This window comes from Chiloscyllium plagiosum, unplaced genomic scaffold (assembly GCF_037043375.1).
Source record: "Chiloscyllium plagiosum isolate Xiang-an unplaced genomic scaffold, Cpla_swu_hap1 HiC_scaffold_11, whole genome shotgun sequence".
Taxonomy (NCBI): Eukaryota; Metazoa; Chordata; class Chondrichthyes; order Orectolobiformes; family Hemiscylliidae; genus Chiloscyllium; species Chiloscyllium plagiosum.
In genome coordinates this window covers 71,105,602-71,166,549 of record NW_028270149.1, presented here as the reverse complement: position 1 = coordinate 71,166,549, position 60,948 = coordinate 71,105,602, and the positions used below count along the sequence as shown (strand labels likewise).

General features: G+C 40.1%; 1 protein-coding gene across 2 annotated transcripts; it reads left to right on the top strand.

Moving 5' to 3' along the window:
- Window positions 1–419: 419 nt before the first annotated feature.
- aifm1 (apoptosis inducing factor mitochondria associated 1) lies at window positions 420–51,356 on the top strand. Of its 2 annotated transcripts, XM_043704484.2 has the most exons (17): window positions 420–571; window positions 10,541–10,677; window positions 17,634–17,739; window positions 20,104–20,136; window positions 25,690–25,817; window positions 26,861–26,991; window positions 30,470–30,560; window positions 30,889–30,973; window positions 32,145–32,221; window positions 37,037–37,145; window positions 38,577–38,684; window positions 40,107–40,195; window positions 40,317–40,457; window positions 44,377–44,519; window positions 44,649–44,773; window positions 45,723–45,919; window positions 51,069–51,356. In XM_043704484.2, the coding sequence occupies exons 1-17, from the start codon at window positions 484–486 to the stop codon at window positions 51,138–51,140; spliced, it is 1,860 nt and encodes a 619-aa protein (XP_043560419.1). In that variant the 5' UTR covers window positions 420–483; the 3' UTR covers window positions 51,141–51,356. The 2 variants fall into 2 exon arrangements, with proteins under 2 accessions (XP_043560419.1, XP_087848285.1); XM_087992159.1 differs by lacking the exon at window positions 20,104–20,136.
- Window positions 51,357–60,948: the final 9,592 nt, after the last annotated feature.

Sequence of the window (60,948 nt, the reverse complement as noted above, 5' to 3'; positions counted from 1 at the left end):
TGTCATTGCAGAACGATTTGCAACTGGGGTCCAAGCTCTAAAACCTGCGGTGTCCCATAGTCACCTGTCTGCCACTCAGAATAATACCTGTTCTGTTCTTGCTCCTTGTTTCCTGTCTGCCAACCAGTGCTCTACCCATGTCAGTACACCAATCCCATACTAACCCCTCATGTGGCACCTTATCAACATCGAGTCGTATCAACGTTCCAACTTTAACTTGCTTCCCTTTGGTGCAACTTTGCGCTGTTTCTCCTGCAGCCTTCCCCGGGGTGGGGACGGGGGTGGGGCAGGGGCAGCCCCGTGACGGCGCCCTCTGTCGGCCGCGAGTGAACCCTGGTGGAGGAGGCCGCAGACGTGTGTCTGGCCGGCGCCTGCGCAGAGTCGGTCAGCCGGTCGAAGTGAGGCCGGGGGAAGGGGAGGTGGGTCTGTGTCTTCTGTGGTCGCGGGAGGGGTGGTTTGTGGAGACGGCGAGCCGGAAAAACCATGCTACGGTCCGCGGCGGTGTGGCAGAGGCTGGTGCCGCTGGGCGGAGCGGCGTCCGCGTTGGTGAGGAGTAGCGCCAGGAGGCGAGGTGAGCTGGGCTGGGGGGGTCTGGCGGGACGCCTGTAGGCCGCGGCGTTGCTCCCTGCCCACTGCAGTGCTCTCACGCCGCTGGGCCAAGGTCGTGGGAACCTCCCCAGGGTCAAACATTCCGTTGCCGTGGCCTCCTCCCTCGCCAAGCACAGTATTTGTCCCGTTGGTGCGGGCATGTGCTCCGTGCACCCTTCCCTTCACCTTGGTAGGCTACAATCCAAAAGTTGCAACCTGTGCCTTTCAGGCTGATCTGTTTGCTCTTTGCATTTGCCCATTTAACTATTACAAGCGGATCTGTCCACTAAAATACTTGTCCGCGGGCGCCACTCTTTTGTGTGTCTCGATATTTTTTGCTTTCCTGTTAGTTTTTATGACCAGTTTCCATTGAAAGCTGCAGAGGTCTTAACTCTGGCATTCGGCATTTTCTTTACTGGTCCAAGGTCAGTGTCACCAAGAGGTAAATTAAACAGGGAAGTCGCATTCCGTGCAAAAGTCTTCAGGACGTGATGCAGAAGCAGAATGCTGCAGAGGCTGGAAAGCTAAAACAAAAACAAGGTGCTCAACAGGTCACAGAGGCAGAACTAACATTTATGTCCATAACCTTTCAACAAAGCTGGGAAGGAATACAATTTTTAAGTACGTAAAGATGCTGGAAGGTGGGGGGTTGGAACAAAAATTAAGCTCTTTGAACGAGTTGAAGAGGGCAATGCTTTTGATTTAGGCTGCTTGGACTTCAGCAAGGCTTTTGAGAAAGTCTTGCATGGGACACTGTTAGCAAAGCTAAGAATCCATGGCATTCAAGGAAATTTGGCAAACTGGATCTGCAGTTGGTTGAATGGCAGGAAGTATAAGGTGATGACTGGAAATCTGTGTCCATTGGGGCCCCACCAGGGGTCTGTGTTGGGGCCTTTGCTGTTTATGTCTTGTATCAATGGTTTAAACTTCAGGTACGCACCACCCCCTACTGTAACATCATCTTTAGATTTAGGGTTAATCAGTAAGTTTACAAACTTTACGAAAATTGGTGGGGTGATAACTGGCTATAAATAACAACAGGCTGGTCAGATGTGTTGATCAATGGCAAATGGAATTTAATCTGGCTAAATGCAAGGTATACAATCAAGGCAAGGTAATACATGAGTGAGGACCTTGAGAAGTGCCAAAGATCGATCGGAATAAGCTGTGTATGGTCAGTAATCCCTTAAGGTAGTGTGACAGGTAGATAAAGTGGTTAGCAAGACTTATGGGATACTTGTCTTTAATAGAGAGTTTAAGAGCAGGAAGATTATGCTGGAATTGTATAAAACATTGATCAGGTAATGGCTAGAGTATTGTGTATAGTTCTCGAATCCACATTATAAGAGGGATGTGCAGAGGAGACTTAACTGAAACTCTCCGGCCTAGGCAACATCTTGTTATAAAGAGATTGGACAGAATATTGTTTCCCTTAGAGCAGAGGAGATCGTGAGGGGGGATAATTCGGATCTATAAGTTATGTGGGGTATAGCTAGGATAAACAGGAAGCAACGTTCCCCTTGATGGAGAAATCAATGAATGGGGCATAAATTTAAGGTGAGGAGCAGGAGAATTTAAAGGGGATGTGAGAAATTTTTTGTTCACCCAGAGAGTGGTTGGAATCTGGAACTCGCTGCCTTTAAGAGTGGTAGAGACAGAAACCTTCAACAGTTGCAAAGTGTTTAGATGTGCACTTAACGATACTAATGCATACAAGGCTATAGATCTAGTATTGGAAAATGGGATTAGAATAGTTCGGTAGCTGTTTTTGACTGGCACAGATGTGATGGGATGAAGAGCCTTTTTCTGTATTGTAGATCTCTGATGGGATGAAATGATAGAGATGATGAGCAAGGTGAAAGAGAGTTAGTGGAACAAGTAAATACACATACAGGGAGTCGAAGGATCTTAAATGACAAAGATGAACCATTATCATCCCATTACTTTTGGATAATTGATTAGGGTAGTGGTTATGGTCTGAAAATCTTGAATTTAATGTTAAGACCAAAGTGATTAGGATGTCTAATTGAAAGATGGCGCTGTCTTTCTTGAGCTGCCCTTTGAGCTTCATGAAAACAGTGTAGGAGGGTGAGGACGGAGAGAGACAGAATCAAGAAGGCAAGCAACCAGGCAGTCAGGATCACGCTGGTGTACTGCAAAGCAATTTAGTTTGTCACCACCAGTGGAGACTAAACATTGGTCAATGTATACAGTATACTAGATTGCAATGAGGCAGAAAACTCGGAAAGGCATCATGCTGTAAGGTTGAGTGAAATAAGGGTTGATGGGAAGGGTGAGAGCAGTAACAAATTAAAAATACTATACATGAATGCACGAAGCATTAGACATAAGATGGATGAGCTTGAGGCTCTTTTGGAAATTGGCAGATACGATATTGTGGGGATAACTGAGACGTGGCTTCAAGTGGACAGGGCCTGGGAAATGAATAGTCAAGGCTACACGTGCTATCGTAAGGACAGACTGACGGGCAGAGGGGGTGGGGTGGCCTTGTTGGTAAGGGACGATATTCAGTCCCTTGCGTGGGGGGACCTAGAGTCAGGGGATGTAGAGTCAGTGTGGATAGAGCTTCGAAATACTAAGGGTAAAAAGACCCTCTTGGGAGTCATCTACAGGCCCCCAAACAGTAGTCTGGATGTTGGATGTAAGTTAAATCAGGAGCTGAAATTGGCCTGTCGCAAAGATGTCACTACAGTTGTTATGGGGGATTTTAACATGCAGGTAGACTGGGAGAATCAGGATGGTATGGGGTCTCAAGAAAGAGACTTTGTGGAGTGCCTCAGAGATGGATTCTTAGAGCAGCTGGTGCTGGAGCCGACCAGGGAGAAGGCAATTCTGGATCTGGAATTGTGTAACGAACCAGAATTGGTCAGAGACCTCGAAGTGAAGGAGCCATTGGGAAGTAGTGACCATAATACAATAAGCTTCAATCTGTAATTTGAGAGGGAGAGGGTACAGTCGGAAGTGACAGTACTTCTGTTGAATAAAGGGAACTATGGAGCTATGAGGGAGGAGCTGGCCAAAGCTCAATGATGCAATACCTTAGCAGGGATGACCGTGGAGGAACAATGGCGGATATTTCTGTGTATAATACAGAAGTTGCAGGATCAGTTCATTCCTAAAAGAAAGAAAGATCCCAAGAGGAGGCATGGGCGGCCGTGGCTGACGAGGGAAGTAAAGAAACATATAAAGGTAAAAGAGAAAAAGTATAACATAGCTAAGATAAGTGGGAAAACTGAGGACTGGGAAGCTTTTAAAGAGCAACAGAGGATTACTAAGAAGGAAATACACAGAGGAAAAATGAGGTACGAAGGTAAACTGGCCAAGAATATTAAGGAGGATAGTAAAAGCTTTTTAGGTATGTGCAAGGCAAAAAAATGGTTAGGACAAAAATTGGGCCCTTGAAGACAGAAACAGGGGAATATATTACTAGGAACAAAGAAATGGCAGAGGAATTAAATGGGTACTTCAGATCTGTGTTCACTGGGGAAGACACAAGCAAATCTCCCTGAGGTAACAGTGGCTGAAGGACCTGAACTTAAGGGAATTTATATTTGCCAGGATTTGGTGTTGGAGAGACTGTTAGGTCTGAAGGTTGATAAGTCTCCGGGGCCTGATGGTCTGCATCCCAGGGTACTGAAGGAGGTGGCTCGGGAAATCGTGGATGCGTTGGTGATTATTTTCCAGAGTTCAATAGATTCGGGGTCAGTTCCTGAGGATTGGAGGGTGGCTAATGTTATACCACTTTTTAAGAAAGATGGGCGAGAGAAAGCAGGAAATTATAGACCAGTTAGTCTGACCTCAGTGGTGGGAAAGATGCTGGAGTCTATTATAAAGGATGAAATTACTGCACATCCGGATAGTAGTAACAGGATAGGACAGAGTCAGCATGGATTTATGAAGGGGTAATCTTCTTGAATTTTTTGAGGATGTAACTCTGAAGTTGGACGAGGGAGATCCAGTAGATGTAGTGTATTTTGACTTTCAGAAAGCTTTTGGTAAAGTCCCACACAGGAGGTTAGTGAGTAAAATTAGGGCGCATGGTATTGGGGGCAAAGTACTAAATTTGATTGAAAATTGGTTGGCTAATACGAAACAAAGTGTAGTGATAAACGGCTCCATTTCGGAATGGCAGGCAGTGACCAGTGGGGTACCGCAGGGATCCGTGCTGGGACCGCAGCTTTTTACAGTATATGTTAATGATATAGAAGATGGTATCAGCAATAACATTAGCAAATTTGCTGATGATACAAAGCTGGGTGGCAGGGTGAAATGTGATGAGGATGTTAGGAGATTACAGGGTGACCTGGACAAGTTAGGTGAGTGGGCAGATGCATGGCAGATGCAGTTTAATGTGGATAAATGTATGGTTATCCACTTTGGTGACAAGAACAGGAAGGCAGACTACTACCTCAATGGAATCAATTTATGTAAAGGGGCAGTACAGAGAGACCTGGGGGTTCTTGTACACCAGTCAATGAAGGTAAGCATGCAGGTACAGCAGGTAGTGAAGAAGGCTAATAGCATGCTGGCCTTCATAACAAGAGGAATTGAGTATAGAAACAAAGAGGTGCTTCTGCAGCTGTACAGGGCCCTGGTGAGACCAAACCTGGAGTACTGTGTGCAGTTCTGGTCTCCAAATTTGAGAAAAGACATTCTGGCTATTGAGGGAGTGCAGCATAGATTCACGAGGTCAATTCCTGGAATGGCAGGATTACGTTACACTGAAAGACTGAAGCGACTGGGCTTGTATACCCTTGAGTTTCGAAGACTGAGAGGGGATCTGATTGAGACGTATAAGATTATGAAAGGATTGGACACTCTGGCAGTAGGAAACATATTTCCACTGATCGGTGAGTGCCGAACCAGAGGACACAGCTTAAAAATACGGGGTAGACCATTTCGGACAGAGCTCAGGAGAAACTTCTTCACCCAGAGAGTGGGTGGCTGTGTGGAATGCTCTGCCCCAGAGGGCAGTGGAGGCCCACTCTCTGGATTCATTTAAGAAAGAGTTCGATAGAGCTCTCAAAGATAGTGGAATCAAGGGTTATGGAGATAAGGCAGGAACAGGATACTGATTAGGAATGATCAGCCATGATTATATTGAATGGCGGTGCAGGCTCGAAGGGCTGAATGGCCTACTCCCGCACCTATTGTCTATTGCAAGTGAATTTCTGTTACCAAGGTGTTTGGCTTCATGGTCATTGGGAAGGATGGTGATGTAAGTTTAGTTGTTGCGTGCCATAGAAACAGTTGATGGTGTTAAGAGTGTGCCAAATTACCCGAGATGGATTATTCAATTTGGAATATTGAACAGAGTGGTGGGGCAGAGTAAAAGATACATTTGCTGGTGACGTGCTACTGGAACTTCAGGAAATTTGGATGATGATTTACTGAAGATGCTCGAGGGCGAAGACAGGGGGAATGTATCATGGTCAAGGAGGGAGGGAGGGAGGGAGGGAAAAAGGTGAAACAGACATGAGATGGAGACAATCAAGAGCCCTTTCAAACCCTTTGTGGCTATTCTTGATTAGTTTGTACATTTCTAAATGCTCATTATTTTTATTTTAAATTATCAATTCGAAGAATTTTCTCACAATTACATAAGAGCGTGAGAAGCAGAAGTAGATCCGTATTGCACTATGAGCTTGCTCCACTATGAAATAATCTAATTTTGGATCTCAATTGCTCTTTCATGCTTATTCTCCATAACCACTGAATCGCATTTAGTTCAAAAATCAGTGTCTGTGGTACAACCCCCAACCTCTTAGGTACAGATTTCCAAAAGATTTACGATCCTCTGAGAAAAGAAATTCCTCCTGATCTGATCTCCATGTTAAGTGGGCAACATTGTTCTGAAACTGTCCCCTTATTCTCCATTCCTGTATGGGGAGGCGGGAAGAATTTTCTCAGTATCTACTATGTCAAGAATTTTATGCTTTAGTGTCATCTGAAAACTTACTAATCATGCCTTGTGCATTCTCATCCAAATCATTGAAATAGATAATAAACAGCAATGGGCCCAGCATTGACCCCATGAGGCACATGCCTCCAGTCCGACAAGCATCCTTCCACTAATATGCTCTGCTTCCTACTATCAAGCCAATTGTGTATCCAATTTGCCAGCTCCCCCTGGATTCCATGCCAGCATTACGATACCTTCCAGAGCAACTTACCACGTGGAACCTTATCAAAAGCCTTACTGAAATCCATATAGACTATGTCTACCGCCTTGCCCTCATCAACCTTCCTGATTACTTCATCAAAGAATTCTAACAATCCTGTGAGGCATGATCTCCCATGCACAAAGCCATGCTGACTGCTCCTAATAAAACCCTGTATTTCCAAATACATGTATACCTTATCTCGCAGAATTTTCTCAAGTAATTTAACTACCACAGATGTTAAGCTAGTTGTCATATTGCAGCATTTGTAATCCAGAAGCTCCTGCTCATGCTTAATAGCTAGTGATATCTAAATTCCATAAGTAAAATCTGGAATTTAAAGCTAGTCTCAACCACAGTGACCATGTTGGAAATCTCCGTGCGGTTCATTAATGTCCGTTAGGGAAGGAAATCTGCCATCCTTAACAGATCTGGTCTACATATGACTCCAGATTCACAGCATTACGATAGATTCTTAATTGTCCTCTGAAATGGGCTAGACGGCCAAATCGTTCAAGGGTAACTAGAGATGGGCAACAAATGCTGGCCAGCAACTCCCATATCCCATGAAATACCTTTTAAAAGGTATTCTGTGTATTAAAGTGTTACATTATAATAACTGATTTGTGCTGTGTCCATCTTTTCATTTGAAAATTTTCAGTGGCTAGATCTATTGGCCTATCTGTAAACTTGTGTGCACGATTAATATAACTTCTATGTCTTCATATTGTAGAACTTCGATTTTTTTTTTTAGGTCCAACATAGTTGTTTTTGCACCTAACCAATCATGTTCCAGTACAAAATGAAAATCTACCCAAAATCTGTCAATATATTGCAGAAATTATTAAATACAAATTGTCAGATATAAATGTACATTGCTACCTTTTAAGAAAATTCTTGGAACCTCATTTTGTAAATACCTGTCAAACTATGTATTGCCCTTGATTCATAGCTATTCTTGCTGGAGAAATCCAAGCATTTTGAAAAAAAGAACTTCCATATAATGGATAGTGTCTTGAGCAGATAAATCAGTAATTCGTTCATTATTTTGTATTCATTAGCTGGATATGAAGCACTTTATATACTTGAAACAATTCACCAGTGTTGTATCTCACAAGTTTAAATCTGAGAAATTAAATTTAATAATTCTAATTGATTAATTGAAAGAATAGAGTTAGGCTGGAGAAGCTGGGGTTGTTGGCCTGAGAGCAAAGAAGGTTTTTTTTGGGACGTTTGACAGAGACGTAACAAGTTAAGGCAAGTTCAGATAAAATGGGGGCATGGTCTTAGTTGATCGTACAATGACTGAAAAACATGTTTAAGATTTTGGACAAGAACTGTAGGGGGCATGTGAAGAACAGCTTGTTAACGGTGAGTGATAATGACCTGGAACACTCACTATAATGGTGATGAAAGCAAAATGATCAGTAATTTCAAAGGAAATTCAATGCATACTTGCAAGAAATAATTTGCAAGACTATAAGAATAGAATAGGGAAATGAATCTGACTGGATTGCTTTACGGGCTGGCATGGCCTCCAAATGACTAGCTCAATAAGTCTATAATGGCTGTTGTAACTCTTATTTCCACGTCGTTTCAATCTCTGATATAAGAGTGTGAAACATTTGGGAATGACTGCATACTGTGTACTAAAACACTGTAGTTGAAGGTGGCAGGTTTGCTGAAACTCTTTGAATTACATAAGTCCACTGTGAAGTAGTGGCTTAATAACAATTCACTTTATTTTCTCTAATGTATCATCTGTATATACAATCTGAAACTTTAAATATGTTACTTAGTATAAAGCCATGAAATGAACCTATGAGTTCAATAAGCCATCAACCATGATTGTATTGCATGATGGAACAAGGTCAACAAACCATATAGTCTGTTTATATTTCTTATGTTTTTAACCTAATAATTTTATCTTTTAAGAAATAAAATTATTCTGCTATGACTGTTTTATGAATACTTGATTGTCTTCTATGGTTTGATGGTGGTTGTTTCAAAATTCATCAATGATTCAATCTGTTAACAATGGGATGTGTAATATCCAATAATGGGGTTGTTTAATTTGAAACTTCACTTCATACTTGACATCATAAGACATAGCAGAAATTAGGCCATTCAACCCATTAAGTTTGCTCCGCCATTCAATCATGGCTAATAAGTTTCTCAACCCCCATTCTCCCGCTTTCTCCCTATAACCCTTGATCCCCTTGATACTCAACAACCTGTCTAAGTCTGTCTTAAATATACCCAATAATCTGGCCTACATAGTTTTCTGTGGCAATGAATTCCATAGATTCACCACTCTCTGGCTGAAGACGTTACTCCGTATCTCCATTCTAAAAGGTCTTCCCTTTACTGCAAGGCTGTGCCCTCGGGTCCTAGTCTCTCCTACCAATGGAAACATCTTCCCAACGTTTACTCTGTTCAGGCCATTCAGTATTCTATATGTTTCAATTAGATTCCACTCCCCGCACCTGGCCTTCTTAACTCCATTGACTATAAACCCAGAGTCCTCAAACAATTCTCATATGTTAAACTTTTCATTCTTGGGACCATTCTCATTAACCTCCTCTGAACACAGTCCAGGGCTAGTGCATCCTTCCTAAGACGGAGTCCAAAACTGAGCACAATACTCCAAATGTGGTCTTATCAGAGCCTTCTAGAGAAGTACATCCCTGCTTTTATATTCAAATCCTCTTAAAATAAATGCTATCATTGCATTTGCCTTTCTAACTACTAACCCAACCTGCAAGTATACCTTGAGAGAATCCTGGACTAGAACTCGCAAGTCTCTTTGCTCTTCAGACTTGTGAATTTTCTTCCCGTTTAGAAAATAGTCCATGCCGCTATTCTTCCTACCTAAGTGCTTAACCTCACACTTTCCCACGTTGTACTTCATCTGCCAGTTCTTTGCCCACTCTCCTAACCTATCCAAATTCTTCTGCAGCCTCTCTGCCGCCTCAATGCTCCCTGTCCCTCTACCTATCTTTGTACTGTGTGCAAACTTAGTCAGAATGCCCTCAGTTCCTTTTTCTGGATTGTTAAATGTATAAAGTGAAAAATTGTGGTCCCAACACTGAGCTTTGTGGAACACCACTTGTCACTGGCTTCCATCCTGAGATGGATCATTTTATCCCCACTTTCTGCTTTCTGTCAGATTGCCAAGCTTCTATCCATGCTGGCATCTTGCCTCTAACACCATGGGCCCTTATCTTAACTCTGTAGAATCCTGTGTGGTACATTGTTACAGGCCTCTTGAAGTCCAGATAGATATCATCCATTGGCTCCCCTTGGTTTAACCTGCTTGTTACTTCCTCAAAGAATTCTAACAGATTTGGCAGGTATGACCTCCCCTTCATGAAACCATGCTGACTTTGCCCTATTTTACCATATACTTCCAAGTATTCAGAAATCTCAACCTTCACAATGGATTCCAGGATAATACTCATGACCGAGGGTGGGCTAATCGGTCTGAAATTTTCATCTTTTGCCTTACTCCCTTTTTTAGACATGTTAGTGATTTTCCAGTCCTCTAGGACCCGTCCTGAATCTAGCGATTGTTGAAAGATTGCCACTAACTCTGTTAACTCCTTCAGTTATCTCCGTTAGTACTCTGGGGTGTAATCCATCTGGTCCAGGTGATTTATCCACCTTCAATTTGATAGAATTCTAATCTTATTACTCTTAGCCAGCCTTTCATAATTCTCTAAGAATCCGTCATCAAATTCTGACTCTTTTGCAATAATTTTGCTTTTCAGGCACTTTGTTACAACGATGGAAGCTTCCCTTAGATGTTCAAATGAACAGGCAAATGGCTAGTGGCATTGAACTTCGTGGCTCTGGCACTATTTATTTTGTGCTTTTTGGCTTAACAAGTTTAGGAGCTGGTGCATATGTAAGTAACATACTCCTTAATAAAAGGAATGAGCTTTTCACTTCCTCTGTCGGTAACCTGCTTTTCGTTCCACTCAGTTTTCTCTCTCTTTAAATGCATTACGTTTTTCTGTTTAGATAATTAAGATAGCTGGATAAGAGATTATAAAAGACTATGTGGATTACATAAATCATTTAAATTTTCCTTACTGTTTCCTCTTGATATCATTAGCCTCTAGATCACTTCTTGATTATAAATTTTATTGCAGTAGCACATTCTCTCATTTCTTATCATTATGGGATTTTCAGTTCACTTCATTGTTCTAAAGTTCATAAATCAGGTTTATGTATAGGAGTAAAATTTATCCTGTATTTTCAAAAAACAGTGCAAGTGCAGAAGGCATTCCCTGTAAATGCAGTAGACCCTCTAACCTACCTTGCAATTTGCAAGATATGGCTGACAGTGGCAATAATTTATTCCAATAGCTTCTAGAGAAGTGTGCAGCTTTGGGATACAATGAGCTTGGAGACAGTGGAGGGGATATCACAAGATGAAATGAGGTTAATGACTGCTGTGGACACAGTGGCCTGACATTCCATGGTGGGGTCATGATCCAGTGGAAAAAGAAGTGGTATATGAGAACTGGTGCTCAGCCTCTGCAGTATAGGAAAGATGTTGTTAAACTTGAAAGGGATCAGAGAAGCTGTACAAGGATGTTGCCAAAGTTGTGGATTTGAGCAATAGGGAGAATCTGAATAGGTTGGGGCTTCTTTTCCTTGGAATGTCGGAGGCTGTGGAGTGACCTTATAGAGGTTTATAAAGTGAACGTGGATGTGCTGGATGTAGGTTGCCCACTGAGCTGGAAGATTCATTTTCAGACGTTTCATCACCATACTAGGTAACATCTTCAGTGAGCCTCCGAGCGAAGCACTACTGATGATTCCTGCTTTCTATTTATATGTTTGGGTTTCTTTGGATTGGTGATGTCATTTCCTATGGTGATGTGATTTCCTGTTCTTTTTCTCAGGAGGTGGTAAAGGGGGTCCAAATCAATGTGTTTATTGATAGAGTTCTGGTTGGAATGCATGCTTCTAGGAATTCTCGTGCTTGCCTCTGTTTGGCTTGTCCTAGGATGGATGTGTTGTCCCAATCGAAGTGGTGTCCTTCCTTTCCTGTATGTAAGGATAGTAGTGAGAGAGTCTCATGGGGTTTTGTGGCTAGTTGATGTTCATGTATTTTGATGGCTAGTTTTCTGCCTGTTTGTCCAATGTAATGTTTGTTAGAGTTCTTGCACGGTATTTTGTAAATGACACTAGTTTTGCTTGTTTTCTGTATACGGTCTTTCAAGTTCATTAGCTGCTGTTTTAGTGTGTTGGTGGTTTTGTGGGCTACCATGATGCCAAAGGGTCTGAGTAGTCTGGCAGTCATGTTCGAGATATTTTTGATGCAGGGGATAGTGGCTCAGGTTTCTGGACATGTTTTGTCTGCTTGTTTGGGTTTGTTGCTGAGAAATCAGCGGACTGTGCACATTGGGTACCCATTCTTTTTAAACACACTGTATAGGTGATTTTCCTCTGCATAGTTCCTCTGTGCTGCTGTGTGGGTGGTGACTCGTTGAAATAATGTTCTGATGCAGCTTTGTTTGTGGATGTTGGGATGATTGCTTCCGTATTTGGGTCTGTATGTGTTGCTTTCCTGTAGACACTGGTTTGAAGTTCTCCATTGGCTGTTCGCTCTACTGTGACATCTCGGAATGGCAGTTTGTTGTTGTTTTCCTCCTCTTTTAATGAATTTTATGCCAGGAAGGATATTATCGATAGTCTTGAAGGTTTCCTCTAATTTATTTCGTTTAGTGATGACAAAGGTGTCATCCACGTAGTGGACCCAAAGTTTGGGTTGGATGGTTGGCAGAGCTGTTTATTAGAGTCTCTGCATTACTGTCTGTGCTAAGAACCCTGATATCAGAGATCTAATTTACAAAATACCATGCAAGAACTGTAACAAATGCTATACTGGACAAACAGACAGAGAACGAGCCACCAGGACACATGAACATCAACTAGCCACAACACAACATACTTTCACTAGTATCCTTACGTAAAGGTAAGGAAGGACACCACTTTGACTGGAACAACACATCCATCCTAGGACAAGCCAAACTGAGACAAGCATGGCATTCCTACTGGAACTCTATCAACATTGACTTGGACCCCATTTACCACCCCCATGAGAAAAAGAACAGGAAATCCCATCACCAACCTAAAGAAACCGAACATATAAATAGAAAGCAGGAATCATCAGCAGTGCTTCGTCCAGAGGCTCACCGAAGGTGTTAAGTAGTATGGTGATGAAACGTCTGAAAATGAACCTTCCAGCTCAGTGAGCAGAACTACATCCAGAACCTCAACCTGAGCTACAAATCTTCTCAAAATTCAATAAAGTGAATAGCCAAGGTCTTTCTCCCAGAGTAGGGGAGTACAAAACTAGGTGGCATTGGATTAAGGTGAGCGGTAAAAGATTTAAAAGGGACCCAAGAGGCCGTGTTTATACGCAGAGCGTGGTGCTTGTATGGAATGAGCTGCCAGAGAAGGTGGTGGAAACAGGTACAATTACAACATCTAAAAAGCATCTGGATGGGTACATGAATAATAAGGGTTTAGCAGGATATGGACCAAATGCTCTTAATTGGCACTGTATCAGTTTAGGAATAATTGTAGCCAAGTAAACCTATGTTTCTGTGCTGGATGTTACTTTGAATGTTAAATAATTTAATTTCATGCGTATTTAAAATGAAGACAATTTTTAAAGAAAAACGTGAACAAAATTGGTCAAAGAAAGGACAAATCAACAGGACAAAAGACTGTGACGAGAATTTCCTATACTGTATAGCACCATTTTATCTCTGGTATTGTGATTTGATTTACTTCAAATTTTTCAACATGGACTTGGCTGATATGCCTCTTAATTTTGAACTTTCTTCTCTCATAGGTTTAAAAATAGTGTGTAATATGTCTATAGAATGGAAATGTATATTTTAAATTTAATGTATTATACGTTATTGCAGCTAAGCCTTTGCATTTTCTTAACAGCTCTTATTTGCCGGGCGACATGGCATTAGGTGATTTGTTCTTGAGGAGAGCTGACTGGCACAGGCTTGGTGGGCAGAATGGTCTCCATGTGCTATAAGAATTCTGTAAAAGTAGATTAGAACTGAAATAAAGAGGCTTTGAAGCTAAATGATTTTCACCAGTTCATCCAATTTTGATTTTTTTTCCCTTTTACATTTTTCCTGATTAGTTTCTTTCTTGTTCTATTTTAACCAGTTTTTCAAACTACTGTCTCAAAGTACTGTCTTCGAAGTACTTTTCAAAGTGCTTGACATTCCCAGCTCTGCCAGGAACAGCAGCAACAGTCTGATGTACTGCTTCATTGTAGGTGGAGCATTCACTGCAGGAGTTCCATAAGCCTGCCAATTTTGTCATTATATTTCAAATATTCCTTCCCATGTACTGGAGCCTTTTAGGCATTTTTTTAAAATTAGTGTCCATTTCATGCAGGGTTGTCAAAAAGATATCACAGTCAATAGGGTGAATGGGAAATCTTATAAATTATTATAATTTATATAATTAGAGTATTTATGTACATTACTTCTAGCATGTGTAAATACATCACGGTGCAATCCCAGTTGAATGTGGAAACCAATTTGGTGAATGTGGGCGGCACGGAGGCACAGTGGTTAGCACTGCTGCCTCACAGCATCTGAGACCCGGGTTCAATTCCCGCCTCAGGCGACTGACTGTGTGGAGTTTGCACATTCTCCCCGTGTCTGCGTGGGTTTCCTCTGGGTGCTCCGGTTTCCTCCCACAATCCAAAGATGTGCAGGTCAGGTGAATTGACCATGTTAAATTGCCCGTAGTGTTAGGTAATGGGTAAATGTAGGGGTATGGGTGGGTTGCGCTTCGGCGGGTCAGTGTGGACTTGTTGGGCCGAAGGGCCTGTTTCCACACTGTAATGTAATCTAATCTAATCAATTTATGCATTTGTGTATCCTGGAATAAGTGCACTGGATCCTGTTTAAAACAAAAACAATTTTTATATAGATTCCAACTTTTTCAAAAAGGATCATGGGGACACCAAACTCTGCCGCAATCCCCATGACAATATCCTGATCAATCAGAATCAAATTCTTAGTCTGAAAATTAAAGTTGACAGTTAATTGTTCTTTCTGCATCTCCATGCCAACCAATCAGTGCCCTTTTATCATGCCATATAAAGTTTCTCTTTTTTTTTCCAGCCTTTTTCTTGCATCTAAACTTCCTTTGTTCTGATGCCAGTTTGTCTAATTGCACTCTTGTTCATCACCTTTCACTATGTTCTGACATTAAAGGTGCTACATTAATACAAATGACTGCACTGCTGAGGTGAGTGAGTAAGGAATGCATATAAGAAAGATAGGAAAGCTTAATATTATTTAAATGAAGAAACCTGCAGCACTGAGGGATTTTGGAGTCCTTGTGTACAAGTCACGAGTACAGGTAATAGGGAAGGCAAGTGGCATGTTAATCTTTGTATTCAAAAAAGTTGAAGTATGAAAGTATTGCTAAGACTATACAAGGTTTTAGTTAGGCCACACTTCGAATTCTGTGAACAGTTTTAGTCCCTTTTATTTAGTAAAGATATATTGTCATTGGAGGCAATCCAGAGAAGTTTCATGAAGTGGATCCAAGGAATGGAGAGATTTTCTTATGAGGACAGGTTAAGTAGGTCTGTATTCATTGGATTTACAAGAATGAGAGTTGACTGTTTTGAAACATAAGACTCTTAGCAGGCGTGACAGGACAGGTACTGAGAGGTTTATTCCCCTGAGGGAGAGTCTGGGACCAGAGGGGACGATCTCAGAGAGTAAGGGGGGCGTCACCCAGATATGACAGAGGAGGAATTTCTTCTCTGAGGACAGTGCATCTGAAATTCATTACCACAGTGGGCTGTAGAGGTTGGATTACTAAGTATATTCATGACTGCGATGAGAGATTTTTAATAAGGGAATCACTGGTTAGTGGGGAAAATGCAGAAAAATGAAATTAAGGTTTATTTGATCAGTCATGATCTCACTGAACGGCAGAGTAGACTGAATGGGCAGAGTGGCTTCCTTTTGCTCCTATGTCTAAGCTTTTATTTTCCATCTGGATGATTGGAAATGTAACCTCATTTTCTCTAATCTGATCGCTAGTACCTCCCCATTAATCTATTACTACATTGCTTATCCTGGTCTCTACTTAATGTTTGCCCTAATTAACCTCATTCAGACTTCTAGTTCTGGCTGTTACAAAACATCATCTCTACAGTGGCTTTAAATAGATGCAGCACTATTTCTCAACCTACGTTAATCTATTTTGGGGATAAAAGTTTAAAACTCATTTGTATCTACTTTGCGTGTTGAACATTTACAAAGGTAATTTGTTTTCTGCCTAATCCTTGGAAGCACTGAAATGTTGAGGTGCATTTTGCAAACATTCGTCATCCTCCTGTAAGCTTTCCCACAGAATCATGTGTTGACCTAACAATGGGTATCGATGAGCTGTTGAATCATGGAGGACATCATTCCACTTAAGTTGTTTTTCATCTGACTTTCTTTCCCCTGCTGTCCTGCTCCATGTCACAATCCAGTCATGGAATACTGAATCAAACTTTATTATCCCAACTGAGGATATTAAATATAAAACTGCTGGTCTATTCATTTATATTTCACTGAGCATTGTCTTCACCTCCTGGGTTAACAGAAGAGCAAGATCATTTAACATGGATAAAATAGTATGTAAATGAATTCCATTGTCATTATGATTAGAACTAAAGGAAGTCTTGGTTTAATATTGACACGGCAAATGTTATTTCACTTTTTTCCTCATAAAATTGTAAAAAAAAATATTGTTTTCTGTTGCGAGTTTGATTTTAACACTGTTTTTCATAGACCTATGTTCTGTGACCAGCCTGCTTGCTTTCCCTTTTCCCAGTGCTTCCACTCCTGCATTCAGTTGTAAAGTCCCTCTTCCTTCTCCAGCTCCTATTCTTAACCTCGATTCTTACTTTTAAAGCCTCCAGTGTGTGTTACCACTGTTAGGACTCCTCCCGCTCCAGCATTGCTTATGTTTTATAGAACATAATATAACATAGAACAGTATAGCATAGTACAGGCCCTTTGGCCCTTGATGTTGTGCCAACCTGTTATCCTACTCTGAGATAAATAAACCTACATACCCTTCATTTCACGATTGTCATGTGCATATGCAAGAATCACTGAAATGCCCCTAATGTATTTTGTTCCTGTCCCTGCCCTTAGCCTGCCTCTCATTCCTGTCTCTGTCTCACCTTTAATGTCTTCTCATCACTGGGGACTTGTTGCATCTCTATTCTCCTGACTCTTGTTCTGAACTTGCCCTGAAGTTCTGGGCTCTACGTAGTGGTAGAAGTTAGTATGTGCAGGAAGGTCTGGACTTACAGTGCTACTTGCACTGACCAATTTGTGAGACTAAATGGAGCTGAGTCAATTAAAAAATCATCAGGTGGGTGTTATTTTATCATTTATTTAAATTTATACAGTATTGTATTCTTTCTCAAATTTATCTTCGTTTAGATGTCATTTCATTTATATAAGTAGACATTTGAGAATGTACGTCATTTCATCTTAATGTTTTACAGATGTTTTCTGCTGAGAAATTTACACCTACACACTGTACATTTTTTCTTAGACAAATGTCTGAAGGAATTTTCTTAGACAAATTCTGGTTTTAACATTAACTTCTGTGGGAATCTGATTCACATCCACTATTTTTACATCAGCCAAACTGTGAAAGCTAAATGACAGCAAAATAAAGATATGAGAGAATTTGCACAGAAGTTGCATTTTTGATTCTTGATCATTAATTTGGATTGTTGAACTTTTAGAATTGAACTAACTGCATATTCATATTACTTGACAGGTATATAGGACAATAAAAGAGGATCGAGAAAGGTACAAAGAAAGAGTAGAAGAAATACTTTCAAGGTCAACTGCAGAAAAGAAACCTGAAAAGTTGTCGATAGAGAGTATGTATGCTTATTGTCTCTCCCACAAATGTACAGTCCTGAAGTGGTGCCATTTCATGTTTGGCAGCAGCCCTTTGGAATTGTTGTGATGAGAGTAGTAAGCTGTGAATCAAATTATAAACTGGGAGACTTTGACCTTGGAGTGTGGGGCATTGTCATGGAATCCTAATCTGTGCCCTTTTGCCTTAGCTCACATTTTCCACCTGAACTACTGGACTGCTGTTAGAAGTCAAAAAGCTGTCTGATTTTGTTTCTCCTTTTACCTCCTGCCACGCCTGCTTTGGTTGAGGCCAGTTACAGTGACCCTGGTATAATTCTGACATTGAGCTGATTTATACTGTAATGAGCCTTAAATTGATTTCATTGATATGACTGTGCACAATAATTGCCAGTATATGTATTGACTGAGCCAGCAGGACCTTTAGAAAATGATGACTAGTTTGCTTGATTCCATAATAATCGTAAAAAAAACTTACCATTCCAAAGTTCTGTTGATCTTAGCGAGTTTTGAGAAGATTTGTAGCTCAGCTTGCGGTTTTGGATGTAGGTTTGCCCGTTGAGCTGGAAGGTTATTTTCCAGACATTTCATCACCCTACTAGGTAACATGTTTATTGGGCATCAGGCAAAGCACTGCTGATAATTCCTGCTTTCTGTTTATGTGTTTGGGTTTCTTTGCGTTGGTGATGTCATTTCCTGTGGTGAAGTCACTTCCTGTCCCTTTTCTTGGGGTGGTAGAGTGAGTCTAACTCTGTGTTAGTTGATTGAGTTCCGGTTAGAATGCTATGCTTCTAGAAGTTCTTGTGCTTGTCTTTTTTGGCTTGTCCTCGGATGGATATGTTGACCCAGTCAAAGTGGTGTCCTTCCTCATCCGTATGTAAGGATACTAGTGTCAGAGAGTCGTGTCTTTTTGTGGTTAGTTGGTGTTCATGTATCCTGGTGACAAGTTTTCTGCCTGTTTGTCCAACGCTATTTTGTAAATGACATTAGTTTTGCTTATTGTCTGTATAGGGTCTCAGACCCCCTGGCATCATGGTAGCCCACAAACCGACCAACACACTAAAACAGCAGCAGATGAAGTTGAAATACCCTAGCTGAAAATGTGTTGCTGGAACAGCGCAGCAGGTCAGGCAGCATCCAGGGAACAGGAGAATCGACATTTCGGGCATAAGCCCTTCTTCAGGAATTGGGCTTATGCCCGAAACGTCGATTCTCCTGTTCCCTGGATGCTGCCTGACCTGCTGCGCTGTTCCAGCAACACATTTTCAGCTCTGATCTCCAGCATCTACAGACCTCACTTTCTCCTTGAAATACCCTATACAAACAACAAGCAAAATTAATGTCATTTACAAAATACTGTGCAAGGACTGAAACAAACCCTACATTGGGCAAACAGGCAGAAAACTAGCCACCCGGATACATGAACACCAACTCGCCACAAAAAGACATGACCCTCTCTCACTAGTATCCTCACATACGGATGAGGAAGAACACCACTTCGACCGGGACAACACATCCATCCTAGGATAGTCAAACAAAGACACGCATGAGAATTCTTAAAATCATGGCATTCCAATCCGAACTCTTAAAAACAAACACATTGACTTGGATCCCATTTACCATCCCCTGAGAAAAGGAACAGGAAGTGACTTCACCACAAGAAATAACATCATCACAGGAAATGACATCATCAACCCAAAGAAACCCAAACATATAAATAGAAAGCAGGAATTATCAGCAGTGCTTCACCTGAAGCCCACTGAAGATGTTACCTAATAAGGTGATGAAACGTCTGGAAATGAACCTTCCAGCTCCGCGAGCAAACCTACATCTTAGTTCTGTTATCTAGTTAAACTTTCTCACAGCATAGTTTTTTTTTATCTTCCATTAAATATAATTATGATTATTAAATGGAGTAATATATATATATGTATTTTGCTTTTTAAAAAAATCACCAGAGAAACTCAGCAGGTCTGGCATCATCCATGGAGAAAAATCAGGGTTATTAATGTTTTGGGTCCAGTGCCTCTTCCTCAGAACTGATGGTAGCTACTTGTATTTTGCAGCTTGCTCTGTTCACTATTGCAGAAAATTGGAAGGAAAGTACAGTGAAAATGAAATTCTCAGACAATTAACCAGTGTTAACCAATGTCTTATGTGGAAGAATGACTGCCCATAGTTAATTTGTATTCTAATTTTCCTCTTCCTATCTCTGTGAAAGTTGTTTTTACAATAGTTTTTTAATAGTGCAAGGTAAATTTATTTTTTTATTTCATTCTATTGAGTCTTAAAACTGACATGCTTATTTACAATGCTGTCTTAATTAAAAATGTTAGAAATAATAAGTTGTACTTTTAAATTTGTAGGTGAAAAAGAAGAGGCGGTACCGGCAGATGGAGGTGAATCTTGTATTGCGTTGTTGCTTTGTTCTTCCAGACCATGGCATAACTCCCAGCTATGTAAACAAGCAGTATTGGTTAGAAATTCCAGTGTATTTCATGTTTTCCTTCATTCCTGATTCTGGCCAAGTTAATTTATGGTTTACATAGAGGTGGATGAAGAATGAAAAGTTCCCTTTTATCTTTGCAGGAATATATGTAGGACTGCAAGCGCGGTATTTGGAAAGTTAGTATCAAATGCCTTGTTAAGCTTTAAACCAAGCCCATTGCAACTCTTGAAATCTTATCTCTTGTCTATATGCTATCAATATTCCAGTACTTTCAATTGGGAAGAGAAAAGTGGAAAAAGAGAGAACTTTATTTCAATAATAATTAGTTTTGTTTGTAAAGTACTGCCAGATGTCGTGCACGTAGCAGGATGTGGATAGTAATATGAGAATGTGTTATTGAACCAATCAGCATATAGATTGGGTAAACCAATTGAACACTGAAGCTGTGGATTGTGTTAGGATTGGATTTCTTGGGCAGTATGTTGAGCCAAAGTGAGGGCATGCTGTTTTTTGGTTAACTATTATGTAACAGAAAAGAAATAAATAACAATTTTGTAATAGAGCTTTTTTGGATAAGTAACCATAATAGGATCGAATTTAACATTATGCTGGAAAATGAAACAAGGGTATTAAATTTGAATTAGGGAAATTATGGAGGCATAAAGCACAAATTTACTGAGTTTAATTAGGAATATACATTAAAAGGCAACATAATAGGCAGTGGATATATTTTCTAAAACTATTACATGATATACATTAACTATACATTCCTTCAAAATGCATAGACTCAGAAAAATGTTGCTAACTGTGGCTAAGAGAGGAAGTTCATGGTTATATAAAGTTAAAAGAGGAGGCCTTAAAAGATGCCAGAAATAACAATAAATGTCATCAAAGGAGGACCAAGAAATGTTTAAGGAGAGGGATAATTGAATATGAATGCAGTCTTACAAAATACATAAAAAGGGACTGTAAAAGGTGCTATAGCTACATAGAATCATAGAATCGCTACAGTGTGGAAACAAGACATTCGACCCAACAGGTCCACACCCAGAATCTACCCCACACCCCCATCCATGCAACCCTGCATTTCCCATGGCTAATCCACGTAACCCATATCTGTGGATTATATGGGCAATTTAGCATGGCCACTCCACCTAACCTGCACCTCTTTGAACTGTGGCAGGAAACAGAATACCTGAAGGGAACCCATGCAGACACTGGGAGAGTATGCAAACTCCACACAGACAGCTGCGCAAGGCAGCAATTAAACCGGGGTCCCTGGCGCTGTGAGACAGCAGTGCTAATCACTGAGCCCCGTACAATGTAAGGAAATGTTTGGCTAAAACCAACATGGGTCCATTACAGGCAGATACCGAGGAATTTATAATGCTGAATAGAGAAATGGCAGAGAAGCTAAAGATTACTTTGGGTCTGTTTTCATTGAAGAAAATAAAAGCAGTCTCCCAGAACTAGAGATCCAAGTGGCTAGAGAGAAAATTGGCGTTGAAAGAAATTAACCTTCATAAGACATTGTACTGGAGAAAATAATGGGGCTGAAAAGAGAGAAATCCTGAGGACCTGATGTAGGGCTGGACAGTATTGAGACACTTGAAGCATTGATGATCATCTTTGAAAATTCATTAGATTCTGGAATGATTCTGCAGATGTAAAAGTAGCAAGGTTGTATTTAAGAAGAGAGTGAGAGAGAAATCAGGGAGCTGAAGATATGTTAAATTTACATTAGTCAGAGGGAAATGTTCAAAGCTGTTACAAGAGATGTGATAATAGAAACTTGGATGATAATGATCAGATTGGCATAGTCAGCATGGATCTGTGATTAGGAAATCATGCTTGACAAACCTGTTGGTTTTTTTTTGAAGATGTAATGGGCAATCTAAGGATTGCGAATTAACATAAGAACTAGGAGCAGGAGTAGACCATCCAACCCTTCGAGCCTGCTCTGCCATTCAATAAGGTCATGGCTAATCTTTTTGTGGACTCGGCTCCACTTACCTGCGTTTTCACCATATCCCTTAATTCTTTTATTTTTCAAAGAAGTACCTACCTTAGCTTTAAAACCGATTACTGAAGTAGCATCAAGAACTTCCCTGGGCAAGGAATTCTATAGATTAATAATTCTCTAGAAACATTCTATCTATTTCTATTTTATCGATCCCCTTCATAATTTTATATGTTTCTCCAAGATCCCCTCTCATTCTTCTGAATTCCAATGAATATAGTCCCAATCTACTCAGCCTCTCCTCATAAGCCAACCCCCTCAACTCCAGAATTCCTCTGCACCCCCTCCAGTGCCAGGTCATCCTTTCTTAAGTAAGGAGAAGGAATCTGCTCACAGTATTCCAGATGTGGCCTCACCAACACCTTGTACAGCTGTAACATTACCTCTCTGCTTTGAAACTCAACCCCTTTAGCAATGAATGACAAAATTCCATTTGTCTTCCTAATCACTTGTTGTACCTGCAGACCAACCTTCTGCAATTCATGTACAAGGACACCCTGGTCCCTCTGCAAGTCAGCATGCTGCAACTTTTTACCATTCAAGGAATAATCATTTTTGCTGTTACTTCTACCAAAATGTATGACTTCACATTTACTAACATTGTATTTCATCTGCCAGACCTTTGCCTACTCACTCAATGTATCGATGTTCTTCTGCAAAGTTTCACAGTCCTGTACACACTTTGCCCTGCAACTCATCTTAGTGTCATCGGCAAATTTTAACACCGTACATGTGGTCCCAACACCGATCCCTGGGGCACCCGACGAGTCATTGATCGCCAGCCAGAATAGCACTCATTTATCCCCACTCTTTGCTTCCTGTCAGCCAACCAATCCTCTATCCATGCTAATACTCTACCCCTAACACCATGCATCCTTATCTTATGCAGCAACCTCCTGTGTGGCATCTTGTCAAAGGCCTTTTGGAAATCTAGGTGCACCGCATCCACTGGGTCCCTGTTGTCCACCTTGCTTGAAATGTCTTCATAGAATGGGTTCCAACCTGGAGTCCATTCACAAGTCAATTTGTATGCAGGTCTGGGACAGTGTAAAGCAGTTGTTCATTAGTACAAGAAACATTCATATACTGGGCCTTTAAAATTTAACCCCTATATGGGATTGAATTTGTAGGTATAAGCATTCATGGGTTTGACGTTCGTAAATTATAGACCCCCCTGTAGTAACAAACTGAATAAAGGTGAACTGATGGACGAAGTACACTTAGGTTTCGGAAGGCTTTTGATAAAGTCTCCAACAAGAGCCTGGTTGGAAAAAAATTCAAGCAGAAGAGATAGGAGACAATGTACTCGCACGGATTATAGCCATGTTAGTAGTCTTGAAGATAGTTTATATCTCTTAGTTTGGTGGAAAATAAAAGTTTGAATGTCATGAAAGAGGCAAAAGACTCCCGTTAATTTGGCGCGTTGTGGTACAAAAACGTAAACTACAACTTGGGGAAAATGAAAACTATATAAATGCTCTGAAATTTTCAGTTAATGTGCAGGAAAGATTAGTACACTACATGGACCCAGTATTGTTTTTGTCTAGAAATTGAAAGAGCCTATACGAAAGCAACTGAGGCAGAATTGCGACTTTTAAAAGGAAATGTCTTATGTCTGTTCACCATTTCAAAGTTAGCTCTGTTCACTAGACTGTTACCAAGAATAGGGGAAACTTTTATGAGGAAATGTTGAGCAACTTCGGCCTGTACTGATTGGAAGTTAGAAAAATGAGAGGTGACCCTATAAAAACATAGAAAATTCTTTGGGGACTTGATGAGGTAGATGCAGAAAGGTTGTTTCAGCTTGTGCGGGAGTCCAAGAACATAATCTCAGAATAAGGAATTGCGCATTTAAGGTGGAGATAAGGAGGAATTTTATCCCTGAGGGCAGTTAATCTAAGGAATTATATACTGTCCCCACAGGGCAATTGAAGCCAGGTCATTCTGTATGTTCAAGTTGAGAGATATTTTTAATCAGCAAGTGAATCAAGGATTGTAAGGAAGGACAGGAAAGTGAAGTTGAGGATTATTGGATCAACCATGATCTCCCCCCACCCCCCCAGCAGGGTCCAACCCTGTCCTCAGCACGGTCCAAAACCGGTGAACCCTGCCCCCAGCACAGACCAACCCCGCCCCCAACCCGGTCCAAACCCCTCCCCCCCCCCCCAACCTGGTCCAACATGCCCCTGCCCCCCCAGCACAAAACAAGTGAGCCCCCGCCCTGCCCCCTCTCCAGCACAGCCACAGCCCCCCCACACAACTCTTTTACTGCAAATTTTTGACAGGTTCCACATTTGCCCTGCACAGGACAATGTTGGAGAGATTATTCCTGGGACGTTTCAGGGAGGGAGGGTGGTGTAAGGTTACACCCCTCTATAGAACTCCAGGGAAACTGTGGGGTGAGAGAAAGAGGGCGAAATGTTAGTCATTTGGAGACGGTGCCTGTTTAACCACTCTAAACAAAAGATGCGATCACTATTGGAAACACGTCTTTGATGTAACGTTTCTATCGGGAACTCAAGATCTCCTTCAGATAATCCGATTTTCGGATAATTGGTATTCATATAATCGAGGTTCCCCTGTAAATAGAAAGCAGACATCATCAGCAGTGCTTCACCAGGAGGCCCACTGAAGATGTTACCTAGTAGGTTAACGAAATGTCTGGAAATGAACCTTCCAGCTCAGCGAGCAAACCTACATCCATTGGCATTATATGTTCATTGCAGGAGAGGAAGCCAGGGATGATGAAAAGTTCAGTGTCATTTGTTCCTGATTGGTTTTCTGTGCAATTTAATTGCCCTGTTAACTGTAGGAGAGCAAATGTTGATGACAAGCGAAATAATTCAATACAGATACCTCAATTATCCGAATATTGGATTAACTGGCGAGATCGCAAGGTCCAGATGCTTGGCTAAATTATGTTATCTGGCATTTGATTATCCAGAATTCAATTGACTGAACAAAATATTCCCTGCCCATGTCCTTCGGATAATCGAGTTTCCTCTGTAAATGCTTCAGTTTTTAAAAAAATCTAGTTAAGGCCCTTTTGCAGAAAGATATTGCCACCTTTCTAATTGTTTAGGCTTGTAAACATGAAGATGATGTTTCCAAGAATCACTTTTGAGATAGTAATTGTAAACAATTGATGAAATACATGCTTTTTTGAGCAAAGTATGTTATTTGCAATTTTCACGATTGCTGCTTGATACAATTTCTACCTGTTCTGTTTGTTAGTTAATGTAACATTACATAAGGTGTGTACTGACCCATTGCCAAATCCATTAGAAATAACATTCGTGGCAATGAGTAGCCACTTTGTAGTTTTGAATATGTTGTCACCTGAAGACATTCCTGGAGATGCAAATTTTACCTATTGATTGGTAAATTTACTTATTTGTTTGAGGTTTTGATACGATCATTGCTAATGCTGAATCCTGTGCAGATAGAATTTGGTTAATAAAGATGTTCCTTCCTTTCTGACAGCATCAACAGTTGTGCCAGTCAGTTCTCGGCCTGACATCCCATCACATGCTCCTTATCTTCTGATCGGTGGTGGAACTGCTTCATTTGCAGCAGCTAGATCTATCCGTGCACGAGATCCTGGAGCAAGGGTTGGTGATGATTCACTTTTCATTAGACATTTGTCTAATTAAATGCACATTTGGATGACTGCATTCCATAATGTTTAGGTGATTTAAGGCAGTCCTCAGGAGAGTGCCACTTTCAATGTGCGCTATAGTAGCAGGGCAGAAAGTGGAGACCTGCAGTTGATTTCAGGACCTGCTCTTAAAGAAGGAAACATCGCCTGGCCTTCTGGCTCTTAATTGCTGTTCATTGACACCTTCTGTGTGCCAATGCATTAAAATGTCAGTTGAAGACTGGATCGTTTTTCCTACAGTTGACAATCAGGTTGATATTGTGTTCTTCAGGATCATACAGAGAGAATAGACATTTGAGCTGAGTATTGAAACTTGGTTAGTACCAGTGAGGCTTTATTTCCAAGAAGGATGCTTTGCTTTGAGAAGTAGAAGGGAGAAATAAATCATGTACAGCCTGAACAATGATGTATTCTCAATTTATAACTGCAAATTTAATTCTGTTATATTTCCTCAAAAAGAAACGTGTATCCCTCTTGCAACCTGACCTTCCACTTTTTTTTGAGGGAATCTGCAAATTTGGCTGCAGTAGATTTGCTTACTCCAAGTCATTAATATATATTGTAAACAGTTACAAGTTCAGTACTGATCTCTGTGGAACCACACTGGTCACAGGTCACCAACATTTTAGAGTACTTAATATTGATTCTTTGTTTCATCAGAAGAAAATGTAGGACAGGAATTAAAGCTGAATATGAGATGAGGACATAAGCATCTTATTTTAGCATATTATCTGACTCGTCTTGAGAGTCTGTCAGGTACTTTGGCAAGGCATAGAGGTGATAGAATCGAAAATGAACTTCAGTCGATGAAATAGAAAATTAGCGCAGAATCTCATTTGGCTAAGAACTAAAAAGCTTCTTCCCATCTGTGATACGGCATATATATTGTATTGCTGTCTTGTTTGACAACCAAGACAGCAAGTGTCTAACAGCATTCTTATGGGGTATAGTTGCAATCTAAATTTTTAAATGCTTGATATTTTCTATACGTTTCAGATCCTGATTGTTTCAGAAGAACCAGATTTGCCTTATATGCGGCCACCACTTTCAAAAGAGCTGTGGTTTTCTGATGACTCCAGTGTACCAGAAACATTGAGATTTAAGCAGTGGAATGGAAAAGAGAGAAGGTAGGCATTTGACGTTGTTGAAACTAAGTCACTTTTTTTGGCGCATCTTTTCTGTTCCAACTTTACAATGCAAAGACCTCACATCTTTTTGAAATATTATCAACAGCTTTGAGCCCCATATCTAAGGAAAGAAATGCTGGCAATGGAGGGTGTCCAGAGGAGGTTTGCAAAAATGATCCCAGGGATGAAGGGCTTGTCATATGAGGAGCAGTTGAGTCTGTACTCTATCGAGTTCAGAAGGATGAGGGGGAATCTGATCAAAGTACTGAGAGGCCTGGATAGAATGGATGCAGAGAAGATATTTCTAAGAGTTGCAGAAACTAGGACAGGAGGGCATTACCTTCAGAGTGAAGAGTTGACCCTTTAGAACTGAGATGAGGAAGAATTTCTTCAGCTAATGAGTAATTAATCTGTGGTTCTCATTGTCACAGAGGGCTGTGGAGGATAATTATTGAGTGTATTTAAGACAGAGACAGGTAAGTTCTTGATTAATAAGGGGATCAAGGGTAAACGGGAGAAAAGGTTCGAGAAGCACGTCAGCCATGATTGTATGGTGGAGCAGACTTGATGGCCAAATGGCCTAATTCTGTTCCTATAATCTTGTGGTCTAACAATAAGGATTTTTGATTTCTACGTTTCTCATCTTTCCAAAAAAGGATTTTGGAGAGAACACTGAGCAATGGGCCTCCTTTTCCTTCTTTTTGGAATGGCAATTAAGTGAGAGAAAATATATCTGAGGAAAATGTCAAATCTTTTTTCACAAAATTTACTTCACATTTTTTTTCCTCTACAGTACATTAACACTTATTTAACAGAGGCAGAAAGATCATTCTTGACCATTGAGCACCCCTTCAAAACCAGTTTTTGTAGCCAAATTGACGAGATTGTGCACAAGCAACAAATACATAGAAAAGCAAACTTACATGATGGGTTCAAAGTATGCTATCTTAGTTTGCAAATGACACAAAGATAGGCAGAAAAGTACGTTGAGAAAAAGACATGGAGATTACAAATGCATTGGTTGAGTGATTAAGCAAAAATCTGACAAATGGAGTGTAATGTGGGAAAAATTGAAGTTGTTCTGTTTGGTTAGGAAGAGTGAAAAAGCAAATGGGAAACGACTGCAGAAGTCCAAGATATAATGGGATCTAGCTGTTTTGATGTACGTGTCAGATAAAGTTAGTATTCAGATACAGCAAGCAATTATGGCTGAGGAATATTGTCTGTTGTTATAAGAGGAATTGAACATGAAACTATGTTCTTCAGTTATATAGGGCTTTAGTGAGACCAAACCTTGCAGATTGCACAATTTTGGTGTCCTTATTTAAGGATGTAAGTCTGTTGGAAGTGACTTAATGATGTTTAGCTAGAGTGATACTTGGAATGACTAGGTTGTCTAATGAGCAAACAAACTGATTTATTTCCGTTGGAGTTTAGAAGATGGAAGGGTGACTTGATTAAAGTGTATAAGATTTTGACTTTTCTTAAGAAGGTGAACATTGAAAGGATATTTCTTGTAGGTGTATCCAGAATTAGGGGCACTGTTTTTAAATTAGGCATTATCTTTTTAGAACAGATGAGAATTTTTTTCTGAGAGTTATGCAAAGTTAGAACTCTGCCTCAGAAGATTATGGAGCTAGGGCCATTGATATTTTTAAGGCAGAGGTAGATTTTTGTTAGGCAATGGAACGCACGTTTACTGACAGTAAATGGGACACAGAATTCGAAACTCAAACAGACCAGCCGTGATCTTACTGAATGGCCGAATTTCCTTATCCTGCTCGTAATTTGTATAACATATCCATATTTTATCAGAAGAAAACCGAAAATGGCATATACAGAGGAACCTTGATTAGCTGAAGGACATGGATGTGAAGAATTTTGTTTGATTAATGGAATGCTGAACAATATAGTTTAAACAAGATCGGGATCTTGTGATCTTGCTGGATAATCCTGTATTCGGATTATCGAATACGGGATAATCAAGGTTCCTCTGAACAAAAACAGTGAAATACATTTTAGAAACGTGATGCTCAAGAGTTCCTGCAGTAAAGCTGCCAATTAGGATCATAGCTTCATGCTGAAGATCAGTAGAAGTTCGCTAAAATGGTGAATTTAAGTATTTTAACCATGGGTCACTTAATTAGTGAGATAAACATTAGAGAATAAAACTAGTAAAACATGAGTGTTCCTATTTGCACTAAAAATTCAAACGTTATAATTTCATCCTTTTTGTATTTACAGTGCAATTGTATCCAGTATTTAATAAGATGGTGCGGTCATAAAATTAGTAAGCTTAGTGATAGTGTGTTGAAATATTAAATTGGAAGACCAACTGCTGAGAGTGTGTTCATTATACAGAGAGAGACAATTTGTACATACTGGCACTTGAGGGACTTAACATGCAAAGGCTAGACCTGAGCCTCTAATTAAGGAATTTAAGCCAGAGCACACCTTGCATTTTGTATTTTCTTAAGTCATCTGCCTGGCAGGTAACCAGTCTTGGGTATTCTGAATTTCAATGCTGTTAAGTGTCACCATTTTTAAAATGTTGCTTGCTTTGTTACTCTCTGTATTTCACATTTACCACATTGCCTCCAAAACTAGATTAAATGTCTCTGAAACCAACTAATTATGTAATTGGAATCACTGAATTCAAATATCCCCACATATTTCACCCTGCATGTAAAATTTTGTGAAATACGTAGAGGTTAAGATGCTGCAAATCAATAGGATAATTAAAACACAGTACAAAGGTAGCAAGAATTACAGGTCATTCTCATATAGCAGGTGTTTCATTAATGCAAATTCGCTATAATGTGATTGATGAATTGGGGATACTGCTTTTAAAGCATGAACTTTTTAAAGCTTGTATTGGTCAAAATGTGATTCCAGCCCCATTAGTTTAAATGGTGCTGCTTTTACCCGATTTTCTTACAGCATGGGATTGCACGAAAATGGAACTACTCCGTTATTGCAGAACTGTTAATCTACCAAAGAGAAATACAGAACAACCTCAGTTATCCGAATGGCAGTTATCTGAATTTCAGATTATCCTAACAAGATCTCTCAAGGTTCCGTAAAAACGTTATCCTTATCCGAGTAGTCAGTCCTCCGAACAAAATACTGCTACCTGTCTCGTTTGGATAATCGAGGTTGTTCTGTAAATACATTGGCACTAAAATCTGTGATTTGAGTGGCTACAAAATCATTAAAGGCTAGGCATTCAGATTCCTAGCTTCTTCTTGGGATATTAGGCACAAGATTGACTGAAATGATTTTCTCCACGATCTAGAGATGTTGCATGAATGCTTTTGTACCTAGTAACAGAAAGTTTAAATTAAAGGCCCTGATTTTTAAGTTGTAACGTTACTTCTCAGTTTCAAAAGATTAGGTTAGCTTACTTACAGTGTGGAAACAGGCCCTTCGGCCCAACATGTAAGAAGAACATAGTTAATCTGCCATCTTCGTTTTACAGCATTTTCTTCCAGCCCCCATCTTTCTATGTCAGTCCTCAAGACTTGCCTTTTGTGGAAAATGGAGGAGTGGCTGTATTGACTAGCAGAAAAGTGAGTCCAAAATCAAAAGATTGTACCTGCTTATTATCTGAGTTTGTAATTAAAAATGGTGGAGATGTTCCATAATTTTCTACAATTCGATATACGTTTGCTTAGTTTTAGAAAGGGTTTGTCTCAGGAATTGAATGTTCTTGCACTTGATAGAAATGTTAACAGAACATTCCATTTCTCATTTTGTTTTAGTGAACTTGCTCTGACATTTTGGAATAGTCGTATACTTGATACCATATGAAGTCAAGCTTGGGTTTAAAAAAGAAAATTGTGTGGGAGGCCTTTTTTAATTTCAAGATTTATATGCACTCTACATTTGCATCTCTAGGTCTTGCACATGGATGTCCGAGGGAATAAAGTAAGATTGGACAATGGTTCCGAAATTGCTTACGATAAATGTTTGATTGCAACAGGTAAATGTTACTTTTTAATCATACATGACCCTTTTGAATTTAATTTATGACCATATCTGAGCTGCATATTTATTGCAATTTATATTTGTAAGTTTAAGTAATTTGTGCTACTTAGTTTCAGTATTAAGCACAAGTAAGCTATGGTGGAAACACTTTTATGGATTTCATATATTGTGAACAGGAAATAACTTTAGAAACTATGGTGCAAAACAAGCTAATTTTGTTTTCTTTGGCCAGTGTTTTATTTTTCAGATGTGCAACTCAGGCCATAATATTCTTTCTCAGGTTCAATGCACAAAGGGAGGAGAATTACACAGTTCCATAAACCCAACCTGTCAACATAGTCACCTGGACACCCCTTATTTTCAATCTGGGGAAGCAGGTTGGGTTAAGATTCCAGAAGCCCAAACAAGCCTCCTGCCCCTATTCACCCACTTATTGCCATCTTTCAAGAGGAAGTGACTTACCCAGTGTGACCCAGGATCACATTCTTAGAGGATTACATAGGGTTACTTTGACTCTTCAGGAAGGTGGCCTGGTTTTCAAAACAAATCCACAAAGTTTCAACCTGCTCATGGCTGCTGTTAAATGATCAGCTGATTCCTCAAAACATGCGTGTGCAAAACCTGTCCTGACTCCACTCCTGCCTTAGTGATAATAGGAAGTACTGTTTTCAGAAGTGGGACTTAGGATTTTGGTCTTATTGCCACAACTGAGTCTCTCATGCCTAAAATTTGGGCTTTAATTTTTCTTAGTCATAGTCACAGAGTCAAACATTATGGAAACAGACCCTTTGATCCAACCAGTCCATGCCAAACTTAATCCCAAACTAAACTAGTTCCACCTCTCTACTCCTGGCCCATATCCCTACAAACCTTTCCTATTCATGTATCTATCCAAACGTCTTTTAAGTGTTGTGATTACGCCTGCATCTCTGTCTGACCTTGCCCCACAGTACTCCTACAATCATATAGTGCAAGCTCAAGAGCTCAGTGAGTGACAATTACAAGGAGGAAGCCCACAACCCACCGACTTTATAGTATGCCACTTCTGTTTCACTATTGCTGTTTAAACATTTTTTAAAAATGATTTGAAGAACTTTTGCTTAAGTTTGTTCTTCCTCCTCCCCTTTCTCTCTCTTTCTTATTCAACCTTCTCCTTCTGTCCCCAGGTGGTACTCCACGTAACCTTCCAGCACTTGAAAGAGCAGGAGAAGAGGTGCAAAAGCGAACAACTCTATTCAGAAAGGTACAATATTACTTCTGTGAGTTTGCCACAAACCCTGGTTCAATTTTTGTAGATTTTCTTTTTCACTCTCCTAGCACCGTGGTGGGCGGCACGGTGGCACAGTGGTTAGCACTGTTGCCTCACAGCGCCAGAGACCCGGGTTCAATTCCCGCCTCAGGCGACTGACTGTGTGGAGTTTGCACGTTCTCCCCGTGTCTGCGTGGGTTTCCTCCGGGTGCTCCGGTTTCCTCCCACAGTCCAAAGATGTGCAGGGTCAGGTGAATTGGCCATGCTAAATTGATCGTAGTGTTAGGTAAGTGGTAAATGTAGGGTTATGGGTGGGTTGCGCTTCGGCGGGTCGGTGTGGACTTGTTGGGCCGAAGGGCCTGTTTCCACATTGTAATGTAATGTAATCTAATCTAATCTAATCTAATCTAATCTAATCACTTAACCTGCAACTCATAGTCGTAGATAAGGTTTTGAATATAGGACAGGAGCATTCCACTTTCAGTGCTTGACTTGTCTTAAATTAGCTGATTGAGAGAGAGTCGTAGAAATGCTACTCAATGCCCCTCAATTATGGGTGGGTAAATTATCTGGATTCGAATCCTGATTGTAACCAGTGATCCTTATTCACTGAATGCATGCGTTTGAACAGTTATCCACATTTAAAGGAGGGTCTGATGCTGTCCAGAGTCAAACAGGTTATTAATGCTTCCTGTCTGGCTGCTCACAGAGCTAATTAGGGGACATATTGAGAATGCCAACCCTTTATGGAATGCAGGAGATTCAGAATGATAAAGCTATCGGACATTTCAACATGCTGCTCAACTCAGCTACATTGTTTCATCCCAGCAGACATGTTGTCCAGTCATTTTGTTCATTGCAATTTTACTTTATTAACTTGGATTATATCTCATTGCAGTACAAGATAGATATGATCTATAGGCTGATTCAGGACAATTACTAAGCTAACATGGAATATTTAAACAAAGGAAATCCCTAAATGCAAAGCAATTTATAAAAGGAAACTCAGCTACACCAGGAATAAAAAGTTGAAAATGTTTATTGTTATGTTTTATTCTTATTTTAGATATTAATTGTAAAGGTTCAGTTTGTCTTTCTACAAGGTTCCATCTCATGACAATTTTCCTTTTTAGTTTTCTTAATTAATTAACTTAGATATATCAATTCTTCTAGCCAGGCCTAATGACTTGCATTATAATGCTCAAGCTCTATTTGTAGTAAAAATAGGCAATGAATTTTGATCCCCTAACTTAGTTACATTTCTTTCACAAACAGCAAATCTAAAAGATAGCTGATTTTACAATGCAATTATGGTTTTCCAATCTTAATTCAGTAACACCTACCCAACACCAATACATAATCATAAAAATGTATACTGCAAATTCTATTTGACCAACCTCTATAGCTGGTGCACTTCTTGTAGTAGGTTTATTTCACCATATCTTTGCTGCAAACATTCTCCTTTCTCTCCACCTGTCCTGAACGTATTGAACAATCATGTGCTGATGTGCTGATTCACAGTTATGAGACATTCTCTTAATATACCTCGCTGAGTATGTGTGAGCTTAAAAAAAATGCTTGTTTTCCAATAAGTGCATACTTTTCCTCATCCAATGTTTATGTACACAATGCTTGGCATAATTTATTTTCCTTTCCTCCATCCCATCCACCTTTTCTAAACCTTGAGTCTCTGAGTCTAGTTGTAAAAATGCAGCATTCGTATACCTTTGACTTGTACAGTAAACATTTGGTCAAGGATTGAATGGAATTAATTTAACTTTGCACCTCTGTAGCTAAACAAGTCTGATGCTAACTAGCTAAGCCATCAGCCAAGTTAGCAAGCAAGCATAAACTCCCTTGATGTTAGATGAAATGTTCTCACATGCAGCACAGCTCTCAGTTTCAGGAAATGTTGCTATTTGTGCAGTGAGGTTTTGGTAGTGCTAGCAATGTAGGTAAAACAAAACAAGACCGAGAGAAAGCAGGAGCATGACATTAACATAGAGGATAAGCCATGATCATTATTGAATGGCGGAACAGGCTTTTAAAGTCTAATGGCCTACTCCTGGTTTCTCTTGCTATGTAAAGTGTAAAAATTTGAAACATCATTATTGGATTTCAGTTCCACTAGTCATAAATAAATAAAAAGTGTATAAGATAGAACATCTAATCCAGTTTAATGTATGATTACCTTTCCAAGTTCACAGTGACTGCAAACATTCCTGCATTGCAAATGATAGCCAGCATGCATGCACTGGAACCTGATTAAGGATGTTAGCCTGCTGGATGTTTTTCTTTGCTCCCATGGCTCATCTCAAAATCTCTTTGGCTGGCTGTGTACTACCATTAATTGTGAGGCCTGAGTGAAAGTAGTCTACTCTGTCACCATAAAGCCAGTGAACTTAAATTAAACTTAGCAATTAAACTTGTTCAATATGATATAGCTGAGACATTGTAAGATGATTGTAAAGTAAATTATAAATTCATGCTATGGGGGTATAAGAAGCAACTTTTCTACCTGTACAAAATACATTGCATCCTTGCAGTAGCTAATTATTGATCATAAATTGTCCATTACATTCCATTAGCTGTCTACTAACTGAGGACTTAAGAAAGGGAGCTACTTGAGACAGTGGATTCAGATAGGGCGTTCAAGTTACAACCAAAGGAGATGGAGGAAGATTTACAGATATTAAGTCGAAGTAAGGGAGGAAATATTACAAGAAATTTTGGTATGTTCAAAGTTAGCCCTTGAATGTGAACTGATTTGCTGGGTATGGGACTTAAAATCATGAATAACCCCAAGCAGAAAGCAAACAAAAACAAAAAGCTGGTTTTGCCTTAAATTTCAGATGGAAATAAAATCCAGTCCACTGGAGCACATCATAAAACCTATCCCAGTTTGAAGCAAAATCAGTTTTTCTCTATAAATCTTGTTGAATTTTCAAAATGGACCACAAACTGTATTATGTTGAATAATGAGACTCCTGTTTGCTGAAAAATCTCATAAACCATAAAGTGATTTCTAAAATCCCAAGCCGACTTGTTTGCTTTATATTATATGTGACAACAATACTGCCATTCATTCTTATGTAAGGTTGTCTGGAGGAATGATTTCAAAGTCCAGTGGCGAAAGTGATGTAGAATATTTGATGCAAGTCGAGCTGACTAATTAAATTCAAAAACAGAATATCTCATCTAGGGTTTAGTTTTGTTTGACAGAAGGGAAAGCGAGCTTAGTACAATGATGGAAAAACAAATTATAATAGTACATTTAGAATTCTTGATAATAACGTGAACATTTTTATGGGCAGGGTAATTCCAAGAAAGTGGACAACAAACAAAAATCATATTATGCTCTTATACTACGAGAGATCACTTAACAGTAGATTACTTAAGCCTGAAAACACATACTATGCTTTAATTGAAAAGGTTTGGAAATAAAACTATAATTTGTATTTTGTAATTTAATATTGGTAAAAGTTGTTAGAAAAAATAAATTAAATATGAAATAATGCTGACTGTATTGTTGTATATGTTCATGAAGTGTATTGTGAGCAATGTCTCCTCTACTTGATACAAAATTCATAGACTGCATCATAGAGATGATTCTGACTCGTGCAAACACTCAAGTTGAATAACTGTCCTTGGCATTGAAAATAAATCAACTGTTGTCTCCACACATCTGCTATCTGTTTTGTTCATTGGCTTTTCAAAGGCTGGGTAATAAGTCAGAGCTAGCATAATTCAGGGAAAATGATTATTAATACCCTTATCTTTAGTCTTGTCAACTGTTTCTATGCTTTGTATAAGGTTCCCATCTTATCTCCAGTTGATATTTCTTGAACTTTTTGGATCAGTTATATTCATTCAATTCCTGCACATAAATGCGATAAAGCATTTTGTTGCAATCTAAATGATAATTAATCATTTTGTTAGCAGTTTTTAAACATGTAATGTTATACTTCTTACCTAAAAATAAAATTGCTTGGGGGTGGTAGTCAATTTTTATTTTAGTAATTAAAGGTCAGAGGATTTTTTTACAGTAATATTTCTATTGTTTAAATTTATCTGCTATTAACGTTAACTTTCTGTGGCTTGACAATGGGATTCTTAGAAGAGATTCTAAAATCCAAATTCCAAATATAACCACTAACTCCCGACCTCTCATCGTAAATTGACCGAATGGCCAGAGAACACAATTTGCTTTAACTGGTTTTCTTTGGGAGAAACAGAATTATACTTGAGAGTACAAAGTTACTTGAGCAAATTGTCATAAAATTGAGGAAATAATTTGAAATATTTAGTACAAAGTCAATTAGGCTCCATTAGTGAAGGCTAAAACTGCATTAGAATTTTTTAAAAAATTGCGCTTGTAAGAGTGAAGCAATGAATAGAAAATGTTTTCAAGTGTTTAAAACTACAGACACGTTCAGGAAGAGAGAAACTTTGCAGGAGACCGAGACAGGTCTTGCATCCTTCCAATTTCAAATGAAAGAAAGCCTTTTCCACCTACAGAGGTCAGCATACATGAAGCAACTATTCCAATCCAGTTCCTAATAGTTCCCAGTAATTGGCATTGAATTAGTGTGATATCTCACCATATGGATGGCTTTTGTACAAAATACAACTTAAATTGCCAAGTTACTATGAGTCGGGATTAGTACAGTTCTTGAACTAGCATCAAACTTATGCTGTGACCTGGAGCATAATAAATAGTGTTTTGGACTTTTCTTTGATTATATGTTCTTTGCAGAAGAAATCCATAGAAACCAGTTTCTCTAATGTTGACTTCAAATCCTCTTGCAGATAGAAGATTTTAAATCATTGGAGAAGATTTCAAGAAATGTGGGGTCTATTGTTATTATTGGTGGTGGATTCCTGGGTAGCGAATTGGCCTGTGCTTTGGGAAGACGTGGTATGTTTTCTTTTAGTTTATTATCATGAGCAATTGAGTCGAATGGCCTATATTCTCTGGTGTTTAGAAGTGTTTCGGGTGTGACAGCAAAATGCTGAGAGACACTTACCCCTACCTGGAGAGTCTAGAATGAGGGAGATCAAAGAGATTGACTATTTAGGACCGAGGTGAGAAATTTTTTTCTCTAAAGTTTGAAGGTTTTTGACATTCTATATGCAAAGGATGTTGAATTCTCGGTTGATAAATATATTAAAGGTGGAGATTGACAGATTTTGGACACAAATGGGGTTGGGGAATGTGGAAGTGAAGCAGGAAAATTGGATGAGAAGTGAATAAAATTCATCTGTGACATTGAATCACAACAGGCTTGAGGTACTATATGTCCTCCTGTTGATATTTCTTATCAGATTGAGGGCTAGATTTTTTGTAAGTTCATAGCAGATGGATTGGAAACCTAGTCGAGAATGTACTTGTACTATGTTCTTGCAAGGCATGTTTCTATCTGTCTCTGATAGATAAGTAGCATTTGTGGAGGAAATGTTATTAAGTTTTGGGGAAAATCAGGGTATGTTATTAATTTACTAGATCCTTTTTGAAGTTGCATCAGTTTAAGTTAATGTGGTCTCGTCTGAAAGCTATATTTTATTTCATACGTCAGCTGCTTTTGGATTAATAACTAAAATCTATATATTCGTTAAACTAAATATGGATTTCAATTGAAACAGCTAGTAAATATAAGCATATGGCTAACACTGCTAGACTGAAGATAACTTCAAAGTTTACACACATTAACTGCTGACATGTCATCTTTACTGACGTGTTAATGTTAATGGTAGCTCTCCCGATAGTGCTTTGGGTTCAAACAAACAGACACTCTGTCCCATTGTGTGCTCACCTGAGATCACCATCTCTTTGCCTTGATTTGACTCTATACCAGTGGAATAAGATTTGGGAGAAAAACTGGCCAGGTTTAGAGCATGAGTCAAGATTAGAGTGGTGCTGGAAAAGCACGGCAGGTCAGGCAACATCCGAGGAGCAGGAAATTTGACATTTCAGGTTTAGAGCATGCTGAATGAATGGATGACTACTGACGTTCTCTGTCTTGGTCACAAGTATAGAATGGCCAAATTAGTGAGAGATTTTGTACATTTCATCGAGAGTAGCACATATGTCATGGGACCTTTGGGAGGGAAAAGAGGTCTGTTAAGCATAACAATGCTTGGCTAATCTGTCCTTCTAGTCAACAGATACTAATACATTTGTGTCCACCATGTGTCAGATGTCTCAATTAACAATTTTTTGTGTGTTTACAAATCTGAAGCTTTTTAAATAGTTGTCCAGTGATGATCAGCAAGCATTAAATGAATAAAGACTTACCTCCTTACCTAATAATGTTATAGTTTCTTTTAACTGTAATACGATAAATTACAGCAAGGAATACAGAACTGGAGGTGATTCAGCTATTTCCAGAGAAAGGAAACATGGGCAAAATTCTCCCTGAATACCTTAGCAACTGGACAACTGAGAAAGTAAGAAAAGGTAAATATTCCTGTTTACTTTTTGTAGAATCTAATTTTGCAGGATTTAGTTGGCAGAGGGCATTAAACTCGGAAACTTTGTTTCTCGGTGTATTACAAGTAAAGCATACTTGCAATTTCTGTGAAGTTTTGGCTAATATTAAAGAGATAACAGTAAACAAATCCCTATATATATAATCAAATTTTAAATCTTGTGAATGTTTAAGAATCAATATGACAAGGGGAAATGACTTTTATTTACCATTGATGGGAAAATCCTATCTCTCTCCCCTTTTGTGTTTTCTTCTTCCCATCAAAGATTTTGTTTTGCTGATTACTTCAGATTAAATTGTTTCATTCAGCATAGATGTATCGTGTTCTGTTTTGCGTCACACCGTATAATAACATATTTTGGATCATTACTCTTTTGGATTTGTATTATTACAAGCTTTCTGGTAGGGGTTAAGCAAAAAAACAGTATTCTTTAAAACTAGCTTTAAGTAAATTGCAGGAACAGGATTACATCATTTCATTTATCTAATCAGTGTCACTATTCAGTTAGATATGACCAATTTCTTATTAGTGTGTCAGCTTGTAGCTCAGTTCATAGCACTCTTCCCTCTGAGTCAGAATGTTATGGATTAAATTCGCACCCTAAAGATGAACATACAGATTTAAACTGATAGTGTGACGCTGGAAAAGCACAGCAAGTCAGGTGGCATCGACAAACAGGAGAATTGATGTTTCTAGAATTCCTAATGAAGGGCTTATGCCAAAACATCAACTCTCTTGCTCCTCAGATGCTGCCTGACCTGCTGTGTTTTTCCAGCGCCACACTTTTTGACTTTGGTCTCCAGCATCTGCAGTCCTCACTCCTCCAGATGTAGACTAATACTCCAGTACAGTAGCAAGAGGGTGTTATGTTTTGGCTAACAGATCGAGTTGAGGCCCTGGCTGCTGTCGGGTGTCCTACGACAAATCCCTCAACAAACTTCCCTGAAACAGAGGTTTTTATCCTATTCTTTGAGTTTTGGTGAAGTTGCATATGGAGGGTACTGTATCACATTGGTGTCTTGTGTCCTGTAGATAGTGGACAGGCCTTGATGGGTCAGAAGATGAGTTATTTGCTATAGAATTTCTAGCCTTTGACCTGCTCTTGTACTGCAGTATTTTTGTGGCTACAATTATAATTCCCCAGGATGCTGATAGTGGGATATTTACTGATGGTAATGTTGCTGAATATCAAGAGGTGGCGGTTAGATTTTTTTTGTTGAAAATGGTCATCACTTGTGTTGTACGAATATTACTTGAAACATAATTTGCATGGTATGAACTTAATGGTCTCTTTCTCTCATTCAGTGAACCACTATGTACAAAACCTTTTCTTGATTAATATAGATCAGAAATACTGCAACTGTTATGTAACAAGATTCTTTTTCTTCAGAGGGTGTTAATGTCATGCCCAATACAGTTGTGAAATCTGCAAAATATCAAGATAACAAAGTTATTCTGAAACTCAAGGATGGGCAAATAGTGAGTATTCTTAACATAAATTTGCAAGTCCATAAATGTGCAGTATTTAAAAACTACTTCAGTCTTGTTGATCAAAGGTCCAGTTAAACCACCTTCAGTTGCTTTGCTGTCCTGTTTGCAGATAAAGACTGATCATGTTGTTGCAGCGGTGGGTCTTGAGCCTAGTGTGGAATTAGCAAAGTCAGCAAGGATGGAGGTGGACTCAGACTTGGGTGGATTTAGAGTAAATGCAGAATTGCAAGCACGCTCAAATATTTGGGTGGTGAGTATATTGACCATAACCTTTTGGAAACTGATTTTTAAAAGCCATAGAATCATAGAGATGTACAGCATGGAAACAGACCCTTCGGTCCAACCCATCCATGCCGACCAGATATCCCAACCCAGTCTAGTCCCACCTGCCAGCACCCAGCCCATATCCCTCCAAACCCTTCCCATTCACATACCATTCAAATGCCTTTTAAATGCTGCAATTGTACCAGCCTCCACCACTTCCTCTGGCAGCTCATTCCATACATGTACCACCTTCTGTGTGAAAAAGTTGCGCTTAGATCTCTTTTATATCTTTTCCCTCTCAACCTAAACCTATGCCTTCTAGTTCTGGACTTCTCCAGCCCAGGGAAAAGACTTTGTCTATTTATCCTATCCATGCCCTTCATAATTTTGTAAACCTCTATAAGGTCATCCCTCAGCCTCCGACGCTGCAGGGAAAACAGCCCCAGCCTGTTCAGCCTCTCCCAGTAGCTCAGATCCTCCAACCCTGGCAACATTCTTGTGAATCTTTTCTGAACCCTTTCAAGTTTCACAACATCTTTCTGATAGGAAGGAGACCAGAATTGCATACAATATTCCAACAGTGGCCTGACCAATGTCCTGTACAGCCGCAACATGACCCCAGGGAAAAGACTTTGCCCATTTAACCTGTCCATGCCCCTCATGATTTTGTAAACCTCTATAAGGTCACCCCTCAACCTCAGACACTCTAGGGAAAACAGCCCCAGCCTTTTCAGCCTCTCCCTGTAACTCAAATCCTCCAACCCTGGCAACATCCTTATCAAAATGTTCAAGTTTCACAACATCTTTCCGATAGGAAGGAGACCAGAATTGCACGCAATATTCCAACAGTGGCCTGACCAATGTCCTATACAGCTGCAACATGACCTCCTACTTCCTGTACTCAATATACTGACCAATAAAAGAAAGCATACCAAACGCCGCCTTCACTATCCTATCTACATATGACTCCACTTTTAAGAAGCTATGAACCTGCACTCCAAGGTCTCTTTGTTCAGCGACACTCCCTAGGACCTTACCATTAAGTGTATAAGTCCTTCTAAGATTTGCTTTCCCAAAATGCAGCAGCTCTCATTTATCTGAATTAAACTCCATCTGCCACTTCTCAGCACATTGGCCTATCAGCCCACCCGAACAGGAATATACTTTCTCTGGATTCTCGTTATCTCATTCTTGAAGGCTTCCCATTTTCCAGCCGTCCCTTTACCTGTTAACATCTGCCCCTAATAAGCTTTTGCAAGTTCTTGCCTAATGCCGTCAAAATTAGCCTTTCTCCAATTTAGAACTTCAACTTTTAAATTTGGTCTATCCTTTTTCATCACTGTTTTAGAATGAATAGAATTATGGTCGCTGGCCCCAAAGTGCTCCCCCACTGACACCTCAGTCACTTGCCCTGCCTTATTTCCTAAGAGTAGGTCAAGTTTTGCACTTTCTCTAGTAGGTACATCACATACTAATTCCGAAAATTTTCTTGTATACACTTAACAAATTCCTCTCCATCTAAACCCTTAACACTATGGCAGTCCCAGTCTATGTTTAGAAAGTTAAAATCCTCTACCATAACCACCTTATTATTCTTACAGATAGCTGAGATCTCCTTACAAGTTTGTTTCTCAATTTCCCTCTGACTATTAGGGAGTTTATAATATAATCCCAATAAGGTGATCATCCCTTTCTTATTTCTCAGTTCCACCCTGGATGTATTTCCAGGAATATCCTCCCTCAGCACAGCTATAATACTATCCCTTATCTAAAACGCCATTCCCCATCCTATCTTGCCTCCCTTTCTATCCTTCCTGTGGCATTTGTATCCTGGAACATTAAGCTGCCAGTCCTGCCCCTCCCTGAGCCATATTTCTGTAATTGCGATGATATCCCAGTCCCATGTTCCTAACCATGCCCTGAGTTCATCTGCCTTCCCCGTTAGACCCCTTGCATTGAAATAAATGCAGTTTAATTTATTAGTCCTACCTTGACCCTGCCTGCCCTGACTGTTTGACTCTCTTCTGTTCTCAACTGTAGTAGTCTCAGATTGATCTCTTTCCTCACTATCTCCCAGGGTAAATTCTCCCGAGCAGCTCTTAGCAAATCTCCCTGGCAGTATATTAGTCCCCTTCCAATTTGGGTGCAATCCATCCTTCTTGTACGGTCACTTCTACCCCAAAAGAGATTCCAATGATCCAAAAATGTGAATCCTTCTCCCATACACCAGCTCCTCAACCATGCATTCATCTGCTCTATCCTCCTATTCCTGCCCTCACAACTGTATTCCAGATATTACTACTCTCGAGGACCTCTTTTTTTCAATTCCTGCCTAACTCTCTGTAATCACCCTTCAGAATCTCAACCCTTTCCCTTCCTATGTTGTTGGTTCCAATGTGGACAGTGACCTCTTACTGGTCCCTCTCCCCCTTGAGAACATTCTGCACCCTCTCTGAGACATCCTTAATCCTGGCACCAGGGAAGCAACACACCATTCTGATTTTTTGCTGCTGGCCACAGAAACGTCTGTCTGTACCTCGGACTAGAGAGTCCCCTAACTCAATTGATCTCTTGGAAGCTGACGTACCCCTCGTTGCCAGTCTCAATACCAGAAACTTGGCTGTTTGTGCTACGTTCCCCTGAGAATCCATCACCCCCTACATTTTCCAAAACAGCATACCTGTTTGAAATGAGGATAGCCACAGAACACACCTGCACTAGGTGCCTACCTCTCTTACCTTTCCTGGAGTTAACCCATCTATGTGACTGTATCTGAGATTTTCCCCCCTTCCTAAAACTGCCATCCATCACTGTTGCTGTTGTAAATTCCTCATTGCTTCTAACTGTCTCTCCAACCGATCCATTCGATCTGATAAGATTTGCAATCATCAGCATTTATTGCAGATATAATCCGCAGTAACCCTTAAACTCTTTTTAAACTCCCACATCGACAAGAAACACATATCACTGTATTAAAGGCCATTTTTTGCTCCTTCACAATCTACAGACCCAGAAAATAACACCGTCTTATTCCCCTTCAATACACTGCCCCAGGTTAGATTATGGTTAGTTATGGCTTCTGTTTTAAGTTCAATCAAGAGACCCATCTCAAAAAACATATAATCAAGAAAAATCCACTCTACTAACTCCTGTAGACTTTCCGTAGGCCACTTAAAACCATTAACTTATCTGATTCTGTGCTGTGAACTTTACCCAAACAGTTCCTCCAAGATCAGTTGTGAATTTCACTGTTTGTTAATTTTCCCAGACGCACTCTGATGTCCAGCGATACATGAATTCAAACAGCAACGGGAGTACTGTGCAGGTTCAGTCTGGTGTCAGTTTCTTTCTGTCTCTCTCTCTCTCTCCTGCACTGACCTCACCATGTGCTTCCTTTGTCTGTTCTTCTCCCTTTTAAAACTGCTGTTGTTTTGACTTTTTTTTCCAACGTTCCAAAACAATGCAACAGCATATAAAATAGTAATTGCTGCTCCTGAAATTTAAGGAAATCACCTCCAGCACCTAAACCACCTCAAAAAAGGAGCAGCTGTTATATACCAGAAATGTTTCCTGTCCTCCATCTTGAATTACTCAGAATCCTTCATATTTTGAAAATACATCATTAGTGGCTTGTATTGTTTCAGAGTAGAGGTGTCAAAATGTGAAAGTATGGTTTATGTTTCATGTAATTTATTTATATATAATCTCTATTATTTCCCTTAGCAAGTTGTTTTAATTTCAGGTAAAGATATATTTAGGTAAAGTTGTGAAATTGAGCACTAATGCCAACGTTTTCCACTTATGAAGTATGCAAATATTAAATTCAATCTTTCAGAGGCAAATTGTGCATGGCCTTCTTAACAAAACATGTAATGTTTATTTTGAGTTTTCTTTATGTTCTGCAGGCTGGAGATGCTGCTTGTTTCTATGATGTTAAATTAGGAAGGAGGCGTGTGGAACACCATGACCATGCTGTTGTGAGTGGCAGGTTGGCTGGTGAGAACATGACTGGAGCTGCAAAGCCTTACTGGCATCAGTCAATGTTTTGGTATGAATTGGCTTTGTATCTAGTTTCAGTACTTTTTTTTTAAGTAATGGCGACAAAGGTTTATACTAATCAATTTTGTAACAATATGTAACATGTTTTTCCAGGTCTAACTAATTCTTTCTTTTATAGGAGTGATTTAGGGCCTGATGTAGGATATGAAGCTATTGGTATTGTAGACAGTAGTTTACCTACTGTGGGAGTATTTGCTAAGGGAACTGCTAAAGACACCCCCAGAGCTGTGACACAAGAATCTGGTAATTACAGAATGTTTTATTTTCTTAGAAACTAATGTGTGGCACAATTGATGTGTAATCAGCTTCTGTTTGTATTGTTTGTTTTTATATGTCCAATGTTTTATAATTCTATAATTGGATTAAATATTTTTCTTTTCCTTAAACAAACTAATGCTGTATTAAAATAACATTAGAATTGATGGTTCATTTTTATTTAATATCTTTCAAAAGTCTGCAACTTTTTGAAATAAGTTGCCTTTGAAGTGTTTGACCTGAATTTAAATATACAGTGTGACAGAAAACAGACAGTAGCGGAATGGATGCCCTGCTGAATTGACTTCAGCAGAATGGAAAATCAGGTTAGGCATATAACATCCACTTTCATTGTCTGGAAAGAAAATAACTAGACCTGAGACGACCTGTTGCTAAAATTTAAACACCAGAACAAACTTATCCTTGTTATTATCTAGTAGGTTCTACAGAAATCCAAATGGTTTGAGGAAACAGATGATGGTAATGTGTTAATTATAAGGGATAATGGGTGAGCAGTTGACTGTCTGTATGGGGAACAATTATTCATCATGGTTGGAATTCGTGGTGTCTGAACTAGAAATAGAACTGACTGAAACGTATATGACTGGACTCTGTCTAACCAGTGTTTTAGTTGTGATGTTTAACAATCCTCGCTCCCTGCTGTTTGCTGTATTAGCTGATGATAAGGTTTTAGTAAAGATGCTGTTAGTGGTAATATTACTCCAAGACAGAAAGATTGCAAATCTCCAGGATTCTGGTTGTTAATAACTAATCAGTGGCTGTAGCTGTAAAGGGTATACGTTTCTGTAGATGGCATAGGAAATTGCAATGGAACGTACCCTATGTGATTGGAACATTAGCGACTCATTAAGCAGTTTCTTTCCTCCATTCAGATCGTCTTAACCATGATTGTTTTATGTTTTGTTCTTGAATGCAGGGACAGGAATCCGTTCAGAAAGTGAAACCGAAGAAGTAGCCACTTCTGTAAATGTATCTGCTGGTGCTGCTTCTTCAGCTCATCCACCTCAGGAAGGGGAAGACTACGGAAAAGGTGTCATCTTCTATTTGAGAGAGAAAGTGATTGTGGGAATTCTGTTGTGGAATATCTTTAATAGGATGCCGATTGCCAGAAAGGTTAGTTGCACATTCTTACGTTGCATGTTTTGTGTTGAAATCAACTATTTGGTCTAATTAGATTGCACTAGTATTTTTGGCCCACATGAGTGTCCTTCCCATCCTACTCTTAATTCTCACCCTATCAATGTATCTTTCTATTGCTTTCTATATTATGGACTTAACTAGTACCCCTTTTAAATACATTTGTACAATTGTCTCAACCATTCCAGGTAGGAGCAAGTTCCACATTCTAAGTCACATTTTTTGGGGGGGAGCCAGGGTGGGGTAGTTGAAGAGTTTCTTCTGAATTCCGTGCTGGACTTGTGAATTTTTTTATATTTGTAGTCTCTAGTTTTAGATTCCCCACAAGTGCAAAATTCTTATCTATCACAACCATGTTTATAATTTTAAAGATCTCTATTAGATTATTTTTCTCTCCTACAGAGAAGAGACAGACTGACTGACTGTTTAGTTGCAATTCTTTTTAACTGCACTAATTTAGCTGCCTAGTGAAATACAAGCACCAAGCAACTTTTTTGGCTCTGGAGCCATTGTAATTGCATTTTAATGATCTACAGTGATCCTACCAGTGCATTTACTCTATTATTTCTATTCTTTAAATTAATATAAGCAAATTGTAAATTCATAACAAGACCATTTTTATTGCTTGGGTTTGCAATGCAAACTTAAATCAAAACTTTTACTGGGGAGAATGAAGGACTCAAATTCTTCCACTCCAACTTCTGTCTTCCCTAAGGCACAAAGTACAGAGCCAACTGGGGTATTGATTGTGAACATGGTACTATGCTCTCCACTTTTGCGAGCTTCAAAGTCAACCATATCATCATACTTATAATAAGCAAAAGAACTGCAGATGCTGGCAATCTGAAACAAAAACAGAAATGTCTGGAGAAACTCGACAGATCTGCCAGCATCTGTCGAGAGAAAACGGAGTTAACTTTTCTGGCACAGTTCTGAAGAAGGGTCACTGAACCCAAAACATTAACTCTGTTTTTCCCTCCACAGATGCTCAGACCTGCTGAGTTTCTCCAGCAATTTCTGCTTTTGTTTCATCATCTCGAGACTTTGTCCAGGTCCACTGGACTCTTTTGTTTTTCTCAGTCTCCCAACTTTTACCTGTCTGCCTGTCTGACAATGCCCAGGCATCTCTAGCAATGCTTTCTTACTCATATTTTTCTTTACCACCTTTGCATTCTCTTAAGGATCTGTTCTTGAACCTCATCCACATCACTTCCTTATCTATTATCTGGAACAGGAACTTAGATGTATTCTAAGTTTCCACATAAGAAAGAAAGATTGTGCTTCTCCAAATTCCTTCACTTGTTGGTTTAGAATTTCTGCTTTGGACACAATTGTGAAATTGTGCACAAAATTTAGCTAAAGTTCATCTGCATAATGACCAGTATAAAATCTGCAAAGAACTAGTGCAACTTGTTAACATGATGCTATTGCTCCTTTTTCTATATTTAAAAAACACCTCAGTGTATTTAAAAATGGTAATGATGCAGAATAATATGTTTGTCAGACATAAGTATTTGTTTTCATTAGTGTATCCAGCCTAAGATTTATGAACAACCTTGTCAAAAATCATTGAAAATGTCTTTTATACATTTTGCTGAACCATTTCATAGTTTCAGTTTGTGATGCAGTGTGATCCCAAGAGCATTGGTTTAATTTGTGCACCAGCTGAGGTTATCACAAAAGATTCTCCTTCTCAACTTCTTCCCTCGCCTAAGACGTGGTGCCCCTCAGACAACCGGTGATGGTTTAACCTACCTCTAATGACAGAGCAGCCCCATGGTCTGGTATTAAAGTATTTCCATTGGTCCTAACGCACTTGAAAAAATGAACCAGACCAGTTGATGGATTTTTATAAAACTAAATTGGGGTGGCAAAATGAATCCTAACCAGTGTAATTGATGGTAGAAAATATAAAAAGAAGTGATTTCTTTTCGTATGGCGGTTTTCAGATAGTTTCATCTGCAAATCTCAAATATGCAGAAACTTTCTATGCAGTTTTGAGTTGGTCTCAACCTTCTCCAGCTAATGCTATCCCTTTGCCTGTCAGTAATTCCATTTCTGTCCCTATTCACTGCTTCATGTTGACCCAGACTATTCAGAACCACAGAATCCTATTTCACCTGAAGGCGAGCTTCCAAATCTATATTTTAACAGCATGGTCATTTTTAAAGCTACTTTCAATATAGAAAGACCACCCCATCAAGATAGAAATAAATAAGATGAGAAGAACGCGAGGTGACCTCATTTAAGCATACAAGATTCTTGTGGGTTGAGAGGGTAGATGCAGGGTGGTTGTTTCCCCTTTTGGGAAAGTCTTGGGACTAGAAGCTCAAAATAAAAGGTTGCCCATTTAAGACAGGTGAGGAGGAATTTTTTCTCTGGGTAGGGAATCTGTGGAATTCTTTACCAAGAGGACTGTAGATACTCGATCATTGCGTCTATTGAAGGGTGAGAGAGGCAGATTTATCAATAAAAGAATCGAGGCAGAAAAATAGAGTTCAGAATTAGCAGATCAGCTATGACTTCATTTGATAGCAGAGCAGACTCAAAGGGCTGAATGGTCTACTACTTCAACCAATGGTCTTGTAGCTCTTATCTAAAAGCGGAGAACCTCCTAAGAGGGTTGTTAAAGATCTTGATTTTATGGTGGGTTCAAGGGACAGAGATAGAGGTGAAGAGATTGAGCAAAGGAATTCCAGAGCACGGGTTTTGGATAGATCCTAATGGCAGAGGGAAAAAGGAATGTTGTAAAAGAGACCAAAGTTGGGAGAGTTTGTAGGACTTGAGACCTCTTGAAGAAAGGGAGGGGAGAGTGGTTTAAACACAAGGATAAAAATCGTAAAGGTGAAATATTATGTTGCTGGGTACCATTATAGTCAACAAGAGTAAGGATGCTTGGCAAATTGTGGGATAGATTACAGACAGCAGAGTTTGAGGTGGTAATGAGATGGAAGGATAGGAATCCAGCAAGAAAAGCTTGCAGGCATTCATTCTGAAAATGACTCCCGGATCTCAGGATTTCTTGACCATTCTTCCAGTTGTATTAATACCCAAAAAAAGTATGTTCTCACAGTATACGTTTTTGATCTCCCCTCATAATTTCTGCTGCTTGGTCTAAATCGCTACTTTGTTTAGTCACTGTGAACAACCCAGAGATGTTTTCTACATCACAAAGACAATGCTATTTGATTTTGTTAAATTCTCTGTTCACTTCATTCTTCAAACTTTAAGTGTCCCATAGTCATCTAGGGCTAAAGAGCTGAAAAACTAGCAGCTTCTCAAAGTTTGTCTTATTGTACAAAATATGGAGCCGGTTAAATGTTAGAATGGAACTGCTGAGTTATGTCATTTCAAAATGCATTGCTTTTCATTCTCGTTTATGTTAATTAGACAATATAATTTGTTGAAGGCGTTCATGGTTTAAATGACTATACCTATATTAGTAATTTGCCCCAGCTCCACCCCAAATCCCTCTGGAAAAAAGACTTGCTTTTGTAAAGTGCTTTTCATGACCACTAGACATCTCATTAGTGCTTTACAGCCAATAAAGAACTTAGAAATGTATCGCTGTTGTAGGAATCGCAACGGTCAGTTCACACATCGCAATTTTCCGACAAACAATGTCATAATGAAGAGTCTTTTTTTTGAATTGATAGATTAACATTTACTAGAACACCAGTGTTAACTCGCTGCTGTTCTAAACAGTGTCATGGAATCTTACATCCATCCCAGTAGACAATTGGTGCCTTCATTTGATGTCTCCTCCGAAAAATGGTACCTCTGATAATACTGTGGTAGTTCTCTGTTGGGTCAGGATAGATTTTTATGCTTAAACACTGAAGTGAGACTTGAATCCGAACCATATGACTCAGGCAACAGGGCTACTATCTGAGCCACAGCTGACACACCTACCCCTGTCAAATATATTTCTGTTGAAATGCTTTTAAATGCTCAGCTCCTTAAATAAACACCAAAAACATGCAGCACTGTTTATTTGAACAACTACTTCAATGTGTGAAGCTATTTATTGGGAAATGTTGTCTCATTTCTGTGAAGCTCGCTGTGGGATGTTCATTTTTATTGTTATTGTTACTGTAGTACTGCAAAACATCCCTAACTAAGAATGCACAATTTGCCTAAGGCTTTTGGACAGTAGCTGACTGATGCAAAATTGAAATCAAACAGAAAAACTTCACAATCTTAATTTGACAGCAGAGTAAAACACATAGCAAATTAATCAAATCTCTACTACATTTTTGGTGAATTTCTTAGTCTAATCCCACCAGGAGCATAAAGTTATATAAAGCCTTTCATGATTTTGATGTCCTGACATGCTGTGCCATGCTGCCGCTCATGTAATTTGGCTCCACACAGCAGCTAATTCATGAACTTGTTCACAGTAAGTGAATAAACTGTATTTATAGATCTATATTCAGCCATTCGGGGACTAATAATTAATAATGTGGCTACAACCTGTAGGATGGATGGCAGGAGGAGTATTTAAACAGTAGATCATTAGGAAAAAGTCAGAGGAAATCTCTGGCGTTTATTCAGCACATTAATTTAATTTCAGTATTACATACTAATAAAACTATTTCTGACGCCTGTAACTTAATATTCTAATCGGATTTGTTCATGTTACTGTGTATTAAAAGCTTAGAATTGCTTCATAATAAAAGCAGAACTGAGCAATTATGGTGAAACATTACATGGAACTTTTTAAAGTTCCAGTCAAAAAAAGTGTTTTCTGTTCATGGATCATGGAATTATCTTGACCAATTAATTAATTGCCACAGTAGCAAGATCCTGCTTCATATTCACATTTCTCCACACACATTCTCCTCTGTCACTGTGTCTTCCAGGAGACAATTTAGAATCATATTGGTAGAAACTTTAGGGACAATTCTCCTATACAAGTTTCATACCATATCGGAGATTGTCTTGAGTCCAAGACTACTCAGTCCAGGCCACCAGTGGTTTGCCACATTGGAAGCTGATGATCAGAGTGTACACTCTTGGTGGAGGAAGTGTACGGTGCAGTGGGGAAACCCAAAGGAAGGTGTTTTAACACAATGCTGCAAAGGCCTAATGAATCCCTTTTATAAATTTGCTTTTTTTTCCATAGGTCATTAAGGATGGTGAAGAACATGATGACCTCAATGAAATTGCGAAGTTGTTCAACATTCATGAAGATTAGAATACCCAAAGTTTAACTGTGTATATAAGAGTCTAGATTTTTTTAAAATTGTAAACATTCTTTCATGCAGGAAATCAAGAGCTTGAATTTTCAGAGGAAGAAAGTAATATTTTGTGAACTTTCCCATCATCTACAATTTGACCAAGTAAACCTATTTGTACCATGTGCACACAGTGATCAAGATTTTCTGAACTAAATATTAAATGTAAAAAATGACATTTTGAAAGCATATTTCCATTTAAATTTTTCATGATTTTTTTTTTGTTGAGTTATGTTCTTAGCTCATGTACCGATGTAACAACGAGGATGAGACAAGTCAGCTCAGATTTAAAGCTTTAAGTTCCACATCAGTTTCAGATTGATAATTCAAAACAGGCAGGAATAATTGGACATGGAGTCTATCTTGTTGATGAGTCAATTAATACATAAAATTGTGGGGAGTTTCATAGGAGCAGCATCCAAGCTCTGAGTGCAGATCACCGAGTTTCCCCTAAGCGTTATGAAAAGCTCCTAAAAGTATGCAGAAGGCAACCTGAAAAAAAAAAGAACATTACCATGGGTAAAAGATTTCTGTCAATATAACTGTCAGTTTCTTCATTGAAAAGGCTAATTTTTGCAGAAACAAAATCCTTTATGTTACTCTGTGTCTCGTCACTTCAGGCCTCTTTCCCTTAAGAACTGCTTCACTGATTTATGAACAGTGACTATATTATTTTCATTTCTAATAGCTCAAACCAGTTCTCCAAAACTTCATTATCTTACAACATTATTGAAGGACTTTAGGGCATCAAAATTTGAAAAGAGAAGTACATTTACAAGTAGCATTCAAATTTTGGTAGCGTTGCTTGTTGTAAATTTTAGAGTCCTATTAAGTTGGTTGAGTGCCTAAAGACAGTCTAAAGACTCTGTAGACCATAGTGTTTCACTAACTTACCATTCTTGGAGTACTCTCATCAGTTGGCGACCATCATAGTTTTACAGCCAAGCCCACACTGACAATGTCTGTAAAGGGACTTTCTGATCATACTGTATGTAGTAATCAGAAGCAAGTTTCTCCATAAGCTGAGAGTTGTTCACCACCACCACAGCAGTCATTTTAAAAGTCACCCTGCATGTGAGGTGATATTTTATATAAGCCAGCAGAGAGCTTTGTATTTGATTCCCTTCAGTGAATACCTAAAGAGTCTGAATGATTTTTAACTTCGATTCACATTCTTACTGCTCATACTTTTTCTGAGGGAGACTTCTGTGATCAATGATTGATTCATTAAGAATTGTTGTGAAAATCCTCTTAATTTGTATCTGACTGGAAAGTATCAACTTCTGCTGAGGCATAGTTCCAAAGATACATGCAGCACCCATCAGGAGGTCAAAAAGGGGACATGAGATAACTTTGGCAAATAGGATTAAGGAAAATCCAAAGGGATTTTATAAATACACTAAGGAGAAAAGGTAACTTGGGAAACAGAGTTGAAAAATGTAGTGCTGGAAAAACACAGCAGGACAGGCAGCATATGAGGAGCGGGAGAATCAGGAATCCTGAAGAAGGGCTTATGCCCGAAACGTCTATTCTCCCGCTCCTCGGATGCTGCCTGTCCTGCTTTGTTTTTCCAGCACCACATTTTTCCACTCTGGTCTCCAGCATCTGCAGTCCTCACTTTCTCCTAACTTGGGAAACAATAAGGACCCTCAAAGATGAGAAGGTAGACTACGTGTGGAGCAGCAGGAGATGGGTGAGATACTAAATGAGTATTTTGCATTAGTGTTTACTGTGGAAAATGACATGGAAGATGTAGAATATGGGGAAATAGATGGTGACATCTTGAAAAATGTCCATATTACAGAGGGAGAGATGCTTGAAACGTATAAAAGTGGATAAATCCTCAGGACCTGATCAGGTGTACCCTAGAACTTTGTGAGAGGTTAGGGAAGTGATTGCTAGGCCCCTTGCTGAGATATTTGTATCATCGACAATCATAGGTGAGGTGCTGGAAGACTGGAAGTTGGCTAACATGGTACCACTATTTAAGAAAGATAGTAAGGAAAAGCCAGGGAATTATAGATCAGTGAGCCTGACATCACTGGGCAAGTTGTTGGAGAGAATCCTGATTGACAGAATGTACATGTACTTGGAAAGACAAGGACTGATTATGGATAGTCAACATGGCTTTGTGCTTGGGAAATCATGTTTGATCAACTTGATTGAGTTTTTTAAAGAAATAATGAAAAAGATAGATGAGAGCAGAGTGGTATATTTGATGTATTTGGACTTCAGTAAGGTGTTCAAGGTTCCTCATGGCAAGGTTAGATCACATTGAATATAGGGAGAACAAGCCATCTGGATACAGAACTGGCTCGAAGGTAGAAGACAGAGGGTGGTGGTGGAGGATTGTTTTTCAGACTGGAGGCCTGTGACCAGTGGTGTGCCGCAAGGATCGTTGCTGGATCCACTGCTTTTTGTCATGTATATATATGATTTGGACGTGAACATAGAGGGTATAGTTAGTAAGTTTGTAGATGACACCAAAATTGGAGGTGTAGTGGATAGTGAAGAAGGTTACCTCAGATTACAACGGGATCTTGATCAGATGGGCCAATGGGCTGAGGAGTGGCAAATGGAGTTTAATTCAAATAAATGTGAGGTGCTGCATTTTGGAAAGGCAAATCAGAGCAGGACTTATACACTTAATGCTAAGGTTCTGGGGAGTGTTGCTGAATAAAGAGACCTTGGAGTGCAGGTTCGTAGTTCCTTGAAAATGGTGTTGCAGGTAGATAGGATAGTGAAGAAGGCGTTTGGTATGCTTTCCTTTATTGACCAGAGCATTGAGTATAGGAGTTGGAAGGTCATGTTGCGGCTGTACAGGACATTGGTTAGGCCACTTTTGGAATGTTGTGTGCAGTTCTGTTCTTCCTATCTGAAGGATGTTGTGAAAGTTGGAGGGTTCAGAAAAGATTTACAAGGATGTTGCCAGGTTGAGGGATTTGAGCTACAGGGAGAGGCTGAATAGGCTGGGGCTGTTTTCTCTGGAGCGATGGAGGCTGAGGGGTGACCTTGGAGGTTTACAAAATCCTGAGGGGCATGGATAAGGTAAATAGACAAAGTCTTTTCCCTGGGGTCGGGGAGTCCAGAACTAGAGCGTATAGGTTCGGGAGGAGAGGGGAAATGTATAAAAGGGACATTGGGGCATAGGGTGGTGAGTATATGGAATAAGCAGCCAGAGGCTGCTACAATTACAACATTTAAAAGTCATCTGGATGGGTATATGAATCGAAAGGGTTTAGAGGGATATGGGCCAAGTGCTGGCAAATGGGACTAGATTAGTTTAGGATATCTGGTCGGCATGGATGAGTTCGACCGAAGGGTCTGTTTCCATGCTGTACATCTCTACGACTGGTAGCATCACTGCTGAACAGAAATTTAGTTGGACTAGACATCTGCACATTTAATATTAGAGTTGGATTGACAGTGATCAGAAGCAGAAAATCAGAGCAAATTTGCTTCCCCTTCCAAATCTTTAAAAAATGATATTATCCAATTTGGGTACTGAGGCTAATTGTAATGCACGTGCCTCATTTTGCTGCCGTCTTTAACTCTGCATAGACCAAGTCTCAATCTTGGAGTATTACTTACATGTACAGCCTGGCATCGCTCTGGTGTACTTGCCACAAGTCGGGCTTTCCAAAGCATGCTGCAGTTTAGACTAATTGAATCCAGTATAATTAAAGTTGTTTTCATAAATAGAATTTAAAAACACCACACCAGTTGAATTTATCTGTGTGGGGGGAGGATGGGACATGAGTTTAACTGAAAATAAATGTATGGCATGTAAGGAGGCAATTGGCCTAGCATGCCTGTCTCAGCCAAAGAGAGGAGAGAGGTCTTGATTGGAACATTGTTGGTTACAATATCTCAAGTGAACATGCAAGTTCTGCTTAAACTCAGTCAGTATTTTATGGCTTTCCAATCTTCTCAGACAATCGGCTCCAAACTCATGGCGTCAATCCCCTCCATCCTTCTGCCAGTTCCTTTAGATCTATGCCATGTGGCGACTTACCCCCTACTAAGGGAAATACATCAAATCATATATAGCATAAAAGGAAACCATTTAATCCATCAAGCCCCCACTGCAGTCCAGTTAATTACCTTGCAAGTTTAATTCTTTCCAGTGTGCATCGTTTTCTGATTTTACTAGCGGGTAGCAAGTTTTTAGATTAGATTCCCTACGGTGTGGAAACAGGCCCTACGGTGTGGAAACAAGCCCTTCAGTCCAACAAGTCCACACCGACCCTCCAAATGGTAATCCACCCAGACCCATTCCCCTTCCCCTCCCCTATACTTACTCCTGACTATGGCAATTTAGCATGGCCAAGTCACCTAACCTGCACATCTTTAGATTGTGGGAGGAAACCAACACAGACGCAGGGAGAATGTGCAAACTCCACACATGTAATCACCCAAGGCAGGAATCACACCTGGGTCCCTGGCACTGTCAGGCAGCAGTGCGAACCACAGAGCCACTGTGCCACCTCAAAGTCATGACCACTCAATCTGTAAAAAAAAAGTTATTTCTTCCTCCCATTTCTGGGACACCTTTTGTTCAAAATATTAAATTAGTGGCCCCTAATCTTTGTACTGTCATGTAATAGGAATAGCCAATCTGTGACCCTAACTCTGAAATCTGGAGTAACTGTATCTTTTGTGTGTTGCAATTCCTTTCTGTACTATTGCTTGTCCATTGTGCCATGGTCCAGCAGTCACTCCCTTAGGGTATTGCTATTCCCTGCATCTCACATAGGGAGTACTTGTTTGGGAATGGCAGAAAGCTGCAGAACACCTGCCTTTGCCTGCTTTTCTGAGTGGCCTTTACCTGTGTGGTGGCTTGTTCCCACAACATGTCGAGGCAACTTTTCTCCTCCCTGATGCTCCACTGTGATTCCAGCCGCTCCTCAGACTCCGAGATAGAGTTTGAGCTCAAGCAGCTGGAGACATGTCTGATACCCACAGTTCTTTAAGAACTTCCTCCTGAAGTTCCTGTGTAAAACTTAACCTGTTCTTTCTATGTAACTGCAGTGGGGCACATTTCAGTTTTATTGACCACATTTAAATGTGCCCTTGGCTTTCTCTTTAGATAAAACGATCCCAGTTGATCTAGTCTTTGAATGATTACTACACTCATTTATTCCTGACTTCATATAAATTCTGTACCTCTCCAGTGAAATCACCTCCATTATGTGGCCAGACCTAACATCAAATTATCTTTTTGTTTACAGTTCTAGACAAGGAGGTCTTTCATTTTTATTCACTCTTGGAACTTGCGCATCACTGGTTGGCCAGAATTTATTGCCCGTACCTAGTTGCCCTTGAGAAGGTGGTGGTGACTGCCTCTTGAACCACTGCAGTCCACCTACTGTAGGTGCTCCCACAATACCTTAAGGAGGGAATTCCAGGATTTTGACCCAGTCACACTGGAAGAGCAGCAATATATCTGAGTCTGGGATGGTGAGTGGGTTGGAGGGGAACTTGCAGGCACTCGTGTTCCCATATATTGGCTTAATGGTAATGGTTGAGTGGAGGACATTCCGGGCCATGAGGTTACAGATTGTGCAGGAGTACAGTTCTGCTGCTGCTGATTGCCCACAGTGCCTCATGGATGCTCAGTCTTGGGTTGCCAGATCTATAAGAAGTCTGTCCCTTTTAGCATGGTGATAATGCCACACAATATGATGGAGGGTATTCTCAATGTGAAGGAGGGACTTCATTTCCACAAGGACTGCAGTGGTCACCCTTACTGGTACTATCATGGACAGAAGCATCTGCAGCTGACAGGTTGGTGAGAAAGAGGTCAAAAATGTTTTTCCCTCCTGTAGGTACCCTCTCCACCTGCCGCAAACCGGGTCTAGCAGCTGTGCCCTTTATGACCTAAGCAACTTGATCAGTTATATTGCTGCTGAGCCATTCTTGGTGGTGGATATTGAAATCCTCCACCGAGAGTACATTTTGCACCCTTGTCACCCCTGGGGCTTCCTCCAAGTATTGTTCAACATGGAGGAGTACTGATTTATCAGCTGAGGGAGGAGGATACATGGTAATTGGCAGGGTGTTTCCTTGCCCGTGTTTAACTTGAAGCCATGAAAAATTATGGATCTGGAGTCAATGTTGGGGACTCCCAGGAGAACTACCTCTTCATTGTATACCACTGTGCCACCTGTTAGGTCTGTCCTGTGGGTGGGACAGAACATATCCAGGGATGGTGATGGTGGTGTCTGGGACATTGTCTGTAGGGTATGCTTCCATGAGTTTCCTCTATACCTTCTACACTGATTTCTTTGGTAATTGAAATCTCCTATCATTCTTGCCTGTTTGTGTTTGCGCTTCTCAAATGTTTGACTACATATTTGTTGTTCTGTCTCTGACTGTTTGGGAGTCTATTGTGCACTCCTGCCAATGTTATTGCCCCTTTTTAAGTTCCTCTGTTCCAAACCATGTGGCCTCACTTGATCCTTGGTAGCATATCATTCCATCTCTCACCATTCTGTTCTCTAGTACCTGCTCTATCCTGTCTGAAAAATCTCCTTTAAAGCTGCTGTTTCTGCTTTTCTTGAAGTAGTGATTGACTTCTGTGTGCCATGTTCACTAAGCTGCTGCACTGAAGCCCTTTTTTGAGTGTTGCTGAATCCCTATGTTACCTATTCTCTCAGCTTTCCTTCCTCTGCCTTCCACACTTCATTCACAATTCATGGCCCTCCATTTTCAACTTTGCTGAGGTTTCCTTATCCACACCAAGCTCATTAAATCTTCTCGGTCACTGGTACTGAGGGGTGCTCAACTGCCATACCAATGCCCCACCCACCCCTTCTCAAGACCACCACCTGCCCCAAGTGTTACAGCCTGTGGTAGCCATATCAATTTGTACAACTACCTACGGACTCACCCTGAGAGTGGAGGAGAGTTATCCTTGTCTGCAGGGATCCGCCGCTGACAATGATGATGCTCAAGTGGAACTCCTCCAGCATTTACAGGTTCCACCTACCCCAGAACCAAACACAATGCACCAGCAATCTAAACTGAAAATGTGTTGCTGGAAAAGCGCAGCAGGTCAGGCAGCATCCAAGGAGCAGGAGATTCGACGTTTCGGGCATGAGCCCTTCTTCAGGAATGAGGAAAGTGTGTCCAGCAGGCTAAGATAAAAGGTAGGGAGGAGGGACTTGGGGGAGGTATGTTGGACCATAGCAACACGACGGCTGGAGGAAGAGCGCCTCATCTTCCGCCTAGGAACCCTCCAACCACAAGGGATGAACTCAGATTTCTCCAGTTTCCTCATTTCCCCTCCCCCCACCTTATCTCAGTCCCAACCCTCGAACTCAGCACCACCTTCATAACCTGCAATCTTTTTCCTGACCTCTCCGGCCAATCACCCTCACCTTAACCTCCTCCTACCTATCGCATTTCCAATGCCCCTCCCCCAAGTCCCTCCTCCCTACCTTTTATCTTAGCCTGCTTGGCACACTTTCCTCATTCCTGAAGAAGGGCTCATGCCCGAAACATCGATTCTCCTGCTCCTTGGATGCTGCCTGACCTGCTGCGCTTTTCTAGCAACATATTTTCAGCTCTGATCTGCAGTCCTCACTTTCTCCTACCAGCAATCTAAAGCTGTCTTTCATAGCTGTCTGTTTCTGCATTCATTGACATATGGCGCTAGAGTAATCCAGATTATTATCTTGTGAGATTCCAATTATTATTTTCTAAATCTCTATCATCTGTTTGGAGGACCACATTTCTCACTTTGCATATGTCATTAATATCAGTACGGAATGTACCCATCGGCTATTAACCCTGCCTCACACCGAGGTGGCAACGCATTATTGTGGAATTTTGTCTGCACATTGCAGAAACATCTCTGTTCCACTCACTACTGAATCCCCTTTCACTGCTGCTTTCCCTTTCTTCCTCCCACCCACTTGCCGAGTCAACTGTGGCACATTGGCTTTGGCTCCACTCACCACAAGGACTGTCACATCCACTGTACACCTGTTAGAGAAAAAAGAAACATTGAGTGGCTTTCCCTCTCTGCCCTATCTTCAAGCTGCAGGGTGAACACTGGATGCACTGCAGTGATGCTAACTGCTGCTTAACCTCCAAAGTCCAGAGCTCAACCTTCTCCAGATGATAACGGGTGGTTGTTTTGGGCACAAGAAGGAATTAAGGTGCCTCACCATGTCACTATTGGGCTGCTATTTACACTTGTCAGAAATAAAGTTGTGACTTGGGCGTCACGGTGGCTCAGTGGTTAGCAGTGCTGCTTCTCAGTGCTAGAGACCCAGGTTCAATTCCTGCCCTTGGGTGAGTGCATGGTGTTTGGATGTTCCCTCCACATCTGCATGAGTTTTCTCTGGGTGCTCCTGTTTCCTCCCACAATGAGCAAGTTAGGTGAATTGGCCATGCTAAATTGTCCATATTGTTCAGGAATGTGTAGGTGAGGTGCATTAGTTGGTGTAACGCAGAGTAATGGGGTAGGAGATTGGGTCTGGGTGGATTACTGTTCAGAGGGTCGGTGTGGACTTGTTGGGCTGAAGGGCCTGTTTCCACACTGTAGGGATTCTACGAATGTCTTGCCTAATCCAGATAAAAGAAAGCTTCACCAGTTCCTCCCAAATGGGCTTGTTCCCAAGTGTGCTGACATCTTCCTGTGTGCGGTTTTTAATCTGTTTCCCTCACATGTGTCTCTCTTGAGCTTCTCTGAGGTCTATTCTACTTGAAAATCTTCTGCCCTCTGCAGGTCTCCACTGGCTTAGCGATCTGCATTCTTTCAGTGATATCTGAAAGGTGCTGTCACTGATTCTTTCACCATTCTTTAAGCTGGTATCTTATATTATTCTCTCTCTCACACATACATACACACACACAAATGTTGAACCCCTTCCCTGGTTAGAGTTTCACCTTGGATAAATCTGAAACCATGTTCCGTCAGTACTGCACTGGACCATCGGGATAGATTATGTGCTCAGGTGGGTGAAAGTACTGAAATTGGCACCTATGGGGGGAAAAAAAGCATATGATTGGCACTATCATTTTCAGATTGGTATTAAATATGCCAAAATAGAGTCATACCATGGAGAGCATGGAGACAGACCCTTCGGTCAAACCTGTCCAGGCCGACCAGATATCCCAACCCAATCTAGTCCCACCTGCCAGCACCCGGCCCATATCCCTCCAAACCCTTCCTATTCATATACCTATCCAAATGCCTTTTAAATGTTGCAATTGTACCAGCCTCCACCACATCCTCTGGCAATTCATTCCATACATGTACCACCCTCTGCGTGAAAAAGTTGCCCCTTAGGTCTCTCTTTCCCCTCTCATCCTAAACCTATAACCTGTAGTTCTGGACTCCCCCACCCCAGGGAAAAGACTTTGCCTATTTACCCTGTCCATGCTCCTCATAATTTTGTAAACCTCTATAAGGTCACCCCTCAGCCTCCGACGCTCCTGGGAAAACAGCCCCAGCCTGTTCAGCTTCTCCCTATAGCTCAAATCCTCCAACCCTGGCAACATCCCTTGTAAATCTTTTCTGAACCCTTTCAAGTTTCACAACATCTTTCCAATAGGAAGGAGACTAGAATTGCACGCAATATTCCAACCAATGTCCTGTACAGTCGCAACATGACCTCCCAACTCCTGTACTCAATACTCTGACCAATAAAGGAAAGTATACCAAACGCCTTCTTCACTATTCTATCTACCTGCGACTCCACTTTCAAGAAGCTATGAACCTGCACTCCAAGGTCTCTTTGTTCAGCAACACTCCCT

Excerpts from the sequence above, each read along its gene's own strand:
- aifm1 (XM_043704484.2), top strand. The coding sequence starts at position 484 with ATGCTACGGTCCGCGGCGGTGTGGCAGAGGCTGGTGCCGCTGGGCGGA. Across the intron at positions 30,974-32,144 it reads TAAATGTTTGATTGCAACAG|GTGGTACTCCACGTAACCTT; the intron begins GTAAATGTTACT and ends TTCTGTCCCCAG. Across the intron at positions 37,146-38,576 it reads CTGTGCTTTGGGAAGACGTG|CAAGGAATACAGAACTGGAG; the intron begins GTATGTTTTCTT and ends GATAAATTACAG.